The 72,089-nt window shown below is 40.5% G+C and overlaps 1 protein-coding gene and 1 long non-coding RNA gene across 2 annotated transcripts; one reads left to right on the top strand and one right to left on the bottom strand.

The window, feature by feature from the left end:
• Nucleotides 1-42,382: 42,382 nt before the first annotated feature.
• LOC308283547 lies at nt 42,383-54,106 on the bottom strand. Its single transcript, XR_013961931.1, has 3 exons — nt 53,886-54,106; nt 43,519-43,629; nt 42,383-42,749 (listed from the first exon to the last, which is right to left on the bottom strand). It is a non-coding gene; the product is annotated as an uncharacterized lncRNA (long non-coding RNA).
• Nucleotides 54,107-64,244: 10,138 nt separating this feature from the next.
• prl (prolactin) lies at nt 64,245-65,807 on the top strand (the record flags this gene model as incomplete). Its single annotated transcript, XM_080723199.1, has 5 exons — nt 64,245-64,275; nt 64,588-64,700; nt 64,977-65,084; nt 65,184-65,366; nt 65,616-65,807. The coding sequence occupies 5 exons, from the start codon at nt 64,245-64,247 to the stop codon at nt 65,805-65,807; spliced, it is 627 nt and encodes a 208-aa protein (XP_080579325.1).
• Between the last annotated feature and the right edge of the window lie 6,282 nt (nt 65,808-72,089).

Here is a 72,089-nt window from a genome sequence, read left to right as displayed (position 1 = left end):
ACACTCCCTGTCCTCTCTCCCAGGTCATTGAGGATGAGGTCAGCTGTGAGTCTGCCTCTCTTGCTGCTGGTCCTCCTCCAGACACAGCATGGAGGAGGACCTAATTCTCCACCATTAAACGTGTTCATATCTTATGGTCGGGACCTGCGCCAGCACGAGTCAGGCAGCGCAACTGATGCCTACATTAAGGTACAACCTCTCATACTTCCAACTTAGATGTATTTGATCATTTAAGACTTTCTTGCTCAAATTGTCTGTGTGCATCATTGCTGTATCTCTTGTGGTTGAATGATGTTACTTAAAGGGTAACTTTACCCAACCTTGTTTTCATATAATTGATTCTCACTAATGTTCATTAAAAGATGGTACTGTTTCTGTCTACTCGTTCTCTGTCTCAGAGGTGGGCTGTTGACAGTTCAGAAAGCCAGTGACACCATCAAGATTTCAAATGTATTTTAATTGAAGCAATGCATGGCTTCTATTTCAGTGTGCTACATTTCCTGTTAGAGAAAGGCTGCAGTTTAGCTTGGAATCCACATCCATATCATTGATAGGCCGGTTTCTGAAATGTATAATGCCATAGTCCACTTTGAGAAAGAGTACGGAAATGGTGCCATCTCATGAGAAGCATTTGAGGAGAAAGTATATGAAGATAAGGTTGAGACTGGGTGAAGAGCTTCTTTAATAATCTATATCGGTCTAACACATTCAATCATCTGTTAAATATAGGTGAAGGTTGGCGATAGCACCTTGACCAGCAGAGTGATCAGAGGCAACAGAAACCCGATCTGGAAGCAGTGGCTTAGGTTCACTCGTGTTCCATCGAAACACATGTGGCTGTATGTGTATGACAAGGGTGGAGGACAGGATTTAAGTGATGGCTTACTGGGGAAAAAGGGAATACGTTTGGCCAAGGGGGACAGATGGTTCACCATCAGAATGAAACATGGCATGGTCAGGATTTATTACTACTATCGCTAGTGAAACATTGTATTCTTGTATACATGCTGCTTCACCATGCCTGGCTTTCTGTATTGTGGTTAGGGGCTGTTAAGTATGACATCATTTTGTAGGCAGAGGAGAATTTCTGCCCCCAGTTTCCGTGAATCTTTTTACTATTTTTACTATTTACACATTTTTCTTCTCTTTGTTGTTGAAAGGAAAGTGTTAGAATTATACTTTAGTCGTTATTTTTTAGTCGTTGTTTTTTTAAATAGCGAGGGACAGAAAATGCTCTGGGGGCAGATTCTCCTCTGCCTACAAAATGATGTCACGGCTTAAAAGCCCCATATGTCGAACACTATATTCTATTCACTGTACTGGCCTATAAATGTACTTAGGACATAAATGTCTATGATTACAACCAGCTATATTTTCAATCTCCTGGAAGCCTTTCTACTGTTAAATATCAAATTAAATGTACTGTGTATGGGTCAGTGACGTGACGCCCCAAAAAATGTGTTTTTAAAAAAACTTTAAATTGCAGGCATAAAAGTTATTTACTTTTGTTCTACTCACTCTCAACCTTATGGAAATACATTTTGTTTTTAGATATTTTATTGGAATCAGACTTTATTCAGCAGTTTGTTGTACTTGTGCCTAAAATCGTCATATGGTGTGACATGAAAATAATTGTTCATAAAATGAAAATGGAGTACATCTTTCTTAAGTTACTCACTTTATCAAAGTCCTTTATCATAACTAACCAGTGATCCACTATAGTTTTTTGAAAATTAATTATATCTGTATGTTTTTTTCATAATCGACACTCTGTGTGAGGCCCATGTTCATGATCTTACAACATATTTTAAATGTATTCTGTCAAAACTTTCTCTAAAATTACACAAATATTTGTGACTCTTCCTGATAATATTCTCTATGTAATGCATAAACATTTTTTTGGTTTAATCATTAATAAAGGTATGATTTTTCACTATTTGGAATGTCACACCAAATGATTTAGTGTCACACCGTATGATCATATCTTCATGTGTCAAAGCAAACTGTGTTTAACCTACCTATTAGTGAGTACTGAACTTTACTGATTGATTAAACAATTACCCAGGATAACATGGCCTTAATATTTCTGAACAGGATATTATTGTAGGGCTTTAACATGGGATAAGAAAGAATTGTAGTAGTAGATGGATGATGAGGATGTGCACAGGAATGCTACACACACCTAAGTCTTCTGCCGGCCCACGGCAGAAGGATCCTAAAGAGACAATAAGGCGCATAGCCACACTTGGAGCCAAGGCAACATTTTATTAACACCAATTAGTGGAAACAGAACTCAGCATTCAGGTAAATTGCTTTTTTCCGAAGTCTCCTGAACTTGAACACAGCATTTTGTGTTGAACAAATGTAATTAGGAATCATGACATTACACCACATCTCCACAACTCCAAAAATAGCTGATCTACAAGCTCTCGCAGCACAACGTGTTGAGAGCTTGTAGATCAGCTATTTTCGCTAGTTTTGTCTCGGGTCCTACCTTAACACTGTCCACTGTCCAGTCCAGTGAGTGAAAGTACAAAAGTATTAGATCAGATTAGATTATACATTTAGACTGTATTGTACATCAGCCAGTCGTATTTGGTGAGGGTAGCAAACCGGCTGCCTTGTTGTGGTTCTGCTATGCCACAGACAACCTCCTGCTCTTCTTAGAAAATGCAGTCTCGCCCCTTTGGCTCCTCTCTCCTTGCTGGGTCATTGTTTAGTTTCTCCCTGTACTTTCTCGTTCTCTCAGCACTTGTCATTTTCCAGCTGACAAAAGAAAATGGAATGTATAGTTTAAGACAAAGAGAAAATATTGTTTAGATTGAAACAATATGTTAAGGTTTCTGTGAAGGGGTTTCTGCTCTGTCTGATGAATTTGAAGTATCACTGAATGAAGCTAAATTACATTTTATGTAAAAATGTTTAAAACAAATGTTTAAATGTACAAAAGAAACATGGAACTTTGTTATTTATTGTTATATCTGTAGTTAAATACAGTATAAATCATATGGTGTGACAATCAAGTCATATGGCGTGACAAGCAAACATGTCACACCATATGATTAAGTGTCACACCATATTACTGTTTTCTCCATTTAGGTTTACCTTGAGGCTACTATGTACACATTAGCATGCTAACAGCATGCTAGCTATAACAAAGCAGCCTAGATCTACATGGAAATATGACCAAAACTTCAAATAACTTAAGCTTTTTTTAAAGAAAAGGTGTCACACCAAAAGACATCCAGAATGGTGAGTTTGTCAACGTTTCAACAAGATGGCATTTCATGAAAATGTTAAAATCATAACTCACCTCAGACACCTGTCTTGCAGTTGTGCTGGGAGTGCTGAATAGCCTTACAGAAGAAGGACCTCTCTAGCCAATAGGTGTCCAAATAATTGCCTGTTTAATTTTTCCAAACTAGTGTCACACCAAATGATTTTGGGTTGGGGGACAAAATGTTTTTGATCAGAAATGACTGAAAACATTATGCTTTGACTTTGAAAATATATAGGCTCAAAATAGACATTTTTTTTAGCCTAAATTCATTTTCAAATGATTTTTAGCAATTCTTTTTCTTAGTTTTATTCAAGTTCCCACTTTGAGAAACAAGGTCAGGACAGTCACACCATATGAGTTTTGCCATGTTTGGTTGAAGATTCTGAAGAAATGAGGAATGAAATGTTTTAATCTTGAGTAAGTTCACATAAAGCTTAATGTCCTGCACAATATTCAGAAGGTTTTTGACAAATATATTTTTTATTTATACATGTTTGACACCGAGGACAGCGAAAACGTTACGTCACGTCACCCACCCGTATACCATGAAATACCTGTATTTATCAAGTGGTGCTGTCTAGCAGAAGTACTGCAATCCCACTCTTGATGTCACCGCCTTGAGTATGAGAGTGTTGGTGGTGGATTTAGCTGAACAATCCTTATTAAAGTAGTACTCAAGATACATATAATAACATGCTGTACATACTATCATTGTCTGCCTGTGGAAAATTGCCATCTACTATTACTAAGTAAACTGCTTATACAGTAAACATCTAGCTTTTTGTGCTTTTTGTATGCTAACAAGTAACTTGTTCCTATATGTATTGTAGTTTCCAGTTATTATTTATTAGTGGCCAAGGCCACGAAGTGGCAAATGGCCACTTATTGATATTGGACTTCAGCACTATTATTATTCCGCCACTTTTTCTCTAGCGGCTAGACCGTGCAGTCGCTTTTTACGAAACTCGGCAGTATGGCAGAGGACTATGCCAAACGGCTAAAACGCGAAGCTCGCAACAATCGGCCAAAGGGTGGCGCTGTAGGAAGCCTTTGAAGAATGCCAACTTTGAACTGGTGTAGCTCATGCCCTGTTTCAGGTACAGCAATGAAACCTGTATACACTTATGCGTCTCCTCATGCCGAACAACTTTTACGCTCTGACTTTTGACCTCTGACCTTTACTTCTCCCACAATTTTGAATTAGATGAAAAACAGTCAAAATGTATCTCCTCCTGGGATTTTCGCATAACGTGCGCAAAACTTTTTTTACATGAACTTTGGACCAATACGGTCTGAAAAGTTAGCCGGATTTTCTTTAAAGCGAAACATTATTTTTTAATAATTCACTCAATGTTGCAGTTTTATGCAAATTATTCTTCTGCCTCTAAATCATACATGCAAAGTGACACGTTCATGGCATTTGGCAAATATGTCGAGGGTTAGTCCAAATATCACTGAAAGCAATCTTACTCGAATTGGCCAAAGGGGGGCGCTATACGAAGCGTTTGAAAACTCAAACTTTAAAGGGGCATAAGTCATGCCTCGTTTCGTTTGAAGACATGCAACTTGCTTACACGCGTGCCTTGACTCAAGCTGAAGACATCTGTGTCTTTGTTAAGTAAGCTCCGCCCTTAGATTTTCCGCCTTTTGGAGCAGTTCGTAAAACACTTAAACCCGCTTTTATTCCGGAACTTTCGCGTCACGTGCACGGAACTTTTTTTACATGAACTTTGGACCAATATCTAAAGATCTGTCAGATCGGATTTTTAAAAAATTGAAACATGCTTTTTTAATAATTCAATCAACATTGCAAGTTTTATGCAAATTATTCTTCTGCCTCTAAAACATACATGCAAAGTAAAATTTTCATGATGAACTACTGTAGAGGGTAAGTCCAAATATCACTGAAACCAAAAAGAATCATATTTGAACTGGGGACCCCCCACCCTGACGTGAGTAGGGTTTTCCCATGATCTGGGCCTTAGGCTAGATGCAGAATAGAGCTGGGACGTTCGCGAACAAATCAAATCTTTTGAACGGCTCTTTGAAGTGAACGTTGGGATCCGGTTCGCGCAGTAGAGAGCCGTTCATTTGGGGGGGAGACCCCCTCCCCCCAATTCAACATCTCCTTGCTACTCCACTGAGTACTGACTGAGTACAGTGAGTGAGTGAGAGAGAGAGAACAAGTGGAGGAGCGAGTTCATTGTTGCCTGCTTGTTTTTTTTTTTTGGTGTTTTATGAATAACAAAAGTCAAGGTAGCTTAATTTACACACACATTTTATGAAAAGGGTAAATACTAAATTGTGATCTCAACTGTCAGCAGAGGAATGTGGTGCCACCTTGTGGATTCATGTTTAAACAAATTCTTCTTAAAAATATATAAATATACAAGGAGCCAAATGAGCCAGTCTTTTGAACGGCTCTTTTCAGTGAGCCAGATCGATGGTACTGTCTCACTTCAAAGAGCCATAAATCCCACCTCTAATGCAGAATGGTTAGGCACAGGTGTGTGTGTGTGTGTGTGTGTGTGTGTGTGTGTGTGTGTGTGTGTGTGTGTGTGTGTGTGTGTGTGTGCGCGTGTGTGCGTGCATGCGTGCGTGCGTGCATGCGTGCATGTGAACTGAATCTAACTGATGGCTTAGTTTGGTTTTCAGAAAAACTACATTTCCCAGAATGCAGCAGCTAAGATGGCTGCTTTGTTGCAATCAGTTTGATTTGTCAGCACCTGGCCGCAACACAGCTTCTCCGAGTCAGGCAATCCAAATGTTTTTGCTCTTAACCACCGAGCTCTGCTTCACTGTGTAGCTGGCTCTCGAAGGGACTCTTCCATCGAGCAGTAAGCAAAACTCCACTATGTTCTCCTCTGTCGCACATTTGCTCTGTATTTTGCCACATTGCTAATGGTGGTTCTATCTGTTCCCATTGTAGGCAAATTAGGAGCTGCATCTGAGTCTTGGAAGAGAAATGGCATGTGTTAATGGAAGCAACGGCATACTGTGAAACATATGTTTCGAATGTAACCCCTGTTTGTTAAGTTCTGGAAAGAAGCATATTTTGAGTTAAAAGCCCCGGTTTTGGGAAGAACTTTATTTCATGTTTTAGGGGAACGCCCCATTGAATAAAACAACGCTTATTGCGTTTTCACCTTGAGAACTGTTTCCGTGTGCTGGTTTGGGTTCAGACTTCACAATACTTAAAGGGATATTACACTTTCGAAAAACTTTTGGTCATTGTATGGTCTAATCAGGCTTGTATGAACACCCTGAACAGTTTTTAATTTGCTTCATTCAGTATTTAGATATTTGATGTAAATGTTACCATCTCCAACACGCCCAGGCCCTCTCCACATACACACCCATTGTAACTTCAAACTCCATTTTAACCATGATAGATTCATTAAAAACACCCATTATTTTTTCTGGTGACTCATAATACCCTCCTAATACGTGAGCAGACCGTGTTTTTTCAATAACTTTTTTCATTTATTTTCAATAAAATATTATTGTATTTAATGTTTTCCATTTTCCCAAAGAATTATTAAAAATAAAAGAAAAAAGTTATTGAAAAAACACGGTCTGCTCACGTATTAGGAGGGTATTATGAGTCACCAGAAAAAATAATGGGTGTTTTTGATGAATCTATCATGGTTAAAATGGAGTTTGAAGTTACAATGGGTGTGTATGTGGAGAGGGCCTGGGCGTGTTGGAGCTGGTAACATTTACATCAAATATCTAAATACTGAGTGAAGAAAACTAAAAACTGTTCAGGGTGTTCATACAAGCCTGATTAGACCATACAATGACCAAAAGTTTTTTGAAAGTGGATTATCCCTTTAATGTTTAAAAACTTTATTTGAAGACGTTTACTACTTGAATTATTTGAAAACATTGTGATTTAAAAGACATGCCTGAAAATGGCTAGGTTGTTAACCCTCTGTTTTGAAGGTTTACAACCTGATGACCAACTCTTCAACAAAGACAACTAATGAAAAAGTTGGAAAATAAAGATATTGAGTTAAAACCTTGAGGAGTTCTTTGGAACTATTTTATGTCTGTTGCATATAGTCTTTTGCATACATGTTGTGTAGAGGTCAATTTGTGCTTTTACCAATAACTATGCCGATTAGTGTAAAATCGGCAGAGTCTCTGTCACCAGAAGGCCGAAAACGCATTCTTCAATATTACTCCTTCAGATTTTATCCGATAATCACACAAATGGGCACACAGTATCTCTACAGTGATGTAATCATGACGGATTTGTCCAATATCATATTCTATCTAATTGGCTAACATTGAATTCCAAGGTTTGCAGGATTGCTCCTTTTTGAACAAAATGTCTCAAACGCAGCCTGCTATTTGTGTGAGATTCTGCACGCACATTCCCACTAGGCCAAGGAACAGATGCCACCCTTCTCACATTGGCCTGTTATAGCGCCACCAGCGGGTCAATTTTTGCAAAACCCATTTTTGGAACAAAATGCCTCAAATCCCGCATGCAGCGCCCGATTGCCGTGAAAGGCCAAAGAACACGTGGTACCCTTTTGACTTTGGCGTATTATAGTCACCACTAGGCCAAAAAAAAACACCTGACCTGCTGGAGACCTGTTCGGAAGAACACTACTTCTAGTTTTTCTTTGATTTCTTCTTTGCTTTCCCTTGATGCTTTTTTGCTTTCCTACTTTTTCTACCTTGGCCACTTTATCGCTGCTTGCAGCTATATTTTATTATTTATCATTGTGAATTAATGGTCTGTAATTTGTAGTGTTATCAATGTTTGTTTTGGTCTTCATTTGTTCAAAAAAGCATTTTATTTTGTTGGCTTTGATATTATATGTGTAATTTTACACTTTCACCTGAGCCCATCACCAATGTCAAAGATGGTGGTCAAATAAATGTAAGAAATTGATTTATTGTAAACTGTAGCCTATTGAAATGGACTGATATTATGACCATGAGTTCACTGTCTGATTAATTAGTTGTTGATTTGAGAGTAAAAAAAAATGCTTATGGGAACATGTGTTGAGGGTCGCTTGGGACATGTTTGTTTTGACACAAAATAACCAATAGCCTACTCACATACTTCTTAAACAATTAAAATAATTTGATCTCTGCAGATACAGGTGTCTGTTAACAATTTATGACGGCTGTTTTTGTGTGTGCAGCACAAAGAAATATTGGGCCGTATCCATAATAAATTATGACAAATCTTGACAAATTCCCCCTCCCCCTTGAAAGTTTGGGTAGAGTCAGTTGAGACACCTTGATCTGGGCTAAAATAAAGAAATACAATAGGGTATGTGCATGCATAAAGTGAGTGGCAAATCGAGTGGCAAAGTGAGTTTAACGTTGTTTAATGTTGTTTCATGCATCAGATAGGACTTTTCTGTTGGATGTATGGGCTGTCAAGGCCAGAAAGTAGATTTTTGCCACTTAGTAGGCATTCCCGCATAACTTCCGGGTATGATGATGATGGCATGCGCATACCCTCTATTAATACAATTGCAGTCTAAATTACAGCTTTTACAATGTCACTTGTTTAAACAAATTCTTTGAGGAAAAACAGCATTTCTATGATTGAATAAATTACTTGTATTTGTTGATTTGTAACAAGGTAGTAACTATAAACAGTAGTTGTACTGACACAATAATGTTTCATGAAAGTCAATGGAGTTTTTACTGTATTTGCAATGTTGTGGCTTGTCCACAAGGTGGCAATACAGGCCCATAGTCTTCCTCAAATCTGACATTTCACAGTAAAAGTTCTGTTGGGTTGTGTCCTGTAGGTGAAGCATGCCAGCCTGCCAGAGGTTTGATTTTCATTGAAGCAGGCAAGCAGCCCATGCTAAAAATGACACTGCAAGTGCCACGGATGAAGAATCCATAAATTAGAACTTTGACATAGTCTATCTAAATAATTACCTTAAAGTTGCTATATCAACATCACTGACTATTCACTTTTGTTTGTGACAATTACTTCAAGTGATAGGCTATGTACTGTACTGACATATGTCTCCCCATACTGACACTGTACTGTATACACACACACACACACACACACACACACACACACACACACACACACACACACACACACACACACACACACACACACACACACACACACACACACAATATATATATATTTACATCACTTGTGGGGACATTACATAGACTTCCATTCATTTTTATGCAAGTCCTGTGGCCTTACCCTAACCTCTACCCTAACCGTTGTGGGGACCTACTATTTTGTCCCCACACTGTCAGCTGTGTGAAGCACAGGCTCCCTATACGTGGCCGTGTGGGTCTGTCTGTGTGTGTGTCTGTATGTAGCCTGAACTTCCTAAACTTCGGCACGCTACTAGTCCCACAGTTTTGCCACCACACACTCGCGCCATATGTCAAATCGACCGGCTTACTCGGGAATCGTGGGCTAGTAACTTGCTAAGAGAAAGGTTCAATAGTTTAATTGATATTAATTTATTAGTGAATTAATTTTCCCCATTGACTTATAATGGGAATCGCAAAAACTCACATTCAATTATTTGTCTCTCGCAAACCATAGGGGCTAGAGTTTCAAGACTTGGAGAGGAGGTTCATAATGATTTCAAGGATTAAATAAAAAATAATTGTGTCATTTGGCCGCATGGTGGCGCCATAACACCCCACTTTACGTTTTGGCCTGTAACTCTTGAACCGTAGGTCGGAAAATTAAAAATATTTTTTCCCTGGATTCCTTGGGTCATGACGCATCTCCCCATATAGGCCACGCCCATTTGCGCCATGATAGATTTTCCGCCATCTTGAATTTTCTCCAAAACACACTTTTTGCTCCTTTTCCTACATATTTTCTTCAAATGTCACAAAAATCGGTACACATGATCCACACACACACACACACACACACACACACACACACACACACACACACACACACACACACACACACACACACACACACACACAGCTCCACTTCACACGGGTGTGATTTTTGGAGCTGTGTGAAGCACAGGCTCCCTATACGTGGCCGTGTGGGTCTGTCTGTCTGTGTGTGTGTGTGTCTGTATGTAGCCTGAACTTCCTAAACTTCGGCACGCTACTAGTCCCACAGTTTTGCCACCACACACTCGCGCCATATGTCAAATCGACCGGCTTACTCGGGAATCGTGGGCTAGTAACTTGCTAAGAGAAAGGTTCAATAGTTTAATTGATATTAATTTATTAGTGAATTAATTTTCCCCATTGACTTATAATGGGAATCGCAAAAACTCACATTCAATTATTTGTCTCTCGCAAACCATAGGGGCTAGAGTTTCAAGACTTGGAGAGGAGGTTCATAATGATTTCAAGGATTAAATAAAAAATAATTGTGTCATTTGGCCGCATGGTGGCGCCATAACACCCCACTTTACGTTTTGGCCTGTAACTCTTGAACCGTAGGTCGGAAAATTAAAAATATTTTTTCCCTGGATTCCTTGGGTCATGACGCATCTCCCCATATAGGCCACGCCCATTTGCGCCATGATAGATTTTCCGCCATCTTGAATTTTCTCCAAAACACCCTTTTTCCTCCTTTTCCTACATATTTTCTTCAAATGTCACAAAAATCCGTACACATGATCCCCACACACACACACACACACACACACACACACACACACACACACACACACACACACACACACACACACACACACACATCGGTACACATGATCCACACACACACACACACACACACACACACACACACACACACACACACACACACAGCTCCACTTCACACGGGTGTGATTTTTATTTTATTTTTACTTTTTGTGTGACGTATACAGATGGATGGACTCGGAGGGTCTGGTGGACTTTGTGTGGTCTAAATGGTCATATCACCTAGCCAAATGGGGTGTGTTTTGTCTTGTCTTTGTTTGTGATGTGAAAAAAGAACAAAAAAAGAAAATGATTGTCACTGATAGCAATGTTGTACTGATAGCAACGTGACGCATATACAGTATAATACACCTGTTCTTAGAATTCCTCCACCAACTTTCCCGGCGGCCCCTCCCTTACTTTCTCTGTTAATATTTTGTTTCTACTGAAGCTTTTACCGTTATGTAATGCAATGTATTGTATGCATTGTATGCCTCAATTGAGAAGGCCTACAATGGACCACAATGACCACAAGCCCCTCTGGGATTTTTGTGTCATCCGGGAAATCATCAAGAAAGAGTTTTCTTGACAGTACTGCCCTACTTATTAAATATGTTAATAAAGCATTAGTATATTTAATAAATCAATCAAGTAATTAAGCTGACAGGCATCAAAATGTCTAATCTGATCATGAGACACCATATGGTGTCAGTTGCCATTGGCTGTTCATGAAGTACAGCACGTGAATTTAACATGCTTGACTCACACAATCAAAAATGACTCACTGTAGGAAGTAGATGACAGGTCATGGCAGGTGACGGGTATCATATGGGAGCCACATAAAAGGCTGGAAGCAGTGTGGTTCTCCTCACATCCCTGCAGACAATACAAACAGCAAGATCTCTAAGGTGAGAGAAAAAACATATTTATTTTATTGAATCATACTGTACTTTTAAATATATACATATATTTTTTATAAAGTATGTACAAATTACTACTACTAGATCACTACAAATCAGATAGATACAAAAATCACACCCGTGTGAAGTGGAGCTGTGTGTGTGTGTGTGTGTGTGTGTGTGTGTGTGTGTGTGTGTGTGTGTGTGTGTGTGTGTGTGTGTGTGTGTGTGTGTGTGTGTGGATCATGTGTACCGATTTTTGTGACATTTGAAGAAAATATGTAGGAAAAGGAGCAAAAAGTGTGTTTTGGAGAAAATTCAAGATGGCGGAAAATCTATCATGGCGCAAATGGGCGTGGCCTATATGGGGAGATGCGTCATGACCCAAGGAATCCAGGGAAAAAATATTTTTAATTTTCCGACCTACGGTTCAAGAGTTACGGGCCAAAACGTAAAGTGGGGTGTTATGGCGCCACCATGCGGCCAAATGACACAATTATTTTTTATTTAATCCTTGAAACCATTATGAACCTCCTCTCCAAGTCTTGAAACTCTAGCCCCTATGGTTTGCGAGAGACAAATAATTGAATGTGAGTTTTTGCGATTCCCATTATAAGTCAATGGGGAAAATTAATTCACTAATAAATTAATATCAATTAAACTATTGAACCTTTCTCTTAGCAAGTTACTAGCCCACGATTCCCGAGTAAGCCGGTCGATTTGACATATGGCGCGAGTGTGTGGTGGCAAAACTGTGGGACTAGTAGCGTGCCGAAGTTTAGGAAGTTCAGGCTACATACAGACACACACACAGACAGACACACAGACAGACCCACACGGCCACGTATAGGGAGCCTGTGCTTCACACAGCTCCAAAAAGCTTTTTTAAGTGCAATTGCTGTAATGCTAGATGGTAAGACTTAAAGGAGTTGTTCACCCCCACATTTCTTTTTCTATTAATTACTCACACCATGGTGACTTGAGTTGAAAAAATGTTGAAGTTTTTTGTCGCATTATAAGACAATAATTTGATTACAATAAATATACCCCAATTGATTCCGGATGGGGACCCAAATGCATTTTGGTCCCCGTACGGAAATCAATGGGGGGTAAATTTACTATAACCAATTTTTTTGTGTTATGAATGCGACAAATACAAAAAAATATTATTGAACTCTAGTCTCCATGGCTTGAATAGGGGGAAAAAAATCATTTTGGCGGTGAACTACTCCTTTAATTAAGAACTAAACCATCTTGTGTCCATAGAACCTTTTCTGCTATAGAACCCTTTATAAAAGTCACCATAAGGTGTACTGTACTTAATGCTGAAGCACGTAATATCATTCCAGAACTGCTGTGGCTAAAGACACATGTAGAGAAGTTTGTTTTTAGGCTGTATTCAGAGTATGAACAACTGTCTAGAGCTCTTACACTCCCTGTCCTCTCTCCCAGGTCATTGAGGATGAGGTCAGCTGTGAGTCTGCCTCTCTTGCTGCTGGTCCTCCTCCAGACACAGCATGGATGGAGCCATTCTCCACCATTAAACGTGTTCATATCTTATGGTCGGGACCTGCGCCAGCACGAGTCAGGCAGCGCAACTGATGCCTACATTAAGGTACAACCTCTCATACTTCCAACTTAGATGTATTTGATCATTTAAGACTTTCTTGCTCAAATTGTCTGTGTGCATCATTGCTGTATCTCTTGTGGTTGAATGATGTTACTTAAAGGATAACTTTACCCAACCTTGTCTTCATATAATTGATTCTCACTAATGTTCATTAAAAGATGGTACTGTTTCTGTCTACTCGTTCTCTGTCTCAGAGGTGGGCTGTTGACAGTTCAGAAAGCCAGTGACACCATCAAGATTTCAAATGTATTTTAATTGAAGCAATGGCTTCTATTTCAGTGTGCTACCTTTCCTTTTAGAGAAAGGCTGTAGTCTAGCTTGGAATCCACATCAATATCATTGGTAGGCAGGTTTCTGAAATGTATAATGCCATAGTCCACTTTGAGACAGAGTACGGAAATGGTGCCATCTTATGAGAAGCATTTGAGGAGAAAGTATATGAAGATAAGGTTGAGACTGGGTGAAGAGCTTCTTTAATAATCTATCGGTCTAACACATTCAATCAACTGTTCAATCTAGGTGAAGGTTGGCGATAGCACCTTGACCAGCAGAGTGATCAGAGGCAACAGAAACCCAATCTGGAAGCAGTGGCTTAGGTTCACTTGTGTTCTATCGAAACACATGTGGCTGTATGTGTATGACAAGGGTGGAGGACAGGATTTAAGTGATGGCTTACTGGGGAAAAAGGGAATGCGGTTGGCCAAGGGGGACAGATGGTTCACCATCAGGATGAAACATGGCATGGTCAGGATTTATTACTACTATCGCTAGTGAAACATTATATTCTTGTATACATACTGCTTCACCATGCCTGGCTTTCTGTATTGTGGTTTGTATAGGGTTCACAACTATATGTCGAATTGGGGCTGTTAAGTCTGACATCATTTTGTAGGCAGAGGAGAACTTTTGGGGCCAAAAGGCCCCAGCGCCTGTGAATCTTTTTACTATTTTTACTATTTACTAATTTTTCTTCTCTTTGTTGTTGAAAGGAAAGTGGTAGAATTATACTTTAGTCGTTATTTTTGTCTCGGATCTGTTGAAATAGCGGGACAGATATTGATAATAAATCTGACTACAAAGGTCTGACTACAAAATGATGTCACAGCTTAAAAGCCCCATATTCTATTGACTGTACTGGCCTATAAATGTACTTAAGACATAAATGTCTATGATTACAACCAGCTATATTTTCAATCTCCTGGAAGCCTTTCTACTGTTAAATATCAAATTAAATGTACTGTATGAAATACCTGTATTTATCAAGTGGTACTGTCTAGCAGAAGTACTGTAATCCCACTCTTGATGTCACAGCCTTGAGTATGAGAGTGTTGGTGGTGGATTTAGCTGATCAATCCTTATTAAAGTAGTACTCAAGATACATTTAATAACATGCTGTACATACTATCATTGTCTGCCTGTGGAAAATTGCCATCTACTATTACTAAGTAAACTGCTTATACAGTAAACATCTAGCTTTTTGTGCTTTTTGTATGCTAACAAGTAACTTGTTCCTATATGTATTGTAGTTTCCAGTTATTATTTATTTATTATTTATCATTGTGAATTAATGGTCTGTAATTTGTAATGTTATCAATGTTTGTTTTGGTCTTCATTTGTTCAAAAAAGCATTTTATTGTGTTGGCTTTGATATTATATGTGTAATTTTACTTCTTTCACCTGAGTCCATCACCAATGTCAAAGATGGTGGTCAAATAAATGTAAGAAATTGATTTATTGTAAACTGTAGCCTATTGAAATGGACTGATATTATGACCATGAGTTCACTGTCTGTCTGATTAATTAGTTGTTGATTTGAGAGTAAAAAAATGCTTATGGGAACATGTGTAGAGGGTCGCTTGGGACATGTTTGTTTTGACACAAAATAACCAATAGCCTACTCACATACTTCTTAAACAATTAAAATAATTTGATCTCTGCAGATACAGGTGTCTGTTAACAATTTATGACGGCTGTTTTTGTGTGTGCAGCACAAAGAAATATTGGGCCATATCCATAATAAATTATGACAAATCTTGACAAATTCCCCCTCCCCCTTGAAAGTTTGGGTAGAGTCAGTTGAGACACCTTGATCTGGGCTAAAATAAAGAAATACAATAGGGTATGTGCATGCATAAAGTGAGTGGCAAATCGAGTGGCAAAGTGAGTTTAACGTTGTTTAATGTTGTTTCATGCATCAGATAGGACTTTTCTGTTGGATGTATGGGCTGTCAAGGCCAGAAAGTAGATTTTTGCCACTTAGTAGGCATTCCCGCATAACTTCCAGGTATGATGATGATGGCATGCGCATACCCTCTATTAATACAATTGCAGTCTAAATTACAGCTTTTACAATGTCACTTGTTTAAACAAATTCTTTGAGGAAAAACAGCATTTCTATGATTGAATAAATTACTTGTATTTGTTGATTTGTAACAAGGTAGTAACTATAAACAGTAGTTGTACTGACACAATAATGTTTCATGAAAGTCAATGGAGTTTTTACTGTATTTGCAATGTTGTGGCTTGTCCACAAGGTGGCAATACAGGCCCATAGTCTTCCTCAAATCTGACATTTCACAGTAAAAGTTCTGTTGGGTTGTGTCCTGTAGGTGAAGCATGCCAGCCTGCCAGAGGTTTGATTTTCATTGAAGCAGGCAAGCAGCCCATGCTAAAAATGACACTGCAAGTGCCACGGATGAAGAATCCATAAATTAGAACTTTGACATAGTCTATCTAAATAATTACCTTAAAGTTGCTATATCAACATCACTGACTATTCACTTTTGTTTGGGACAATTACTTCAAGTGATAGGCTATGTACTGTACTGACATATGTCTCCCCATACTGACACTGTACTGTATACACACACACACACACACACACACACACACACACACACACACACACACACACACACACACACACACACACACACACACACACAATATATATATATTTACATCACTTGTGGGGACATTACATAGACTTCCATTCATTTTTATGCAAGTCCTGTGGCCTTACCCTAACCTCTACCCTAACCGTTGTGGGGACCTACTATTTTGTCCCCACACTGTCAGCTGTGTGAAGCACAGGCTCCCTATACGTGGCCGTGTGGGTCTGTCTGTGTGTGTGTCTGTATGTAGCCTGAACTTCCTAAACTTCGGCACGCTACTAGTCCCACAGTTTTGCCACCACACACTCGCGCCATATGTCAAATCGACCGGCTTACTCGGGAATCGTGGGCTAGTAACTTGCTAAGAGAAAGGTTCAATAGTTTAATTGATATTAATTTATTAGTGAATTAATTTTCCCCATTGACTTATAATGGGAATCGCAAAAACTCACATTCAATTATTTGTCTCTCGCAAACCATAGGGGCTAGAGTTTCAAGACTTGGAGAGGAGGTTCATAATGATTTCAAGGATTAAATAAAAAATAATTGTGTCATTTGGCCGCATGGTGGCGCCATAACACCCCACTTTACGTTTTGGCCTGTAACTCTTGAACCGTAGGTCGGAAAATTAAAAATATTTTTTCCCTGGATTCCTTGGGTCATGACGCATCTCCCCATATAGGCCACGCCCATTTGCGCCATGATAGATTTTCCGCCATCTTGAATTTTCTCCAAAACACACTTTTTGCTCCTTTTCCTACATATTTTCTTCAAATGTCACAAAAATCGGTACACATGATCCACACACACACACACACACACACACACACACACACACACACACACACACACACACACACACACACAAACACACACACACACACACACACACACAGCTCCACTTCACACGGGTGTGATTTTTTATTTTATTTTTACTTTTTGTGTGACGTATACAGATGGATGGACTCGGAGGGTCTGGTGGACTTCGTGTGGTCTAAATGGTCATATCACCTAGCCAAATGGGGTGTGTTTTGTCTTGTCTTTGTTTGTGATGTGAAAAAAGAACAAAAAAAGAAAATGATTGTCACTGATAGCAATGTTGTACTGATAGCAACGTGACGCATATACAGTATAATACACCTGTTCTTAGAATTCCTCCACCAACTTTCCCGGCGGCCCCTCCCTTACTTTCTCTGTTAATATTTTGTTTCTACTGAAGCTTTTACCGTTATGTAATGCAATGTATTGTATGCATTGTATGCCTCAATTGAGAAGGCCTACAATGGACCACAATGACCACAAGCCCCTCTGGGATTTTTGTGTCATCCGGGAAATCATCAAGAAAGAGTTTTATTGACAGTACTGCCCTACTTATTAAATATGTTAATAAAGCATTAGTATATTTAATAAATCAATCAAGTAATTAAGCTGACAGGCATCAAAATGTCTAATCTGATCATGAGACACCATATGGTGTCAGTTGCCATTGGCTGTTCATGAAGTACAGCACGTGAATTTAACATGCTTGACTCACACACAAAAAAATGACTCACTGTAGGAAGTAGATGACAGGTCATGGCAGGTGACGGGTATCATATGGGAGCCACATAAAAGGCTGGAAGCAGTGTGGTTCTCCTCACATCCCTGCAGACAATACAAACAGCAAGATCTCTAAGGTGAGAGAAAAAACATATTTATTTTATTGAATCATACTGTACTTTTAAATATATACATATATTTTTTATAAAGTATGTACAAATTACTACTACTAGATCACTACAAATCAGATAGATACAAAAAAGCTTTTTTAAGTGCAATTGCTGTAATGCTAGATGGTAAGACTTAAAGGAGTTGTTCACCCCCACATTTCTTTTTCTATTAATTACTCACACCATGGTGACTTGAGTTGAAAAAATGTTGAAGTTTTTTGTCGCATTATAAGACAATAATTTGATTACAATAAATATACCCCAATTGATTCCGGATGGGGACCCAAATGCATTTTGGTCCCCGTACGGAAATCAATGGGGGGTACATTTACTATAACCAATTTTTTTGTGTTATGAATGCGACAAATACAAAAAAATATTATTGAACTCTAGTCTCCATGGCTTGAATAGGGGGAAAAAAATCATTTTGGCGGTGAACTACTCCTTTAATTAAGAACTAAACCATCTTGTGTCCATAGAACCTTTTCTGCTATAGAACCCTTTATAAAAGTCACCATAAGGTGTACTGTACTTAATGCTGAAGCACGTAATATCATTCCAGAACTGCTGTGGCTAAAGACACATGTAGAGAAGTTTGTTTTTAGGCTGTATTCAGAGTATGAACAACTGTCTAGAGCTCTTACACTCCCTGTCCTCTCTCCCAGGTCATTGAGGATGAGGTCAGCTGTGAGTCTGCCTCTCTTGCTGCTGGTCCTCCTCCAGACACAGCATGGATGGAGCCATTCTCCACCATTAAACGTGTTCATATCTTATGGTCGGGACCTGCGCCAGCACGAGTCAGGCAGCGCAACTGATGCCTACATTAAGGTACAACCTCTCATACTTCCAACTTAGATGTATTTGATCATTTAAGACTTTCTTGCTCAAATTGTCTGTGTGCATCATTGCTGTATCTCTTGTGGTTGAATGATGTTACTTAAAGGATAACTTTACCCAACCTTGTCTTCATATAATTGATTCTCACTAATGTTCATTAAAAGATGGTACTGTTTCTGTCTACTCGTTCTCTGTCTCAGAGGTGGGCTGTTGACAGTTCAGAAAGCCAGTGACACCATCAAGATTTCAAATGTATTTTAATTGAAGCAATGGCTTCTATTTCAGTGTGCTACCTTTCCTGTTAGAGAAAGGCTGTAGTCTAGCTTGGAATCCACATCAATATCATTGGTAGGCAGGTTTCTGAAATGTATAATGCCATAGTCCACTTTGAGACAGAGTACGGAAATGGTGCCATCTTATGAGAAGCATTTGAGGAGAAAGTATATGAAGATAAGGTTGAGACTGGGTGAAGAGCTTCTTTAATAATCTATATCGGTCTAACACATTCAATCATCTGTTAAATATAGGTGAAGGTTGGCGATAGCACCTTGACCAGCAGAGTGATCAGAGGCAACAGAAACCCGATCTGGAAGCAGTGGCTTAGGTTCACTCGTGTTCCATCGAAACACATGTGGCTGTATGTGTATGACAAGGGTGGAGGACAGGATTTAAGTGATGGCTTACTGGGGAAAAAGGGAATACGTTTGGCCAAGGGGGACAGATGGTTCACCATCAGAATGAAACATGGCATGGTCAGGATTTATTACTACTATCGCTAGTGAAACATTGTATTCTTGTATACATGCTGCTTCACCATGCCTGGCTTTCTGTATTGTGGTTTGTATAGGGTTCACACCTATGGGGCTGTTAAGTATGACATCATTTTGTAGGCAGAGGAGAATTTCTGCCCCCAGTTTCCGTGAATCTTTTTACTATTTTTACTATTTACACATTTTTCTTCTCTTTGTTGTTGAAAGGAAAGTGTTAGAATTATACTTTAGTCGTTATTTTTTAGTCGTTGTTTTTTTAAATAGCGAGGGACAGAAAATGCTCTGGGGGCAGATTCTCCTCTGCCTACAAAATGATGTCACGGCTTAAAAGCCCCATATGTCGAACACTATATTCTATTCACTGTACTGGCCTATAAATGTACTTAGGACATAAATGTCTATGATTACAACCAGCTATATTTTCAATCTCCTGGAAGCCTTTCTACTGTTAAATATCAAATTAAATGTACTGTGTATGGGTCAGTGACGTGACGCCCCAAAAAATGTGTTTTTAAAAAAACTTTAAATTGCAGGCATAAAAGTTATTTACTTTTGTTCTACTCACTCTCAACCTTATGGAAATACATTTTGTTTTTAGATATTTTATTGGAATCAGACTTTATTCAGCAGTTTGTTGTACTTGTGCCTAAAATCGTCATATGGTGTGACATGAAAATAATTGTTCATAAAATGAAAATGGAGTACATCTTTCTTAAGTTACTCACTTTATCAAAGTCCTTTATCATAACTAACCAGTGATCCACTATAGTTTTTTGAAAATTAATTATATCTGTATGTTTTTTTCATAATCGACACTCTGTGTGAGGCCCATGTTCATGATCTTACAACATATTTTAAATGTATTCTGTCAAAACTTTCTCTAAAATTACACAAATATTTGTGACTCTTCCTGATAATATTCTCTATGTAATGCATAAACATTTTTTTGGTTTAATCATTAATAAAGGTATGATTTTTCACTATTTGGAATGTCACACCAAATGATTTAGTGTCACACCGTATGATCATATCTTCATGTGTCAAAGCAAACTGTGTTTAACCTACCTATTAGTGAGTACTGAACTTTACTGATTGATTAAACAATTACCCAGGATAACATGGCCTTAATATTTCTGAACAGGATATTATTGTAGGGCTTTAACATGGGATAAGAAAGAATTGTAGTAGTAGATGGATGATGAGGATGTGCACAGGAATGCTACACACACCTAAGTCTTCTGCCGGCCCACGGCAGAAGGATCCTAAAGAGACAATAAGGCGCATAGCCACACTTGGAGCCAAGGCAACATTTTATTAACACCAATTAGTGGAAACAGAACTCAGCATTCAGGTAAATTGCTTTTTTCCGAAGTCTCCTGAACTTGAACACAGCATTTTGTGTTGAACAAATGTAATTAGGAATCATGACATTACACCACATCTCCACAACTCCAAAAATAGCTGATCTACAAGCTCTCGCAGCACAACGTGTTGAGAGCTTGTAGATCAGCTATTTTCGCTAGTTTTGTCTCGGGTCCTACCTTAACACTGTCCACTGTCCAGTCCAGTGAGTGAAAGTACAAAAGTATTAGATCAGATTAGATTATACATTTAGACTGTATTGTACATCAGCCAGTCGTATTTGGTGAGGGTAGCAAACCGGCTGCCTTGTTGTGGTTCTGCTATGCCACAGACAACCTCCTGCTCTTCTTAGAAAATGCAGTCTCGCCCCTTTGGCTCCTCTCTCCTTGCTGGGTCATTGTTTAGTTTCTCCCTGTACTTTCTCGTTCTCTCAGCACTTGTCATTTTCCAGCTGACAAAAGAAAATGGAATGTATAGTTTAAGACAAAGAGAAAATATTGTTTAGATTGAAACAATATGTTAAGGTTTCTGTGAAGGGGTTTCTGCTCTGTCTGATGAATTTGAAGTATCACTGAATGAAGCTAAATTACATTTTATGTAAAAATGTTTAAAACAAATGTTTAAATGTACAAAAGAAACATGGAACTTTGTTATTTATTGTTATATCTGTAGTTAAATACAGTATAAATCATATGGTGTGACAATCAAGTCATATGGCGTGACAAGCAAACATGTCACACCATATGATTAAGTGTCACACCATATTACTGTTTTCTCCATTTAGGTTTACCTTGAGGCTACTATGTACACATTAGCATGCTAACAGCATGCTAGCTATAACAAAGCAGCCTAGATCTACATGGAAATATGACCAAAACTTCAAATAACTTAAGCTTTTTTTAAAGAAAAGGTGTCACACCAAAAGACATCCAGAATGGTGAGTTTGTCAACGTTTCAACAAGATGGCATTTCATGAAAATGTTAAAATCATAACTCACCTCAGACACCTGTCTTGCAGTTGTGCTGGGAGTGCTGAATAGCCTTACAGAAGAAGGACCTCTCTAGCCAATAGGTGTCCAAATAATTGCCTGTTTAATTTTTCCAAACTAGTGTCACACCAAATGATTTTGGGTTGGGGGACAAAATGTTTTTGATCAGAAATGACTGAAAACATTATGCTTTGACTTTGAAAATATATAGGCTCAAAATAGACATTTTTTTTAGCCTAAATTCATTTTCAAATGATTTTTAGCAATTCTTTTTCTTAGTTTTATTCAAGTTCCCACTTTGAGAAACAAGGTCAGGACAGTCACACCATATGAGTTTTGCCATGTTTGGTTGAAGATTCTGAAGAAATGAGGAATGAAATGTTTTAATCTTGAGTAAGTTCACATAAAGCTTAATGTCCTGCACAATATTCAGAAGGTTTTTGACAAATATATTTTTTATTTATACATGTTTGACACCGAGGACAGCGAAAACGTTACGTCACGTCACCCACCCGTATACCATGAAATACCTGTATTTATCAAGTGGTGCTGTCTAGCAGAAGTACTGCAATCCCACTCTTGATGTCACCGCCTTGAGTATGAGAGTGTTGGTGGTGGATTTAGCTGAACAATCCTTATTAAAGTAGTACTCAAGATACATATAATAACATGCTGTACATACTATCATTGTCTGCCTGTGGAAAATTGCCATCTACTATTACTAAGTAAACTGCTTATACAGTAAACATCTAGCTTTTTGTGCTTTTTGTATGCTAACAAGTAACTTGTTCCTATATGTATTGTAGTTTCCAGTTATTATTTATTAGTGGCCAAGGCCACGAAGTGGCAAATGGCCACTTATTGATATTGGACTTCAGCACTATTATTATTCCGCCACTTTTTCTCTAGCGGCTAGACCGTGCAGTCGCTTTTTACGAAACTCGGCAGTATGGCAGAGGACTATGCCAAACGGCTAAAACGCGAAGCTCGCAACAATCGGCCAAAGGGTGGCGCTGTAGGAAGCCTTTGAAGAATGCCAACTTTGAACTGGTGTAGCTCATGCCCTGTTTCAGGTACAGCAATGAAACCTGTATACACTTATGCGTCTCCTCATGCCGAACAACTTTTACGCTCTGACTTTTGACCTCTGACCTTTACTTCTCCCACAATTTTGAATTAGATGAAAAACAGTCAAAATGTATCTCCTCCTGGGATTTTCGCATAACGTGCGCAAAACTTTTTTTACATGAACTTTGGACCAATACGGTCTGAAAAGTTAGCCGGATTTTCTTTAAAGCGAAACATTATTTTTTAATAATTCACTCAATGTTGCAGTTTTATGCAAATTATTCTTCTGCCTCTAAATCATACATGCAAAGTGACACGTTCATGGCATTTGGCAAATATGTCGAGGGTTAGTCCAAATATCACTGAAAGCAATCTTACTCGAATTGGCCAAAGGGGGGCGCTATACGAAGCGTTTGAAAACTCAAACTTTAAAGGGGCATAAGTCATGCCTCGTTTCGTTTGAAGACATGCAACTTGCTTACACGCGTGCCTTGACTCAAGCTGAAGACATCTGTGTCTTTGTTAAGTAAGCTCCGCCCTTAGATTTTCCGCCTTTTGGAGCAGTTCGTAAAACACTTAAACCCGCTTTTATTCCGGAACTTTCGCGTCACGTGCACGGAACTTTTTTTACATGAACTTTGGACCAATATCTAAAGATCTGTCAGATCGGATTTTAAAAAAATTGAAACATGCTTTTTTAATAATTCAATCAACATTGCAAGTTTTATGCAAATTATTCTTCTGCCTCTAAAACATACATGCAAAGTAAAATTTTCATGATGAACTACTGTAGAGGGTAAGTCCAAATATCACTGAAACCAAAAAGAATCATATTTGAACTGGGGACCCCCCACCCTGACGTGAGTAGGGTTTTCCCATGATCTGGGCCTTAGGCTAGATGCAGAATAGAGCTGGGACGTTCGCGAACAAATCAAATCTTTTGAACGGCTCTTTGAAGTGAACGTTGGGATCCGGTTCGCGCAGTAGAGAGCCGTTCATTTGGGGGGGAGACCCCCTCCCCCCAATTCAACATCTCCTTGCTACTCCACTGAGTACTGACTGAGTACAGTGAGTGAGTGAGAGAGAGAGAACAAGTGGAGGAGCGAGTTCATTGTTGCCTGCTTGTTTTTTTTTTTTGGTGTTTTATGAATAACAAAAGTCAAGGTAGCTTAATTTACACACACATTTTATGAAAAGGGTAAATACTAAATTGTGATCTCAACTGTCAGCAGAGGAATGTGGTGCCACCTTGTGGATTCATGTTTAAACAAATTCTTCTTAAAAATATATAAATATACAAGGAGCCAAATGAGCCAGTCTTTTGAACGGCTCTTTTCAGTGAGCCAGATCGATGGTACTGTCTCACTTCAAAGAGCCATAAATCCCACCTCTAATGCAGAATGGTTAGGCACAGGTGTGTGTGTGTGTGTGTGTGTGTGTGTGTGTGTGTGTGTGTGTGTGTGTGTGTGTGTGTGTGTGTGTGTGTGCGCGTGTGTGCGTGCATGCGTGCGTGCGTGCATGCGTGCATGTGAACTGAATCTAACTGATGGCTTAGTTTGGTTTTCAGAAAAACTACATTTCCCAGAATGCAGCAGCTAAGATGGCTGCTTTGTTGCAATCAGTTTGATTTGTCAGCACCTGGCCGCAACACAGCTTCTCCGAGTCAGGCAATCCAAATGTTTTTGCTCTTAACCACCGAGCTCTGCTTCACTGTGTAGCTGGCTCTCGAAGGGACTCTTCCATCGAGCAGTAAGCAAAACTCCACTATGTTCTCCTCTGTCGCACATTTGCTCTGTATTTTGCCACATTGCTAATGGTGGTTCTATCTGTTCCCATTGTAGGCAAATTAGGAGCTGCATCTGAGTCTTGGAAGAGAAATGGCATGTGTTAATGGAAGCAACGGCATACTGTGAAACATATGTTTCGAATGTAACCCCTGTTTGTTAAGTTCTGGAAAGAAGCATATTTTGAGTTAAAAGCCCCGGTTTTGGGAAGAACTTTATTTCATGTTTTAGGGGAACGCCCCATTGAATAAAACAACGCTTATTGCGTTTTCACCTTGAGAACTGTTTCCGTGTGCTGGTTTGGGTTCAGACTTCACAATACTTAAAGGGATATTACACTTTCGAAAAACTTTTGGTCATTGTATGGTCTAATCAGGCTTGTATGAACACCCTGAACAGTTTTTAATTTGCTTCATTCAGTATTTAGATATTTGATGTAAATGTTACCATCTCCAACACGCCCAGGCCCTCTCCACATACACACCCATTGTAACTTCAAACTCCATTTTAACCATGATAGATTCATTAAAAACACCCATTATTTTTTCTGGTGACTCATAATACCCTCCTAATACGTGAGCAGACCGTGTTTTTTCAATAACTTTTTTCATTTATTTTCAATAAAATATTATTGTATTTAATGTTTTCCATTTTCCCAAAGAATTATTAAAAATAAAAGAAAAAAGTTATTGAAAAAACACGGTCTGCTCACGTATTAGGAGGGTATTATGAGTCACCAGAAAAAATAATGGGTGTTTTTGATGAATCTATCATGGTTAAAATGGAGTTTGAAGTTACAATGGGTGTGTATGTGGAGAGGGCCTGGGCGTGTTGGAGCTGGTAACATTTACATCAAATATCTAAATACTGAGTGAAGAAAACTAAAAACTGTTCAGGGTGTTCATACAAGCCTGATTAGACCATACAATGACCAAAAGTTTTTTGAAAGTGGATTATCCCTTTAATGTTTAAAAACTTTATTTGAAGACGTTTACTACTTGAATTATTTGAAAACATTGTGATTTAAAAGACATGCCTGAAAATGGCTAGGTTGTTAACCCTCTGTTTTGAAGGTTTACAACCTGATGACCAACTCTTCAACAAAGACAACTAATGAAAAAGTTGGAAAATAAAGATATTGAGTTAAAACCTTGAGGAGTTCTTTGGAACTATTTTATGTCTGTTGCATATAGTCTTTTGCATACATGTTGTGTAGAGGTCAATTTGTGCTTTTACCAATAACTATGCCGATTAGTGTAAAATCGGCAGAGTCTCTGTCACCAGAAGGCCGAAAACGCATTCTTCAATATTACTCCTTCAGATTTTATCCGATAATCACACAAATGGGCACACAGTATCTCTACAGTGATGTAATCATGACGGATTTGTCCAATATCATATTCTATCTAATTGGCTAACATTGAATTCCAAGGTTTGCAGGATTGCTCCTTTTTGAACAAAATGTCTCAAATGCAGCCTGCTATTTGTGTGAGATTCTGCACGCACATTCCCACTAGGCCAAGGAACAGATGCCACCCTTCTCACATTGGCCTGTTATAGCGCCACCAGCGGGTCAATTTTTGCAAAACCCATTTTTGGAACAAAATGCCTCAAATCCCGCATGCAGCGCCCGATTGCCGTGAAAGGCCAAAGAACACGTGGTACCCTTTTGACTTTGGCGTATTATAGTCACCACTAGGCCAAAAAAAAACACCTGACCTGCTGGAGACCTGTTCGGAAGAACACTACTTCTAGTTTTTCTTTGATTTCTTCTTTGCTTTCCCTTGATGCTTTTTTGCTTTCCTACTTTTTCTACCTTGGCCACTTTATCGCTGCTTGCAGCTATATTTTATTATTTATCATTGTGAATTAATGGTCTGTAATTTGTAGTGTTATCAATGTTTGTTTTGGTCTTCATTTGTTCAAAAAAGCATTTTATTTTGTTGGCTTTGATATTATATGTGTAATTTTACACTTTCACCTGAGCCCATCACCAATGTCAAAGATGGTGGTCAAATAAATGTAAGAAATTGATTTATTGTAAACTGTAGCCTATTGAAATGGACTGATATTATGACCATGAGTTCACTGTCTGATTAATTAGTTGTTGATTTGAGAGTAAAAAAAAATGCTTATGGGAACATGTGTTGAGGGTCGCTTGGGACATGTTTGTTTTGACACAAAATAACCAATAGCCTACTCACATACTTCTTAAACAATTAAAATAATTTGATCTCTGCAGATACAGGTGTCTGTTAACAATTTATGACGGCTGTTTTTGTGTGTGCAGCACAAAGAAATATTGGGCCGTATCCATAATAAATTATGACAAATCTTGACAAATTCCCCCTCCCCCTTGAAAGTTTGGGTAGAGTCAGTTGAGACACCTTGATCTGGGCTAAAATAAAGAAATACAATAGGGTATGTGCATGCATAAAGTGAGTGGCAAATCGAGTGGCAAAGTGAGTTTAACGTTGTTTAATGTTGTTTCATGCATCAGATAGGACTTTTCTGTTGGATGTATGGGCTGTCAAGGCCAGAAAGTAGATTTTTGCCACTTAGTAGGCATTCCCGCATAACTTCCGGGTATGATGATGATGGCATGCGCATACCCTCTATTAATACAATTGCAGTCTAAATTACAGCTTTTACAATGTCACTTGTTTAAACAAATTCTTTGAGGAAAAACAGCATTTCTATGATTGAATAAATTACTTGTATTTGTTGATTTGTAACAAGGTAGTAACTATAAACAGTAGTTGTACTGACACAATAATGTTTCATGAAAGTCAATGGAGTTTTTACTGTATTTGCAATGTTGTGGCTTGTCCACAAGGTGGCAATACAGGCCCATAGTCTTCCTCAAATCTGACATTTCACAGTAAAAGTTCTGTTGGGTTGTGTCCTGTAGGTGAAGCATGCCAGCCTGCCAGAGGTTTGATTTTCATTGAAGCAGGCAAGCAGCCCATGCTAAAAATGACACTGCAAGTGCCACGGATGAAGAATCCATAAATTAGAACTTTGACATAGTCTATCTAAATAATTACCTTAAAGTTGCTATATCAACATCACTGACTATTCACTTTTGTTTGTGACAATTACTTCAAGTGATAGGCTATGTACTGTACTGACATATGTCTCCCCATACTGACACTGTACTGTATACACACACACACACACACACACACACACACACACACACACACACACACACACACACACACACACACACACACACACACACACACACACACACACACAATATATATATATTTACATCACTTGTGGGGACATTACATAGACTTCCATTCATTTTTATGCAAGTCCTGTGGCCTTACCCTAACCTCTACCCTAACCGTTGTGGGGACCTACTATTTTGTCCCCACACTGTCAGCTGTGTGAAGCACAGGCTCCCTATACGTGGCCGTGTGGGTCTGTCTGTGTGTGTGTCTGTATGTAGCCTGAACTTCCTAAACTTCGGCACGCTACTAGTCCCACAGTTTTGCCACCACACACTCGCGCCATATGTCAAATCGACCGGCTTACTCGGGAATCGTGGGCTAGTAACTTGCTAAGAGAAAGGTTCAATAGTTTAATTGATATTAATTTATTAGTGAATTAATTTTCCCCATTGACTTATAATGGGAATCGCAAAAACTCACATTCAATTATTTGTCTCTCGCAAACCATAGGGGCTAGAGTTTCAAGACTTGGAGAGGAGGTTCATAATGATTTCAAGGATTAAATAAAAAATAATTGTGTCATTTGGCCGCATGGTGGCGCCATAACACCCCACTTTACGTTTTGGCCTGTAACTCTTGAACCGTAGGTCGGAAAATTAAAAATATTTTTTCCCTGGATTCCTTGGGTCATGACGCATCTCCCCATATAGGCCACGCCCATTTGCGCCATGATAGATTTTCCGCCATCTTGAATTTTCTCCAAAACACACTTTTTGCTCCTTTTCCTACATATTTTCTTCAAATGTCACAAAAATCGGTACACATGATCCACACACACACACACACACACACACACACACACACACACACACACACACACACACACACACACACACACAGCTCCACTTCACACGGGTGTGATTTTTGGAGCTGTGTGAAGCACAGGCTCCCTATACGTGGCCGTGTGGGTCTGTCTGTCTGTGTGTGTGTGTGTCTGTATGTAGCCTGAACTTCCTAAACTTCGGCACGCTACTAGTCCCACAGTTTTGCCACCACACACTCGCGCCATATGTCAAATCGACCGGCTTACTCGGGAATCGTGGGCTAGTAACTTGCTAAGAGAAAGGTTCAATAGTTTAATTGATATTAATTTATTAGTGAATTAATTTTCCCCATTGACTTATAATGGGAATCGCAAAAACTCACATTCAATTATTTGTCTCTCGCAAACCATAGGGGCTAGAGTTTCAAGACTTGGAGAGGAGGTTCATAATGATTTCAAGGATTAAATAAAAAATAATTGTGTCATTTGGCCGCATGGTGGCGCCATAACACCCCACTTTACGTTTTGGCCTGTAACTCTTGAACCGTAGGTCGGAAAATTAAAAATATTTTTTCCCTGGATTCCTTGGGTCATGACGCATCTCCCCATATAGGCCACGCCCATTTGCGCCATGATAGATTTTCCGCCATCTTGAATTTTCTCCAAAACACCCTTTTTCCTCCTTTTCCTACATATTTTCTTCAAATGTCACAAAAATCCGTACACATGATCCCCCCACACACACACACACACACACACACACACACACACACACACACACACACACACACACACACACACACACACATCGGTACACATGATCCACACACACACACACACACACACACACACACACACACACACACACACACACACACACACACACACAGCTCCACTTCACACGGGTGTGATTTTTATTTTATTTTTACTTTTTGTGTGACGTATACAGATGGATGGACTCGGAGGGTCTGGTGGACTTTGTGTGGTCTAAATGGTCATATCACCTAGCCAAATGGGGTGTGTTTTGTCTTGTCTTTGTTTGTGATGTGAAAAAAGAACAAAAAAAGAAAATGATTGTCACTGATAGCAATGTTGTACTGATAGCAACGTGACGCATATACAGTATAATACACCTGTTCTTAGAATTCCTCCACCAACTTTCCCGGCGGCCCCTCCCTTACTTTCTCTGTTAATATTTTGTTTCTACTGAAGCTTTTACCGTTATGTAATGCAATGTATTGTATGCATTGTATGCCTCAATTGAGAAGGCCTACAATGGACCACAATGACCACAAGCCCCTCTGGGATTTTTGTGTCATCCGGGAAATCATCAAGAAAGAGTTTTCTTGACAGTACTGCCCTACTTATTAAATATGTTAATAAAGCATTAGTATATTTAATAAATCAATCAAGTAATTAAGCTGACAGGCATCAAAATGTCTAATCTGATCATGAGACACCATATGGTGTCAGTTGCCATTGGCTGTTCATGAAGTACAGCACGTGAATTTAACATGCTTGACTCACACAATCAAAAATGACTCACTGTAGGAAGTAGATGACAGGTCATGGCAGGTGACGGGTATCATATGGGAGCCACATAAAAGGCTGGAAGCAGTGTGGTTCTCCTCACATCCCTGCAGACAATACAAACAGCAAGATCTCTAAGGTGAGAGAAAAAACATATTTATTTTATTGAATCATACTGTACTTTTAAATATATACATATATTTTTTATAAAGTATGTACAAATTACTACTACTAGATCACTACAAATCAGATAGATACAAAAATCACACCCGTGTGAAGTGGAGCTGTGTGTGTGTGTGTGTGTGTGTGTGTGTGTGTGTGTGTGTGTGTGTGTGTGTGTGTGTGTGTGTGTGTGTGTGTGTGTGGATCATGTGTACCGATTTTTGTGACATTTGAAGAAAATATGTAGGAAAAGGAGCAAAAAGTGTGTTTTGGAGAAAATTCAAGATGGCGGAAAATCTATCATGGCGCAAATGGGCGTGGCCTATATGGGGAGATGCGTCATGACCCAAGGAATCCAGGGAAAAAATATTTTTAATTTTCCGACCTACGGTTCAAGAGTTACGGGCCAAAACGTAAAGTGGGGTGTTATGGCGCCACCATGCGGCCAAATGACACAATTATTTTTTATTTAATCCTTGAAACCATTATGAACCTCCTCTCCAAGTCTTGAAACTCTAGCCCCTATGGTTTGCGAGAGACAAATAATTGAATGTGAGTTTTTGCGATTCCCATTATAAGTCAATGGGGAAAATTAATTCACTAATAAATTAATATCAATTAAACTATTGAACCTTTCTCTTAGCAAGTTACTAGCCCACGATTCCCGAGTAAGCCGGTCGATTTGACATATGGCGCGAGTGTGTGGTGGCAAAACTGTGGGACTAGTAGCGTGCCGAAGTTTAGGAAGTTCAGGCTACATACAGACACACACACAGACAGACACACAGACAGACCCACACGGCCACGTATAGGGAGCCTGTGCTTCACACAGCTCCAAAAAGCTTTTTTAAGTGCAATTGCTGTAATGCTAGATGGTAAGACTTAAAGGAGTTGTTCACCCCCACATTTCTTTTTCTATTAATTACTCACACCATGGTGACTTGAGTTGAAAAAATGTTGAAGTTTTTTGTCGCATTATAAGACAATAATTTGATTACAATAAATATACCCCAATTGATTCCGGATGGGGACCCAAATGCATTTTGGTCCCCGTACGGAAATCAATGGGGGGTAAATTTACTATAACCAATTTTTTTGTGTTATGAATGCGACAAATACAAAAAAATATTATTGAACTCTAGTCTCCATGGCTTGAATAGGGGGAAAAAAATCATTTTGGCGGTGAACTACTCCTTTAATTAAGAACTAAACCATCTTGTGTCCATAGAACCTTTTCTGCTATAGAACCCTTTATAAAAGTCACCATAAGGTGTACTGTACTTAATGCTGAAGCACGTAATATCATTCCAGAACTGCTGTGGCTAAAGACACATGTAGAGAAGTTTGTTTTTAGGCTGTATTCAGAGTATGAACAACTGTCTAGAGCTCTTACACTCCCTGTCCTCTCTCCCAGGTCATTGAGGATGAGGTCAGCTGTGAGTCTGCCTCTCTTGCTGCTGGTCCTCCTCCAGACACAGCATGGATGGAGCCATTCTCCACCATTAAACGTGTTCATATCTTATGGTCGGGACCTGCGCCAGCACGAGTCAGGCAGCGCAACTGATGCCTACATTAAGGTACAACCTCTCATACTTCCAACTTAGATGTATTTGATCATTTAAGACTTTCTTGCTCAAATTGTCTGTGTGCATCATTGCTGTATCTCTTGTGGTTGAATGATGTTACTTAAAGGATAACTTTACCCAACCTTGTCTTCATATAATTGATTCTCACTAATGTTCATTAAAAGATGGTACTGTTTCTGTCTACTCGTTCTCTGTCTCAGAGGTGGGCTGTTGACAGTTCAGAAAGCCAGTGACACCATCAAGATTTCAAATGTATTTTAATTGAAGCAATGGCTTCTATTTCAGTGTGCTACCTTTCCTGTTAGAGAAAGGCTGTAGTCTAGCTTGGAATCCACATCAATATCATTGGTAGGCAGGTTTCTGAAATGTATAATGCCATAGTCCACTTTGAGACAGAGTACGGAAATGGTGCCATCTTATGAGAAGCATTTGAGGAGAAAGTATATGAAGATAAGGTTGAGACTGGGTGAAGAGCTTCTTTAATAATCTATCGGTCTAACACATTCAATCAACTGTTCAATCTAGGTGAAGGTTGGCGATAGCACCTTGACCAGCAGAGTGATCAGAGGCAACAGAAACCCAATCTGGAAGCAGTGGCTTAGGTTCACTTGTGTTCTATCGAAACACATGTGGCTGTATGTGTATGACAAGGGTGGAGGACAGGATTTAAGTGATGGCTTACTGGGGAAAAAGGGAATGCGGTTGGCCAAGGGGGACAGATGGTTCACCATCAGGATGAAACATGGCATGGTCAGGATTTATTACTACTATCGCTAGTGAAACATTATATTCTTGTATACATACTGCTTCACCATGCCTGGCTTTCTGTATTGTGGTTTGTATAGGGTTCACAACTATATGTCGAATTGGGGCTGTTAAGTCTGACATCATTTTGTAGGCAGAGGAGAACTTTTGGGGCCAAAAGGCCCCAGCGCCTGTGAATCTTTTTACTATTTTTACTATTTACTAATTTTTCTTCTCTTTGTTGTTGAAAGGAAAGTGGTAGAATTATACTTTAGTCGTTATTTTTGTCTCGGATCTGTTGAAATAGCGGGACAGATATTGATAATAAATCTGACTACAAAGGTCTGACTACAAAATGATGTCACAGCTTAAAAGCCCCATATTCTATTGACTGTACTGGCCTATAAATGTACTTAAGACATAAATGTCTATGATTACAACCAGCTATATTTTCAATCTCCTGGAAGCCTTTCTACTGTTAAATATCAAATTAAATGTACTGTATGAAATACCTGTATTTATCAAGTGGTACTGTCTAGCAGAAGTACTGTAATCCCACTCTTGATGTCACAGCCTTGAGTATGAGAGTGTTGGTGGTGGATTTAGCTGATCAATCCTTATTAAAGTAGTACTCAAGATACATTTAATAACATGCTGTACATACTATCATTGTCTGCCTGTGGAAAATTGCCATCTACTATTACTAAGTAAACTGCTTATACAGTAAACATCTAGCTTTTTGTGCTTTTTGTATGCTAACAAGTAACTTGTTCCTATATGTATTGTAGTTTCCAGTTATTATTTATTTATTATTTATCATTGTGAATTAATGGTCTGTAATTTGTAATGTTATCAATGTTTGTTTTGGTCTTCATTTGTTCAAAAAAGCATTTTATTGTGTTGGCTTTGATATTATATGTGTAATTTTACTTCTTTCACCTGAGTCCATCACCAATGTCAAAGATGGTGGTCAAATAAATGTAAGAAATTGATTTATTGTAAACTGTAGCCTATTGAAATGGACTGATATTATGACCATGAGTTCACTGTCTGTCTGATTAATTAGTTGTTGATTTGAGAGTAAAAAAATGCTTATGGGAACATGTGTAGAGGGTCGCTTGGGACATGTTTGTTTTGACACAAAATAACCAATAGCCTACTCACATACTTCTTAAACAATTAAAATAATTTGATCTCTGCAGATACAGGTGTCTGTTAACAATTTATGACGGCTGTTTTTGTGTGTGCAGCACAAAGAAATATTGGGCCATATCCATAATAAATTATGACAAATCTTGACAAATTCCCCCTCCCCCTTGAAAGTTTGGGTAGAGTCAGTTGAGACACCTTGATCTGGGCTAAAATAAAGAAATACAATAGGGTATGTGCATGCATAAAGTGAGTGGCAAATCGAGTGGCAAAGTGAGTTTAACGTTGTTTAATGTTGTTTCATGCATCAGATAGGACTTTTCTGTTGGATGTATGGGCTGTCAAGGCCAGAAAGTAGATTTTTGCCACTTAGTAGGCATTCCCGCATAACTTCCAGGTATGATGATGATGGCATGCGCATACCCTCTATTAATACAATTGCAGTCTAAATTACAGCTTTTACAATGTCACTTGTTTAAACAAATTCTTTGAGGAAAAACAGCATTTCTATGATTGAATAAATTACTTGTATTTGTTGATTTGTAACAAGGTAGTAACTATAAACAGTAGTTGTACTGACACAATAATGTTTCATGAAAGTCAATGGAGTTTTTACTGTATTTGCAATGTTGTGGCTTGTCCACAAGGTGGCAATACAGGCCCATAGTCTTCCTCAAATCTGACATTTCACAGTAAAAGTTCTGTTGGGTTGTGTCCTGTAGGTGAAGCATGCCAGCCTGCCAGAGGTTTGATTTTCATTGAAGCAGGCAAGCAGCCCATGCTAAAAATGACACTGCAAGTGCCACGGATGAAGAATCCATAAATTAGAACTTTGACATAGTCTATCTAAATAATTACCTTAAAGTTGCTATATCAACATCACTGACTATTCACTTTTGTTTGGGACAATTACTTCAAGTGATAGGCTATGTACTGTACTGACATATGTCTCCCCATACTGACACTGTACTGTATACACACACACACACACACACACACACACACACACACACACACACACACACACACACACACACACACACACACAATATATATATATTTACATCACTTGTGGGGACATTACATAGACTTCCATTCATTTTTATGCAAGTCCTGTGGCCTTACCCTAACCTCTACCCTAACCGTTGTGGGGACCTACTATTTTGTCCCCACACTGTCAGCTGTGTGAAGCACAGGCTCCCTATACGTGGCCGTGTGGGTCTGTCTGTGTGTGTGTCTGTATGTAGCCTGAACTTCCTAAACTTCGGCACGCTACTAGTCCCACAGTTTTGCCACCACACACTCGCGCCATATGTCAAATCGACCGGCTTACTCGGGAATCGTGGGCTAGTAACTTGCTAAGAGAAAGGTTCAATAGTTTAATTGATATTAATTTATTAGTGAATTAATTTTCCCCATTGACTTATAATGGGAATCGCAAAAACTCACATTCAATTATTTGTCTCTCGCAAACCATAGGGGCTAGAGTTTCAAGACTTGGAGAGGAGGTTCATAATGATTTCAAGGATTAAATAAAAAATAATTGTGTCATTTGGCCGCATGGTGGCGCCATAACACCCCACTTTACGTTTTGGCCTGTAACTCTTGAACCGTAGGTCGGAAAATTAAAAATATTTTTTCCCTGGATTCCTTGGGTCATGACGCATCTCCCCATATAGGCCACGCCCATTTGCGCCATGATAGATTTTCCGCCATCTTGAATTTTCTCCAAAACACACTTTTTGCTCCTTTTCCTACATATTTTCTTCAAATGTCACAAAAATCGGTACACATGATCCACACACACACACACACACACACACACACACACACACACACACACACACACACACACACACACACACACACACACACACACACACACAAACACACACACACACACACACACACACACAGCTCCACTTCACACGGGTGTGATTTTTTATTTTATTTTTACTTTTTGTGTGACGTATACAGATGGATGGACTCGGAGGGTCTGGTGGACTTCGTGTGGTCTAAATGGTCATATCACCTAGCCAAATGGGGTGTGTTTTGTCTTGTCTTTGTTTGTGATGTGAAAAAAGAACAAAAAAAGAAAATGATTGTCACTGATAGCAATGTTGTACTGATAGCAACGTGACGCATATACAGTATAATACACCTGGTCTTAGAATTCCTCCACCAACTTTCCCGGCGGCCCCTCCCTTACTTTCTCTGTTAATATTTTGTTTCTACTGAAGCTTTTACCGTTATGTAATGCAATGTATTGTATGCATTGTATGCCTCAATTGAGAAGGCCTACAATGGACCACAATGACCACAAGCCCCTCTGGGATTTTTGTGTCATCCGGGAAATCATCAAGAAAGAGTTTTATTGACAGTACTGCCCTACTTATTAAATATGTTAATAAAGCATTAGTATATTTAATAAATCAATCAAGTAATTAAGCTGACAGGCATCAAAATGTCTAATCTGATCATGAGACACCATATGGTGTCAGTTGCCATTGGCTGTTCATGAAGTACAGCACGTGAATTTAACATGCTTGACTCACACACAAAAAAATGACTCACTGTAGGAAGTAGATGACAGGTCATGGCAGGTGACGGGTATCATATGGGAGCCACATAAAAGGCTGGAAGCAGTGTGGTTCTCCTCACATCCCTGCAGACAATACAAACAGCAAGATCTCTAAGGTGAGAGAAAAAACATATTTATTTTATTGAATCATACTGTACTTTTAAATATATACATATATTTTTTATAAAGTATGTACAAATTACTACTACTAGATCACTACAAATCAGATAGATACAAAAAAGCTTTTTTAAGTGCAATTGCTGTAATGCTAGATGGTAAGACTTAAAGGAGTTGTTCACCCCCACATTTCTTTTTCTATTAATTACTCACACCATGGTGACTTGAGTTGAAAAAATGTTGAAGTTTTTTGTCGCATTATAAGACAATAATTTGATTACAATAAATATACCCCAATTGATTCCGGATGGGGACCCAAATGCATTTTGGTCCCCGTACGGAAATCAATGGGGGGTACATTTACTATAACCAATTTTTTTGTGTTATGAATGCGACAAATACAAAAAAATATTATTGAACTCTAGTCTCCATGGCTTGAATAGGGGGAAAAAAATCATTTTGGCGGTGAACTACTCCTTTAATTAAGAACTAAACCATCTTGTGTCCATAGAACCTTTTCTGCTATAGAACCCTTTATAAAAGTCACCATAAGGTGTACTGTACTTAATGCTGAAGCACGTAATATCATTCCAGAACTGCTGTGGCTAAAGACACATGTAGAGAAGTTTGTTTTTAGGCTGTATTCAGAGTATGAACAACTGTCTAGAGCTCTTACACTCCCTGTCCTCTCTCCCAGGTCATTGAGGATGAGGTCAGCTGTGAGTCTGCCTCTCTTGCTGCTGGTCCTCCTCCAGACACAGCATGGATGGAGCCATTCTCCACCATTAAACGTGTTCATATCTTATGGTCGGGACCTGCGCCAGCACGAGTCAGGCAGCGCAACTGATGCCTACATTAAGGTACAACCTCTCATACTTCCAACTTAGATGTATTTGATCATTTAAGACTTTCTTGCTCAAATTGTCTGTGTGCATCATTGCTGTATCTCTTGTGGTTGAATGATGTTACTTAAAGGATAACTTTACCCAACCTTGTCTTCATATAATTGATTCTCACTAATGTTCATTAAAAGATGGTACTGTTTCTGTCTACTCGTTCTCTGTCTCAGAGGTGGGCTGTTGACAGTTCAGAAAGCCAGTGACACCATCAAGATTTCAAATGTATTTTAATTGAAGCAATGGCTTCTATTTCAGTGTGCTACCTTTCCTGTTAGAGAAAGGCTGTAGTCTAGCTTGGAATCCACATCAATATCATTGGTAGGCAGGTTTCTGAAATGTATAATGCCATAGTCCACTTTGAGACAGAGTACGGAAATGGTGCCATCTTATGAGAAGCATTTGAGGAGAAAGTATATGAAGATAAGGTTGAGACTGGGTGAAGAGCTTCTTTAATAATCTATCGGTCTAACACATTCAATCAACTGTTCAATCTAGGTGAAGGTTGGCGATAGCACCTTGACCAGCAGAGTGATCAGAGGCAACAGAAACCCAATCTGGAAGCAGTGGCTTAGGTTCACTTGTGTTCTATCGAAACACATGTGGCTGTATGTGTATGACAAGGGTGGAGGACAGGATTTAAGTGATGGCTTACTGGGGAAAAAGGGAATGCGGTTGGCCAAGGGGGACAGATGGTTCACCATCAGGATGAAACATGGCATGGTCAGGATTTATTACTACTATCGCTAGTGAAACATTATATTCTTGTATACATACTGCTTCACCATGCCTGGCTTTCTGTATTGTGGTTTGTATAGGGTTCACAACTATATGTCGAATTGGGGCTGTTAAGTCTGACATCATTTTGTAGGCAGAGGAGAACTTTTGGGGCCAAAAGGCCCCAGCGCCTGTGAATCTTTTTACTATTTTTACTATTTACTAATTTTTCTTCTCTTTGTTGTTGAAAGGAAAGTGGTAGAATTATACTTTAGTCGTTATTTTTGTCTCGGATCTGTTGAAATAGCGAGGGACAGATATTGATAATAAATCTGACTACAAAGGTCTGACTACAAAATGATGTCACAGCTTAAAAGCCCCATATTCTATTGACTGTACTGGCCTATAAATGTACTTAAGACATAAATGTCTATGATTACAACCAGCTATATTTTCAATCTCCTGGAAGCCTTTCTACTGTTAAATATCAAATTAAATGTACTGTATGAAATACCTGTATTTATCAAGTGGTACTGTCTAGCAGAAGTACTGTAATCCCACTCTTGATGTCACAGCCTTGAGTATGAGAGTGTTGGTGGTGGATTTAGCTGATCAATCCTTATTAAAGTAGTACTCAAGATACATTTAATAACATGCTGTACATACTATCATTGTCTGCCTGTGGAAAATTGCCATCTACTATTACTAAGTAAACTGCTTATACAGTAAACATCTAGCTTTTTGTGCTTTTTGTATGCTAACAAGTAACTTGTTCCTATATGTATTGTAGTTTCCAGTTATTATTTATTTATTATTTATCATTGTGAATTAATGGTCTGTAATTTGTAATGTTATCAATGTTTGTTTTGGTCTTCATTTGTTCAAAAAAGCATTTTATTGTGTTGGCTTTGATATTATATGTGTAATTTTACTTCTTTCACCTGAGTCCATCACCAATGTCAAAGATGGTGGTCAAATAAATGTAAGAAATTGATTTATTGTAAACTGTAGCCTATTGAAATGGACTGATATTATGACCATGAGTTCACTGTCTGTCTGTCTGATTAATTAGTTGTTGATTTGAGAGTAAAAAAATGCTTATGGGAACATGTGTAGAGGGTCGCTTGGGACACAAAATAACCAATAGCCTACTCACATACTTCTTAAACAATTAAAATAATTTGATCTCTGCAGATACAGGTGTCTGTTAACAATTTATGACGGCTGTTTTTGTGTGTGCAGCACAAAGAAATATTGGGCCATATCCATAATAAATTATGACAAATCTTGACAAATTCCCCCTCCCCCTTGAAAGTTTGGGTAGAGTCAGTTGAGACACCTTGATCTGGGCTAAAATAAAGAAATACAATAGGGTATGTGCATGCATAAAGTGAGTGGCAAATCGAGTGGCAAAGTGAGTTTAACGTTGTTTAATGTTGTTTCATGCATCAGATAGGACTTTTCTGTTGGATGTATGGGCTGTCAAGGCCAGAAAGTAGATTTTTGCCACTTAGTAGGCATTCCCGCATAACTTCCAGGTATGATGATGATGGCATGCGCATACCCTCTATTAATACAATTGCAGTCTAAATTACAGCTTTTACAATGTCACTTGTTTAAACAAATTCTTTGAGGAAAAACAGCATTTCTATGATTGAATAAATTACTTGTATTTGTTGATTTGTAACAAGGTAGTAACTATAAACAGTAGTTGTACTGACACAATAATGTTTCATGAAAGTCAATGGAGTTTTTACTGTATTTGCAATGTTGTGGCTTGTCCACAAGGTGGCAATACAGGCCCATAGTCTTCCTCAAATCTGACATTTCACAGTAAAAGTTATGTTGGGTTGTGTCCTGTAGGTGAAGCATGCCAGCCTGCCAGAGGTTTGATTTTCATTGAAGCAGGCAAGCAGCCCATGCTAAAAATGACACTGCAAGTGCCACGGATGAAGAATCCATAAATTAGAACTTTGACATAGTCTATCTAAATAATTACCTTAAAGTTGCTATATCAACATCACTGACTATTCACTTTTGTTTGGGACAATTACTTCAAGTGATAGGCTATGTACTGTACTGACATATGTCTCCCCATACTGACACTGTACTGTATACACACACACACACACACACACACACACACACACACACACACACACACACACACACACACACACACACACACACACAATATATATATTTACATCACTTGTGGGGACATTACATAGACTTCCATTCATTTTTATGCAAGTCCTGTGGCCTTACCCTAACCTCTACCCTAACCGTTGTGGGGACCTACTATTTTGTCCCCACACTGTCAGAGGTCCCCTGCAGGTGACTGTGTGAACATGCGTTTAGTCCCCTTAAGTATAGCTAGACAAACTCTCTCACACACACACACACACTCCTGCTCCCCCATCGCCCCTTGTCCTTTAGCCTCATCTGAATACCCTTCTGGGACCAACAAAAATATCTCCTCTATCCTCAGCAGAATGTCCCTCTCAGACATCTAGCAAGACGCCCCTGTGAATTCCAGGGGTCCTGGGAGGTTAGAGTCGGCATGTTTTAAAAAAATACCCATGGCTGACTGAGCGGTGTTGGAAATGTCATGTGTGCTCGTGTTGTGATATTATGTTTAGGTCTATTTTTATAGTCTCAGACGGCCTCTTTCTTTCAATCAATCGCATTGATTGAAGGATGATACTCAGTATGTCCTTAAAGAGGTTAACGTATACTTCATCGTACAACGAAGTATGTGTCTGTGGTGGGAAGGAGGTGTATTCTTTCACATGTTGATAACAGAGGGAACATTCCTGGAACCATGGCTGGTCACACCACAGGACGTATAGGCCTACTGTACACACAGAGACAACTGGCTGTCACGTGTGCATGCATACCTGTACTTTGACCCCTTGAGGCACCACACATGTGTATACACGTATAGGTCTACTATTACTATGCCATCTCTTGTAATGCAACTCTGTTGTTCCATATCCATCTTCTAGTTCAGACCTGTGCCAGACACGGCATTGCAACATTTTCCTGAGTTTCGATACTCTAGTTAAACTAAAGATTAAATTACCCCCAGTCGGTGCATACAGTACCATCACCAACACTGTGCAACTATATAAGACATAAGTACGCAATTTTACCTTTACCAAAAAGTTAATCACTACAGAGCAGCTTAAGCCTACTGATAAGGGCCACCAAGTCTCATGGAAGTATGCCCATCCATTCTTGATTTTTTGACCTTGACATTTTCAATTCAAGTAAATCACATATTCAAGGAAGCTTTAACCTACTGATCATTCCCACCAAGCTTTCCCATCCATTCTTGAATTATTTTGTCCCGAGAGTGTAGGCTTATAGACCTATGAAAATTCAGTCATAGCAGTTTGCAGTTACTTTGCCATGATGCAACTCCAAATATTGACCAGTTATCTTCAATAGTTAATCCATATATTAAAACAATATCCACACTATTGTCCTCACTTAAGTTACTTTTAGCAGACGATAGACATGGCAGCTAGTCATTAAATGCTAGTTAAAGATAAAAGTATAATGTAAGGCACATACTGCATGTACAGATGTGCTGTTTCGAGTCTTCAGTATTTACAGGTCTTTTCTTGAAAATGTCCTGCAACTGCATTTTCTCCACAGGCTTTTTTTCTAATTTTTATGGAGTGTATACTTTTGCAGAAACTCAAATGGCAAGAAACCACTCCATTCCCATAGAAAAGCAGAATACACCTTACAGGTAGATTTAAACTTCAAAGTCAGAGAAGGTCATACAAATATCTATGATCTACAAGCTTCAATGTTCTGCCAAACCACTGGAAATATACAGTCTTGCCAATGGCAGGACGTGTGAAGTTTTGAAATGGCACATCTGTACATGCACTACAGTCCAATTTCATTTGTCAATAGGCCAGTCTCTTAACTCCAGCTTGTTGGAGGTCGCAAACAACAGAAGCCTCAACATCTGAACCAAACTTTGAAAAAAAGTGGAGGCAAATCAATGTTTTCCTTTTTATATCAAGTTTTTTTATACTTTATTTCCATTTAAATGTATTCATCTCAAAGTTGACAATTTATACATTAAAACCCACCGGCTCTGCGGAATTGCCTACAAGTCAATGCTATTATTTCTGCCACACAAGGGGTGAAGGAGGTAGGTATAGAAGACACCACTTATGACGTAAGACAGGGGAGGACTGAGGATAGAGAGAGGGGGGATTGGGGGGAGACAATTTGTGGTTTCTGCAGCCGGATCCCGAACTCTGCCCGAATCGGCACAATCTTCATTATGCCATCATCATCATCGTCGTCGTAGTCGTTCAGTCCAGAGATGTTGTGCAGAAGGGAATGCTGGGAACTTTGAGGACTCAGTGCAGTGGACCTGGAGGGATCAACATAAGGACTTTACAGGATGGACTGTATGGGAATTGGGAAGTGAAAGTGTTAAGTAATATAATGAAAGAAAGATGCAAAGTAGTAACATTACTATGTGCTATGCTAACTATTAGGGTTTAGGCTGCATGTTTCCTCCTTCCTGTTTAAAACAAGCTAAACCAAATTCTTTGTTACAAGGAAACAAGTCCACACAGAGAAGCTTGTTGTGCAGCTTGTGTGGTAAACTTGCATTCTTCACAACCCATAAATTCTTATAGCCGTTGCGTGCTGCTCCGAGCATCCATTAAAAGAAAGGAGAATCAAAGTCTCTCATGCACTGTGCCAATCCAAGGCCCTGGAGTCATTGTTGCCAATATATCCAAATGGTGTCTGACTGTGTGATAAACAATGCAGACCTGATGAAAAGTTTAATTTAAAAACATATTGGGCATTTAGCAGATCTTATCGGTCAGAGTTCAGTGCCATGGATGTTTATTAAACATCAGGGAAGGGGACGACCCTTGTTAATCCAATGGGAGAAATTCAGTTTCATCCAGCTGATGGCTACTCAGATGGATGGCTCATGGGTAACATGGGTCGAAGACGAAGTGTGCCATGAGTCAAGCCCAAAATATGGACACCAGGCTGAAAAGTGGTTAACATCTTTGTATATTTTTGAGGGATGTTTGCCTTTTATGGTTTCAACAAGGGTGAAACGAAAGCCCAAGCAAATGTCCAAGTTGTGGGACAATAAAGTACACCTTGACTGTCCTTACATTAGTGGTTGGAGCTGGGCTCTTCACGACGTGGCTTCAGCAGCACCCTTCACACAGGCAGCGAAGGCCTCCAGCAGGTCCTTACAGCCCTCTGCTCCTTTCTCTGATACACTGCAGGAGGGACAACATAATGGGTTAGACACGGCCTGCCTGAATGTGGCAGACATAAACACTCATGGAACCAAAGGATGTTAACAGAGTGTACAAAAAGGACACGGTCTGGGTCCATTTTAGTAATCTCTCAGTTACAGGTCCATCTTGTTCAATTCAGAATATTTTACAGTTTAAAACTTATTTTATTTCGTGTTTGTTTTCTTTTCTTTCTCCTTTCTCTTTTTCCCTTTCTCTAAATATGCAGAAGATAGAAATCGTTACTCTGATAACAACTTCATTGTATATTAAACTTTTGATAATCTGTTGGCAATAAAACATATTTGACAAAAAAAAACTAAACTAAACAGTTTTAAAAATAATTCACCACAGCTATACCAAATAGGTGAACAATAGTTATTATACAGTAGTTTTAGTGCTTGGTGTGAACACCCCACTGAATAGCCTAATGGAAATGAGAGTTCTTTCAGGGGCCACATTGAATCAAAATAACTTAATTGCAGAAATTGCAGAAAAGTATAGTACCCTATTTATATAGTACCTTTCATACAACAAATGCTGACTGTGCACCAACTAAAAAGGACAATTGGTAAATTAAAAATGATCAATAGAGATGTACAGTAGTAGGATTGGCTTAAAATAAAAATGGACACAAATAAAATAAAAATAGAATAGAACAGGACGTAGTGCTAATTAAAATCAAGGTTAAATACATGGTACCACATTATAAGGGAGTCTACCCCCTTTTAAAGTCTTATATTTTTGATCTGTATCAGCAAAAAATAATCTTTAGTGAAAATGAAAGAGAAAGAACAGAGATGAAAAAGAGGGATGTGTGAGAGATTATTTCAGGCATCCAGCACCAAACACAGCAGCAGACGCTGCCATGGTGCATTAGGGTGATAGGGCAGAAGGGAGGGAGGGAGAGAGACAGACAGAGGTGGGAGGAGAAGAGAGTGGCAGGGAGAGGAAGGGAAATCCATAGAGAACAGAAAGCCAGAGATAGATACAGAAAGCAATGGGACTGAGCCCATCTGTCTGGTAGCAGACATGTGAGAGAGCGCCAATGTGTGATGATGCAAAGAGATGAGGAAACATATAGTAGCTAGAACGGTGCGAGGAGAGGAAACGCAGGGGAGGAGACTGCAGTTGACTGACAACTGCAGAGCCATCCCTTCTTGCCAATCTTCCTCACTCTATTCCACCACATCCCTCGTTCCCTCTTCTCTCCCAACTTATGCAACTACTACTGTACCACCTAAATAAAAATAAACATGCCACCTAAATAAAAATAATCATGGCAGTTTAGGTGGAACTCCAACATGGGCAGTATCTGTATATATGCGTATACAGGGAATGGAATCACTGACAATGTTAATAATCTAGTCTAACCATCACAGAAAATGGAAATTAAGCTCTGCACGACACAGTATGACTGGCCTGCCTTTGCCTCAAGGCTGCAGCTAGATTTTGCATCTATGATGTAATACACAGCTGTTTCAGCCATGCAGATTAAGGGACTGTTTTCACAGAAATCATTCTTCACACTTTGGATATCAATATCAAAACTATGAATGCTTACAGCGCTCCAGAAGTATTAGACAATTGGAGAATTAGACAGAATACTTTTATTGCTAGGATTGATCGTCATAGTGCAAACTCCAAATAGCCTAAACAAAACATAGTTAACAGATCACATAATGAATGCCAGAAACCGAATCCTTGCAATTTCTCTTGTGGTGAATCTAAAGATGGGAGAAGCGGTAGTGTGTGTGGGTCCACAGTTGGAATAAGCCTCTCCTCTTGACATGCTTGTTAATCTTTTTAGCTCAGCCTCGATTTTCATTGGTTGGACGAAAAATGATGAGTGGTGCCATTTTCCAAATGTTAAACCATTTTCTATTTCCAATGCTCAGAGCACTGTCAAAACATGCCAGCCCTTTTAATAGGATAGTGCTGAGCCTGGGAAGAGTAGCGTTTCTACCACGTCTTTAACATAGAAAGGCACTGGCCATTCAGAAAATGCTTTCAGTGGACAGCCCCTAACAGGCTTCACTCCACCCATTCTACTGATGGAGGGAGAGCGTTAGCACGATGGAGCATCATTCATGTGAGTCAATGTTAGCATGGGTCACAGGGAATGTGTGCGGCAAAGGAATTGTGTATTGATGTGTGTGAGTTATTGATTTTTTTGTTAGTCAATGAGGGCATGCATTATCAGTGAAGAGTGTGTATATTTATATCCAAGCACAAAGCAAATGTGATACAGTCACAGCAGTGCAGCACACACATTAAACGCTTATTCTGCAGTTGCAGCATCAGATAATCCTACCACCAGCCTACTCCCCTCATTCCCCCAGTCTTCTCAGTTGAACAACCCACAGATTGACTAGATGAAACGAGAAAGTACCATCTGAAACCAAACAGTAAGTTAAAATATATACTGACTTGTGAGTCTAGGTGAAATATTTAATTAAAATCTCATCTCTTTCTGTCCTGAGTTTATTATAATCTCAGGACGGAAGGAGTGATGAGGGGATTGTTTCCTCTGCCCTACATGACTAGTGTGCCGTCAACTGAACCAATTAGTCTGATTAACCAAGTCGAGAACAAAGCCAACCCTGTCCTCAATCACATACTGTACACAGTACACACACAATGCAAAGCAATGAATGGGGACAAGTTTTAAGTTTCAGTGCACTTGAAGGGTGCAGTGCAAAATTACAAGAAATAATCAAGGGAAAGTGTTCTTGTATAATCCTATGGTTCTATTGTCCTCACTAATGCTCATGATACAAAGGCACCCAGGTCTATCTCTCATAGGAGGGCTGCGCCACTTCAGAAGCTCACCTACCAGTGACATCATCGTTAGGCAGTTCTTTTTACATTTTTTCCAAACAAGAATTCAAAGTTTTATCTTGTTATTAACGCGTGAACAATGGCTTCCAATATAGCATTTTAACTTTGCATCAATAGTTACTTAACTTACCATACTTGAAATTATAAAAAAAAAAAAAAGGGTACACAGAAGAAAGTGCCAGGACAAAACCATCTAGGGAAGAAAAAAAAAGCCATGAGAGAAAGAATGCCATTTCTTCCCCATGCAGGTTAGGACAAGTAGAGGTAGATAGAGAGAAAGAGGGAGAATATGGGGAATATGAGGAGATAAGATGCTTCTTTGGAGTAGGGATGCACAATTAATCGCTCATATCAGACAATATTTGCTTTAAAGTGCAATATTAGTAATGCCTTCTGCAATCCTGAGATTTCATTTTAGAATATTTATGCCAATGAGAAGCTGATAAAGCCTTGTGATGAATGAAGGCTGCAGAATGTGTCTTCGAGATTACTGTATAGCAGGTTATGGTGAACCCTACTGGAAACTTGTATTGCAATATTGTTATCGATTGATTTGACCATGCAATGAATTTGTTATCCGCCAAAATTTCAATATCGTGCAATGTGCATCCCTGCTTTGGAGTGCAGGCTTTTCAGTACATTGGGAGGGGGATTAGTAAAACATTAGACAGTCACATGTACAGAGAAGGAAGAGCGAGGGGCCAGAGGTTACTGATGCAGGACAGATCCAATGACATCACCGCCACCACAATGGTCACGTAACCCTGAGGCAACGTAAGGGGAGGGGGGAGGTTGAGGTCACGTTACACGGTGCATCTCCGTACTGCCAAGGCAACTAGGAGGGAGACCCTACAATGTGCATTACATTCACCCATTAAAGGACGAGAAAACCACACCAAGGCATCAACCTGCTCATAGGGAGCAGTCACAGGTTCAGTGTCTTGCTCAAGTGCCTTTTGGCACGCACCCAGGAGGAGCCGGGGATCGAGCTTGGAACCTTCCGTTTCCAAGACGCTCACTCAACCTCCTGCGCCACTTTCCTTTGCCAGTAGGCAATGGTCTCTCCAGTCACCAAGCAAACCCTGCTGCCACACGATGCAGTATGCTAGGCTAGCACAATGTTTTGATCTGGCCACCAATGTGGTTGGCAGGAGAGAGGTCTTCACTCTGAATAATTAAACCTCCATTTCCTGATTATGTCCTGAGACACTGAGTAGGGGCCTGTGCTCTGCAACCTGCATACATAATAGATGACTCAAGCAGGTGCTGCAGCAGAGGCAAAATATACTGGTCAAGAACACAGCTTATCCACATTCACACTTGCATCTCTTCTACCTCCAACAAGAAATTAATAAAAAACAATTGAGAAGCTACAGTCAGCAGTTAATTTACACTTCATTAGCTCACAAGTGAAAATCTATTATACCACTTTGTGGTCACATGTTCAGATACTGGATTCTGATTGGCTTAAAACAGTGGTAAATCAGTCAACAACCTTGAGTTGGCTCATGGACCCCGCCCACTATAACATTTAATGATTGTAACTAAATAACCTTGCAAGTTAAATAACCTTGCAAGTGACAACTGTGTTTTCTTTCATTTATATGGTAGAAGTGGTAGAAAAGCAATTTACCATTCAAGGGTGCCACAACCCTGAAACAGTGGTAAATCAGCCAACAACCCACTCCCTCTCATGGTAAATGGCTTACTTTTTTGCAAGCAACATGGTCGTACAACCAAGTATGAATAACTTGTTTAAGTGTATAGACAGAGGGGGGATAACCAGTCGATAACCAGGCTTTCTGCAGTACAGTACCTATGGAAAGCCTGGTTTCCATTCCATTTAACCAGTACCAGTGTAAAGACCTCATACTCCAAAAACTGTATCCGAGTCTGGATCCAAGTCTAGTAAAAGAGAATAAGAATATTTCTGACTATGCTGGGGTTAGATTAATATCACCATTGCTGTTTACTGACTCCAGATGATTAAGGGGTCACCCTGAGGAAACACAGAAGAGGCCTGCTAATGCATAATAGCGAGGGGTAAGCATCACAGCAATGAGAAACCAAGCCTTCACACCAGTAACTTTGACTAAGGATGAATGGTGGTAATCAAAAGTTAAACATGTACATACTGCTCACCCAGGAGGAGTGGGACATAAAAAACAAGTGTCCACTGTCACTCAAACTGAAATGCATTTCTGATGTTTTATAGACTAAGGACATTTCAATCATTGGGGATGTTTATAGTCATAAATCAACTAAGTTCTCAGGAGCTGTTGACAGAGCTTTAAATCAGATGAATGTTAGTACTGTAGGAGGAAGTTCTATACTAGAAGGCACAGCTGAGTGAAGGGGTGCTGGGGTGGCTCACGTTGCCAACTATTGCACACTCACCAGATTCTAAATGAACACCAGAAGGATTCCATGAAAGCCACAGCAAGCACATGCATTACCATTTACCACACACACACACACACAAGTGTCCCTCTCTGTGTGTGCATGTGCACCAATGCGCTCTTACTCTTATGAAAGACAGGTCTCAAAGTACGACCCTATAACAAGTTAACTATGGATTAGAGTCCTGCAACACAAAGCCAATGTTTAACAACTGCTATTAGCTCAACTAGTCACAGTGGCCATGAGTGGATGTGTAATCAACAAGTCTATCTATACTAGGCAGCTTGATGGTCTCGCGTTTTCCCCATAGATTTCATTTGTGTTGAACGGAATTTCCCAGTTAATTTAACTGCTCACCTTACAAGACAAAGCCCTCCATAGATGGACAACATACCTTAGAGATGATCACAAATGACAATGATTCCTACTTCTGATTCCCAATTCTGAAAAACCCTCAACTACATGGCTTGAAAGAGAAAAAGTAAAATAAAGGAAATTGGGTAACTTGAGCAAAGTCAGAATACTGGAAACTTTGAGGCAATTGATGCAAGTAGGAATGGTAATAGTACAATGAACTAGAAATGGGTGACATAACTGACTATCATTCTGTTACTGTATGGAAAAGCAGTGTTAAAACGTTGAAGTCAATAATAGGGTGCACCTGATTGAGTATCAAGTGAATTGAATACTAAGGTCATCATTCTGGTGACATCATCAAGTGCAAAATGCTGAACACCTCAAACCTGAACAGTGCATGCATGTCTGCTGTTTCATAACTCAACTTCAAGGTGAAAGGTTTGTGTATACTGTACACATGCAAGGTATAATTTAAAAAAAAGTGCTAAACTAAAATCATAAGTAAATTCAAAGATGTATTGTTTTGTGTAATACTAAGACTTTCAACCTGGCATCACAATTTGGGGCATGACAGGTGAAACTTCTAAAACCAATAAAACATTTTAAGTTTCCAAAATAGCGGCTCTACAAGGCTCACAATTCATCAAGACAGGTTTGAGAGCGTGTCAATTATTTGAAATAAGACAAAGTAGAAATATGGTTTAAGTGGTTAAGCTGACTGCAAGTTGACCTTGGGCAAGGTCAGACCTTCACTTGACAACTTTTGTACAAATGCTATGACAATCTTGGACCTAGTATAAAAGTAACATAAAGGGAAAAAAAGAAAATCATTAATCCGACTGTGGAAAATGTGTTGGCCAAAAGACAGCATCACCACAACCTTTATGAGGTTCTAAATTCAACATGGCCGCCTCCATACAGCTCCTTGACTGAAGGTCCTCGACAGTGTGTGAACGTGAAGCGGTCGCTGATCTGGCTGACTACAGTATGTGAAGAGAAACAGGTGTCAAGTTTAGCAGGAACACAATCTATGAACGGGAACATGTCATGGGATCCACATATCTAGACGGGTGCACACGCACACACACTACGTGTTGACTTTTAAGCGCCATGTTTCTATAAATACACAGTAGGTCTGGTGTTCATTACACCAGCCATGTTCCTTTTACTCTAGTTCGGGGTTTCACAGACTCCCATGGATGGAGCATGGATAGGCTGGATCAGATTAAACAGAAAGACCCTAAATGACATGGTCTTTATCTGTATGCTGCTGTGTTAATAGCTCGGTTTCTGTGTTGAACTGCGGTCCTCTGGGACAATAAAGTCTAAATCTAATCTAATGAGCAAATAAAAACTTGGTTGCACACAGGTTTCGACAAACACACGTACACAGTCACACCACTTATCTTGTAGGACGATGCGGTCATGTGAGGGGAATAACAAGGGCCTGCAATTACTTGTGAAGCTCAGTGGGCAGGCATGGCACTGCCAGTCAACATGATTCATTCATGAACCCAGGGTGAAAGGCATAGGGCTTGGCAATAGGACAAATCATGTGATATTTTGCCAAATACCTCAATAGATAGTTTAAGACTCCTCAATACAATGACCTGACAAAGATGTAACCTGTTTGCTTTGCAACCTGTTGTAAAGTAAAAGGCTCCAATCATCCGAGTTGGTCCAGCATCTTCTTTATTCAACTCTTCAATACAAGGTTTATCAAGTTGCAGAGTGTAACAAGCCATTAATGAAAACCATCCGTCCTCATGAAGGACTGTGTGAATTTAGACATCTCTTGATTACAGCCTTCCAACTGCTATTGAGTATTGTTAACGTAGTTGGCAAGCTAGTATACTGTGTCTAGAGTGCAGAGCCAGCAGGCTGCCTGGCTTAGAGCCTACAGTTTTTAAATAACCCTGTCTTGCATGGCCAGATAGTAAAAGAGCAAGTCAGGCTTTTGACAAATATTTGGCTTACAGGGAAGACTAGCCAATGAGCTATTCTGGTTTAAATTGAAATGGCAAACCATTTTCACAACATATTGATTTTCACTACTAGGGCCAAACAGTGTTAAAGGAGGCATTATGCTCACCTTCGTCTCAGATTAAGCCCAAATACACCAATGTGTGTGGTACAATAGATTTTGAATAATTAGGTGACGCTTTGTCTTGTGACATTAATTTCAAACATCATCTTAAAAAGTCATTATCACCCAGACTCAAAGGGCAGGCAACGCTACCACACCAAGGTAATGCTGTAGCCTGATACAGTACCCTTTAGTGTTACCTTGGTCACAGCCTAGGTGTAATGGTATTCGCCTTCTTATAATATTACAGTCAAGGTTTTTGATTACCCTAGCTGCATTTAACAACTCACATAATCACCTAAAGGCATGACCCACCACTTTGACAGTTACAAATGTTTCATCATATCCCTAAGATCATGTTCCCAACATGTGGCCTTGACTATACATCAAAGGCCTCTATACTGTACTGCCACACAGAGCAAAGTTCCAAGCACAAGACTTTAACAAGCAGCAATAAAATAAAAAACAGACACCACAACTACCTGCCCTCTGATAGAACAGTGAAAGACTAGAGTGCATGTGTAACACAGAAGTACTGTAATCTTTTATCTTCTTATTGGAAGAGATACAATGAGCAGTGAAAAGGGAATTATCCAAAAAGTCAAACTTAGTTTGAATTAAGAGTGCATTCAGAATGGAATGGAATGCAAAGCACATAGGCCAAACCAAACATAACCAAGTCAAAAAGTAACCCCCTGGAGATAACCTTTGTAGTTGGCTAATTGCAAAACCTTTACAACTTCTTAAGCAATGATCGTATCCTAGCCTAGTAGCAACGATTCTACAATCCCACCCTGCCCTGCTTATCTTCCATCTCCACACCCTTACTAGTAACTATGGAGCATTATCAGCATCCAGCCATCTGGCTGGGAGAAAGCAGGGTAAAATGAGCTTAATGAACTTTTGTCAAGTCTTCACTTGCACAAAAATGTACATGATTCAATCATAAAAAGTAACATGTAGCCTTCTCCTAGATAGTCATACAACAGTAATGTTGATTACATGTTTTACATTTAAATGTCATTTCTTGTAGCACCCTTTACTGTTAAAAGCGAAGTAAAAATCCATAATTGTTGCTAGCCTTCCTGGGCATTGGGTAAAGGTTTTGCTGAAAAAAGATAGTAAAAAGTGATAGATTTTAATTAAAAGTGATAGATTAATTAGATAATTTAAACCTAGGCAACAAATCAGAAATAAACAGCATCTGTTAGAATGGAGTAATTGACTACTACAGAAGCATCGACAGACATGCATGAACCAACCACAATGTTGATCTACAGTGAGAATAGCTGATCATTGAACTCTTGTTTTGACATTGCAATGCCATTGAGCGACACACAGAGAGCAGAGTCATCCATGTTGTTCTGAGCCTACTGTATTACGTAGAGAAAAAACCCACTCAACAAGAATCGCACGCAGCTAATCCACAGGGGGAGGGGTTGTGTTTACATGCGACGAGGATAGGGAAGGTGCACTCTTCACCCAGACACAAGGTTGGAGCAATAAAGGATTGGTGAGTTAGCAATAGGAAAGGACACAGGAAACGAGGGACTAAGGGGATGGCCGTCCAGGCCGGGGCAACACAGACTGGAGTCATAACAAGTACTGTAAGTGCAGGGGATTCTGGGGAGGGATGGTGACGTAGCCAAATTCCCAGTGACCAACCAGGCGCATGGATGTGCAGTTGTGCATACACGCATGCACCATCATGTCCCCAAATCCACCCCCAATGGAGTGTCCGTTCATTTTCATTAACCTTGACCTGTGCATCCTGCAAGGATGTCCAATTCAGTTACGTTTCAAGACTTCAAATTAAATTAATCATCGCACCAATTCATTGCACATCATCGCTCAACGTGAACCACAATGTCCCAAGTGGTGGCGACACCATTTCAACATGGCGCAGTTTTCCTTTCTCGATTCAGCCCACGTCCCTCGGCAGTCACGACTCCAAAATACGATTTCGCTAAAATACTGTATTTGTGAAAATAAACATCATTTTTGTGACACCTATCATAGTAGCTGCTCTAATGCTTCACAGCTCAAATATATAAATTAAACCTATAAAACGAATTCTCCGATTTATATTTACACATCATCTCAACACTGTCAAAACACGATTCCTTTCAGAGCTACAGAACATGCAAAGTGTCACTGTAATAAGACCAAGTCCACGACGCCTGCAGAGCTTGGTGCCACGATGGAGGAGCCATCAGGACTATGGCGGTATGGTGAACGCTGAACACCAGTGTTGTAGTGGAGGATTTATGGAGCTTATGTGCAAGACTTAATAACCGCTACCCATTTTCCAGGGGCATAAAAGACAATTACCTTCATTAACCAATTAAACCCTATATACTTACGGCATCCCCCAGGGCACTATACTAGGTCCTCCCCCCCCACCCGCTCGATCGCATATTTTCGGCGAATGTTCACCCCAAAATAGGGACACTAGGGGTCAAGTGGTTAATAGATAACTTTTCCCACTGGCGAACGCCAAATGATACACTTTCCCCTCACTCTCCCACTAGGGAAGGATCACACCTCCACCTACCATTTGTCCAGGTCGGCCTTGATGCTGGCGCAGGCAGCGGGGACGGGGGCCTCGACAGGTGCGGCGGTCTCAGAGTCTGACATGTCTGCTTGTTGTGTGGCTGGGCTGATGTGCGTGTGAGTGTTGGGGGTGGGGGGTGGTCCTGTCCTCCTTACGCCTATGGATCCGTTCGCCAACAGAGACGGAGAGAGAGAGACAGAATGGGAGACCAGAAGGAAGAGTTCAGTGTTAGGGGGAGGGCACGCATGAGAGGGGCGGGGACAAGAGAATGTGAGAGGGCACACAGCACATGTGTACATAAGGAGGGGGAGGGGCAGTGACCCAGACAAAGTTAAGAGGGGAAGATGATTGATCGGGAGGGACATTTGAAAGGGGGACAGGGCAGGTTAGAGGTGGGGGGGCAGTGTAACAATGCCAAATTATGGAGTACAAGAGTGGAGACAGTGGTCAGTCATCCTGCATGTCTGCACTCTTGAAATGACAAGCGTAGTGTATATTCTTGTACTGGAAATGTGTTGTTGTCACAGTGACGGCATACTTGCAATAATGTCCACTTCACTACAGCAGGACATTACATGCAACTTTATGTAATACATAAACTAGCCCTAAAATAAAAATAAAATAGATGCACATTTGTGTACTGTAATTATAACAGCAATATAGATAGTTATCCATTAAAGCCTACTAGCAAGAATGTGCTGAAAACACTTCACAGAAGAGAGAAGGAAGACCAACAGCATCTGCATCTCCTAATATAAAAGAGGTGATAGCCAGGTGATGAAAGCTTTTTGAGTTTCAGTGCATAGCCTACTTGGAGTGGAAGGGCCCCTGACATGATGCAAGGAATCCTGCCATCTCCTGTTAGCTTTTAGGAACTACTCATTACTATAAAGCTTAGTTGGCATAAAAGAGTTATGGAAACTGCTTTGGCTGCAAAAGTCCAAATATTTAGTGCCCAGAGAGAAAAGACACTGTATGATCTTGCATAGTAAAGGTTAACAAGGTTTTACCGTATGCACTTGCAGAGCAGACTACGTCAAAAGTTTTTCAAGGACATTGTAGGTTGGGGCGATTTAGGCCATGCACCATGGCATGAACCCAAGGCACCCCACTCTTTTCTTTAATAAGCCCAATCACAAATAAATTAACATGATACAGAATAGCAATATTTATTATCTTAGTCATTACAGCCTTTGATCACAATGAAAGTTTGTTGCACAACATTCAGTGAACTGTTTGCAGGCTGATTTGATTTTAATTTCGATACATGCTTATGCTTGACACGTCCTGTAAATGCCTAGCCTATTAGGTAAACAAAGCTCAATTCTTCTCCGGTTTTCCCCATACCTTTTTCTAGCCACAAATCAAAATAAAAGCACTCTACAAGAGTTATGATTTATGGCTAGCCTTTTTCCAGGCACTTGGCCAATGCTGCAATGCAGTAACAGCATGTGAATCACTGGCAGTTGACCAAATGTATTACACTTATTATGCCCAACATCCAAAAATAAGAACTGAAAATATAAAACAGAAGTGCATTCAAAACAGGGATGTTCTGTTTTCAGTCATTGCTACATTTCAACACACATTAAATGGGTTGGTCAAATCACGCAATCTGATTGGTTGATAGGCGTGGCGAGTTGACCATTATGTATTTGTGCAGCTAGACAGTGAATCACTCCGCGGCTGAAAGCAGCAACAGAATGTAAGGTGGACTTCAATCTCCGTGGAGACTCAAATGGAGGAGTGGATAGAGAGCAATGTTTTTCTGGGGAAAAGTCCATCTTAAAAAGGAAGACGCGCAGATAAATTGATTATCTGGAGGGTCCGTAATCTAATGACATTTTGAAACGGCAAATAACATTTTATTAAAGCATTACACACTCCGGGCCATGGAACTGTCATAATATCACGGCTTGAGCAGCAGATCAGTGCTTGTCGGATCTTTGCCTGTCATCTTTGAGTTATTGCTTAATTAAAAAGCCTCTCAATGCGTTAATGCTAAGAATGTCGCTAGGCTACTTTACAAATGTTTTCCTCATCTTAATCCAGCCATACAAAAACGCGCACAATCGCACATCATAACTAGAAGCAGTGCTCTTCCGAGCACAGGTCTCCACCAGACTGTGCGTCCTGGTGGTGCAATCCTGCAAACTTTGGAAGCTAATATTAGCCAATCAGGATGGCATATGAAATATCATACGGATCGGACTTGATCACATGACTATAGAGATACTGTGTACCGATTTGCGTGATTTTTGGATAAAATCTCAAGGAGTAATATCCAAAAATGTGTTTTACATAAGTCGGCCCAAAGGTGGCGCTATAAAAGGCTTATGTGAAAAATGCAGGGCAAAGGTTTATCCTTAGCTTCTAGGGAGTGCGCTTACAAAGTTTGAAACTGATCGGTGGAGTTATAGGTAAAACCACAAATCGGCCTGTTATAACGCCACCATGAGGCTGATTTAAAAAAAAATAAGTGGCATTTCTTCCTCGGCCTAGTGGGAACGTGTGTGCGCGATTTCATGATAATTGCACTTTGCGTTTGTGATTTGAGGCATTTTGTTCAAAATGGCTCGATCCCACAAACTTTGGAAGCCAATCTTAGCCAATCAGGATGGAATATGCAAAATCGGACAGATCCGTGTCGATCACATGACTGTCGAGATACTGCCTACCGATTTGTAGGATTTTTGGGCAAAATCTGTAAGAGTAGTGCACAGAAATGTGTTTTGCGAACATCGGCCACTAGGTGGCGCTAGAAAAGGCCCATTTGAAAAAATTAGGGCAGAGGTTCTAGATTGGCTTCCAGGGAATGTGTGTGCTCACTTTGGCAGCGACCGGGCCAACAGCGACTGAGATTAGGCGCTCACAAACTGCGAGGACGCAAGCACGGACGCACGGACGGACGGACGGACACACGGACGGACGGAGGGGAAAACATACTCTCCCTCAGCCTTCGGCTGGTGGAGACAAAAAGCCTACTCCACTGGTCTACCCTTCCAATGATCCAATCTCTTATTTTCATGTGCCAAAACTGCCAAGCAGAGATCGCCATAGAGGAATTCTGGGAAATGCAGTCTTTTGCAAAGAAGCGCACGGCGCGCGTGTAGGCTGCACGTAAAATACTGTGTACATTCTATCTATGGCCATACAAGGTCACCCCAACCAGATTTGAAGCGTGCAGTGCATTTTGGGTAGTCATGAAAAACTCCTAAAGGACTTTGCTTTTTATAAACAACTTGACCTTCTTGTAGAAATTGATAAAAAAGGGGCCCCAATTTAAACAAGCCCAAAAGCTTTCTTGTGGTCTTTATCTTTTTAGTTGACCTTGTAAACTGTAGGTAGGCTGTCCTGTACCTTTTCCTATGCAAACTTCTAATAGTCTTCAATCAATCAATCAGACCTGCATTCAGAATGGTTTGATCATGCATGACTGCCCATGTGCCCCCACAAATGAAATCACACACTCCTCTTTTCTCTTTCTCTCCCTCCTCCCTCATCTTTTCCTCGAGGCCTTCCTAAAAATAGAGACGCTTCATATGTATTTAAAATATAAAACCCCAGAGACTCTAAATTACATTAGCATCAAATGTCAACCAATTAACTCCAAGAGTGGAAAGAATACAGGACACCTCATCTTGCAGATAATCCTATGCGGTCTCATCATGCATAAAGTAAAAGTCTCTCGAGACTCTCAGCGTCAGAGCACACAGAAAACTCAAGTTCATGCAGGGCCTAAGATATGAGCAACTTTTAAACACCTACGAAAGTAAACAGGGACATTAAAAAATGGTTCATGATCTTGTTTCAAACACAAACTTTTACCAAACAATAATTCCATCGCATCAATTAGCTGTTGAAACCATTATAATCGATCAATCAAAGTCGCTCCACCACCCCCTGGCCTGCACCTTCCCATGTGTTCACGAAAAAGGGAACACTATGTACCTTACAAGCTGTACACAGCACCACAACAAGTGTGTGACATGTTGAAAACCATATAGATTGTGAATGCATAGATAAAGCTGCATTAATTAGAACCTACCGGCAGATGGGACGTCTGGTCCTGAGGTTAGACAAGATATCAAGTGCTTGTGACGAGAAGAAAATCTGCGGAAAACGCCAATGAGATTATATTACCCACAGCCGTGTGGAAGAGCCTATGGAGGAAGGGGGCGTGTATCCCTGCTTCATGCGTGCTCACTGTGTGTGGTTTGCATGTGCGCGAGCACGTGTAGCGTGTGTGTGTGTGTGTGTGTGTGTGTGTGTGTGTGTGTGTGTGTGTGTGTGTGTGTGTGTGTGTGTGTGTGTGTGTGTGTGTGTGTGTGTGTGTGTGTGTGTGTGCAGTCTGCACATAGCCTGAGGAGAGTGAGAGATATGAGGGGGGAGGGGGGACTTCTTCCTTGCACATTCATACTCAGCCTACCAAGTTTATTGCTTCACCCACAAAGAATGGAGGTTAAAATAGATTGGAAGGCTGGAAGGAGAAGAGAAAAGGAAACAAACTAAAACCAGAAGAGCAAGAAACAATCTGGAACAACACCAAAAAGCAGGGCAACACATTCTCTCTTTTATTTATGTATTTATTTATTTGTATCCTATTGCACAATGCACATGTATGATGATTTGATGTGAGTTCTGTTGAGGATAGCTTTCGTTCAAGAACAGAACAACAATAACAAGAGAGAGAGAGAGAGACCCGGCCTACATTGAGATTCCAGTCACACTGGCAGGGAGGGAGGGGGTCCTCCTTCCTACATGTGTGGCACTTCTATGCCTGCACGTGTCTATGCTTGTGCTCAGTGGTGCCTGTGTGAGCATCAATCATCAATGTATGTGTGTATGCCTGTGCCTCCAGTCTCTCTCTCTCTCTCTCTCTCTCTCTCTCTCTCTCTCTCTCTCTCTGTGTGTGTGTGTGTGTGTGTGTGTGTGTGTGTGTGTGTGTGTGTGTGTGTGTGTGTGTGTGTGTGTGTGTGTGTGTGTGTGAGTGAGAGTGTGTGTGTGTGTGTGTGTGTGTGTGTGTGTGTGTGTGTGTGCTACTGCTAACTATGTTGTTTGTGTATGCTACTGCAAGGTCGAAGTCCCACCCATAAAGCACATAGGCCTACATGCTATGTTCCTCCCTTCCCCTCTATTCATTCAGTTCTTCATTTGTTACACCATTCTTTCTTTCTTTCTCTCTCTTTTGTCTTTTGTTTGATGTTTCACCAGCCTATTGCACAATATGATAGATTATAGATACCATAGAGAGAGACCAACCCACTCCCCTTGGGTTAATGCTGTTCAATAGTGTGCCACACACACACACACACACACACACACACACACACACACACACACACACACACACACACACACACACAGACAGACACTCTCTCTCTCCCCTACATTTCTGCATTTTCTAGTTTAAGTCAGCACAGCAAGTTGAAATTTGCCAAAGGGAATGGAACATTTCAGAGACAGCAAATTGTCTTTGTGTGTGTGTGTGTGTTTGTGTATGTGCGTGTGTGTGTGTGTGTGTGTGTGTGTGTGTGTGTGTGTGTGTGTGTGTGTGTGAGTGAGTGAGTGAGTGAGTGAGTGAGTGAGAAAGAGAGAGAGAGAGAGAGAGAGAGAATGAATGTCTCTTTGAATGAATGGTATGAGTGTGTTGAACATAAGGAAAGAGAGTATATGTTGTTCATACATGTGTGTGCATTGACTGCCATCCAGGTTAAAAGTTAACATGGAGGAATGCTCAAAGTCATACTGTGTGTGTAGGTCACACACACAGAGGCATGCCTGTGTGCGCCTGCGCACACCTTCATTGTCTCCACCAGCCGAAGGCTGAGGGGAGAGTATGTTTTCCCCTCCGTCCGTCCGTCCGTGCGTCCGTCCGTCCGTGTGTCCGTGTGTCCGTCCGTGTGTGTGTCCTCGCAGTTTGTGTGCAGCTAATCTCAGTCGCCGTTGGCCCGGTCGCTGCCAAAGTGAGCACACACATTCCCTGGATGCCAATCTAGAACCTCTGCCCTAAATTTTTCAAATGGGCTTTTTCTAGCGCCACCTAGTGGCCGATGTTCGCAAGACACATTTCTGTGCACTACTCTTACAGATTTTGTCCAAAAATCCTACAAATCGGTAGGCAGTATCTCGACAGTCATGTGATCGACACCGATCTGTCCGATTTTTCATATTCCATCCTGATTGGCTAAGACTGGCTTCCAAAGTTTGTAGGATTGAGCCGTTTTGAACAAACTACCTCAAATCCCAAACGCAAAGTGCAATTATCATGAAATCGCGCACACACGTTCCCACTAGGTCGAGGAAGAAATGCCACTTCAAATTTTTGAAATCAGCCTCATGGTGGCGCTATAACAGGCCGATTTGTGGTTTTACCTATAACTCCACCGATCAGTTTCAAACTTTGTAAGCGCACTCCCTAGAGGCCAAGGAAAAACCCTTTCTCTGCATTTTTCACATCAGCCTTTTATAGCGCCACCAGGAGGCCGACTTATGTAAAACACAATTTTTCCGATTATTCCTTGAGATTTTATCCAAAAATCATGCAAATCGGTACACAGTATCTCTATAGTCATGTGATCAAGTCCGATCTGTCTGATATTTCATATTCCATCCTAATTGGCTAATATTGGCTTCCAAAGTTTGCAGGATTGCTCAGTTTTTGAACAAAATGCTTCAAATCATCGACGCAGCTTGCGATTACAGTGAAATTTGCCACACATATTCCCACTATGTCAAGGAACAAATGCTACCCTTTTCACGTTGGCCCGTTATAGCGCCACCAGCAGGTAGCAAAACACATTTTTGGAACACAATGCCTCAAATCATGCATGCAGCGTCCGATTGCCATGAAAGGTCTAAGGTGAAGAACATATGCCAGCCTTTTTACATTGGCCTATTATACAGTAGCACCACCAGGACGCCTGGCCTGGTGGAGACCTGTGCTCGGAAGACCCAAGCATGCTTACTCAGTTATTGTCTCCACCAGCCGAAGGCTGAGGGGAGAGTATGTTTTCCCCTCCGTCCGTCCGTGCGTCCGTCCGTCCGTGTGTCCGTGTGTCCGTGTGTCCGTGTGTCCGTGTGTCCTCGCAGTTTGTGTGCAGCTAATCTCAGTCACCGTTGGCCCGATCGCTGCCAAACTGAGCACACACACTCCCTGGATGCCAATCTAGAACCTCTGCCCCACATTTTTCAAATCAGCCTCATGGTGGCGCTATAACAGGCCGATTTGTGTGGCCTGGTTGTTACCAGCTAATCTCCGGCGCCGTTGGCCCGATCGCTGCCAAACTGAGCACACACACTCCCTGGATGCTAATTCAGAACCTCTGCCCCACATTTTTTAAATCAGCCTCATGGTGGCGCTATAACAGGCCGATTTGTGTGGCCTGGTGGAGACCTGTGCTCGGAAGAGCACTGCTTCTAGTTTACATGTCTGTTTACACGTGCACATTTTCTGTGTGTGTGTGTGTGTGTGTGTGTGTGTGTGTGTGTGTGTGTGTGTGTGTGTGTGTGTGTGTGTTTGACAGTTAAATGGAGTTCCCCTCCCACAAGGGAGGAAGTGGAGGGCAGCCAAAAGCAAAGGATCATGGGTAATCTATAGGGTGACTGCAGTGCAGAGCCTCAGCAATGGACACAATATAAAGGTGACTGCACTTGTTTTCTATCCAGTTTGTTTGTCCAGGAATACATTAAATAAAACATCCATAAATCTGCAAATGTCCTTTTTGAGATGGATGGCGGTGGACTGAAATTAATATGATCAAACACAATGACAACACAACACAGCTTCCACCAGTACATGAATCAAAAGTTAAAACTAAATGTCATTGTTAAGACTCCTAATCTGCATGCCACCTTAGTTATTACCCTTTCTGACTGTTCAAAATGTTTCAAGGATACAGTTGGTTTTAATTATAACTGCGCTCCTCAGTGTGCATATCCCCGCCAGGCTGGGTTGCCTAGCCAAGGATGTGTAAAGGTGTTCTGGCTAACCTGGCGTTGGTGGCGGTAAGTGTTGGAACGCGCCTGTTGCCGAAAATCTGTTGTTGAATGGGCTATGGGTATACTGTCACGTTCGGACTAAAGTTGTAGGGAGCGGGACGCATCGAAAGCAGACTGACCGTTGGGCAGGTGGAGAGGAGGTAGAGCTCTCTGGTTGGCTGCTAGGAGGCCCTAGGAGGGGTAGCGGGAACCCTTCCTAAAATGCAATACTGAGGTTTGCCTGAATACAGCGCATATATATGGTATAAATATTGCTAGAGCTGCACACTCAAAATGCATGTATAGAGCGTGGGATCGTGTGTGTGGCTCATCTCATTCAATAATATCTTTAACTTATCAATATCATTAGCACTTTCACGCATGGACGGATTAACCCCCGCGAGGGCCCCTGGCCAATAATTTTTTATTGGCTCCATTGCTGCCTGGCAGCATGTCACGGGTCCGAGTCCTGATCCCAACGACCTTTGCTGTGTGTCACTATCTCTGTCTCTCCACATTTCCTATCTATGCTGTAGTGTACACTATCAATAAAGGCTGAAAAAAACCAAAAAATGATATACATCAAGACATAGGCTATTTCAGCACCAAAGTAGCAGTCTGTCAGTGCAGTGTGGAGAGAGGTGCATTCAGCAAATCTTCACACCTTTCAACCGACTCATCTCCCGACTTCATTCAACTGCCAGTCTGTAGTAATCTGTAGCCTATTGGTGGGGGGACACCTTAAAGGAGTAGTTCACCCCAAAAATGAATTTGAATGTCATGTTCTATTGATTACTCATGCATGGAGACTTGAGTTCAATGATATTTTTTTAGTTTTTTGTTGTATTCCTAAGATAAATATGTGATTACAATAAATGTACCCCCATTGACTCCGACAATGTGACAAATATTTTTTTTTAAACTCAAGTTTCCATGGTATGAGTAATCAATAGAAAAAAGTCATTTTGGAGGTGAACTACTCCTTTAAGATGTGGGTTGCAGCCGTGTTGGGTCATGAGGAAGCTGCGGGGGAAATAGCAAGTGATGTAAGGCATATGGGGCAACATTTCGCATTTGTGACAGTGCTTTTAGAGATCTGCTCTATAGAGGCCCCTCAAGATTGATTAGATGTTGCGTTTATAATATATTGTATGCAGTACGTTTTTTGTAAGAAATCGTTTTTTTTAATCGAATTACAGATACAGACAAACAGTATGTATCAAAACCCTCAATTTGTGACTCTAATTGGGGGTCAATCGGACCATGATGTTGTTTTGAAAAAATTGGGGTGGGGTGTCTTCCATGGCCTATACTGAAGTTTTAACCAGGCACTAAAATCCTCTACCCTTAAGTTCGGTTTGGATTCACTTCACCTTAGTTCGGTTTACGGGTAATTTTGACTCGGGGGATATTTGGTTTAAAAAACAATACTAATATATTTTTTTACTTAACAAATCATCATCAGACATTGACTTTGTCTCTAAGTTCACTGTTTATTTTACCATATATATCATAGGCCTATGGATTGTTTGGAATTGAGACAAAGTCAATTTCTGATGATGATTTCTTAAGTAAAATGTTATATTAATAATGAATATGGGGGGGGTTCGTCACAGAAGAATCTTTAAGGCCAGTGAGTATCAGGTGGAAAAATGTTAACTTCTACTTTAAAAAAATATATATATATAATGAAAATTTAAAATGGGTCAAAATGACCCGAACCGAACTTAAGAGTTAAAGGATCCTAGTAAAAAGTGGAATGGAAAGAATAGGGATGCTGAGGTTCGAGTGGATAACCACCATCCGTATACCCTGTTTGTGGGTGGAGTTCAATGTGGCTCAACATTAGGCCATCATGGTGATGGCACACGACACGTCACATGCTGGTGGAGTGCCTGTCTTTATTCATCTGTTTCATTAAGGAGTTTTCCACATCTAAAGGCTTTATCTTCTCAGACACACACACACACACACACGCACACACACATGCACGCACGCACGCACGCACGCACGCACACACACACACACACACACACAACATAATGCACACAAATACACGTGCAAACACCCGCTATACAACCAAATGCATGTAGCGCATGATGCACACACCTCTGTGTGTATAAATAGACTCATACCTGTATTTAAACACACGCACGCACGCACGCACGCACGCACGCACACACACAGATACACACACTTGAATTGACCTGCACTTTTTGTAGAGCCATGTTTCTCATTAGTGACTGCATGGACCAAACTAAGTCCAAATAATCTCAGACCTCTGCATAACCAAATTGGTCAGACACTATAAAGTGGAGGTCAGGTAGAGAATGAGACAGATAGAAAAGAGGGAAAGAACAAGACTCAAACAAAAGAGAGATGGCTCATAGAAAAAAACTCTACCTGACGGGTGAGGAGATCCATCTCCCTCTCTCTTTAAAGTATCTATCTAATATGTATCTATGTATCTATGTATCTATATCTATCTATCTATCTATCTATCTATCTAGTATATGTCTGTCTGTCTGTCTGTCTGTCTGTCTGTCTGTCTGTCTGTCTGTCTGTCTGTCTGTCTATCTTCAATTCAATGGGGATTTATTGGGATTTATATGACATCTTAAACACTTTGTGTCTAAGATCGGTCAAATGATCAGCTGTGTGTATGTATCTCCATGTCCATCTCTCTCTCTCTCTCTCTCTCTCTCTCTCTCTCTCTGTACAGTAGTGTGTATGTTGTGGTGCTGCCATGCTGTCCCTCTTGGTGACCTGATGGACAGAGCGGCTCAGCGCTCAGACAAACTGCACTCTCTCAGCACCACACTGACCCACGAGCTGGTCAGTATATGTGTGTGCGCGTGTAACTCGTACTTGTGTAATGACAATAGATATAGTGTTGCCTATATCTATATACTAGGCACACCTACTGTAAATCTATAACATTCTATACTTATGTTATTATCTGTAGCTGTGTCATGTACATCATAGATGATTTTTTTACCTCTAGATGGCAGCAAACTCACAAAAGTGGCACAAAAGTGGCCCAGAGGTTTTCTGATGGGTGCTCTGGTTTGGTGTCAGTTTATAATATTTGACTCCTTTGCTCTCTCTCAGGACACTCATTTTCCTCCTTTAGGCCGCCTGATGATGCCCCGGCCCTCCATGTGTCACACCTCATCTCTCCAGACACCCAATGACAAGGAGCAAGCTCTCAGAGTGTCGGTCAGTCAACGCTCACTTCAAAGTTGTCATCTACCACCTTCAGTTCTCACCTAACCTCTCCTACCATCCTCATTCCTCACCTCCTTCCCCCCCATCCAGGAGTCAGACCTGCTCTCCTTGGCTAGGTCATTGCTCCAGGCCTGGGTCGACCCCCTGCTGTTCCTGTCTTCTGCGGCTCCCAGCCTGCCTCACCCATCCCACAACACCATCTACAGCAAGTTACAGGAACTTCAGGACCACTCCAGGAACCTGGGCGATGGCCTGGACATACTGTCTGGAAAGGTGGGTATGAGTGCTGTAAAGTAACTTCCTAAGTACTCAAGTACTGTAAAAAAAAAAATGGTTGTACTTTACTTGAGAATTTCCAACGTCCAATACTGTTACTTCTACGCCACTACATCTCAGAGGTAAATATTGTACTTTTACTCCACTACATGTTTAGGAAGGGTTGCTCTGCCTCTCTCAACTCCCCCCTTTCCTTCTATCTCCTTCCTCCTCTCTCTCCTCTCCCTCACTTTTCTCCCTCTCCAGATGGGCCCTTCCTCGCAGTATATTTCCTCCCTGCCGTACCGAGGAGGAAGTGACCTTGGCCAGGACAAGACCTCCCGTCTGATCAACTTCCACTTCCTGCTATCCTGCTTTCGACGCGACTCCCACAAAATTGACAGCTTCCTCAAGGTGCTGCGCTGTCGCCTGGCCAAGACTAGACCTGAAATGTGTTGAGGAGGAGGAGAACGCACACACGCACGCACGCACACACACACACACGCACTCACACCCACACGGTTGTCATTTTGGCTCTGAGGTGGAGATTCCAATGAGATTCTACTGAAATCTCATACTGTGTGACCATTGATCCACCCATGCAGGCAGTTGATACATACCGTAAGCTGTCAGCACATCAACCACCATCAACACTGCTAGTATGAGTTTGATGCGCACATGTGTTCCATATCTTGCTCACATTCATGTTTCACCTTGGATGTTTAAGTCACATATTGCCTACCAGTATAATAGAATAGCATGCCTTTAATTAACTACTATAAACAAAACCAATGCATATAGTCTGATGTATACTTAGTTGTGCGCTATAGTGACGTGCAATGAAAATAGCAGATATACAAGCTCAAAACGCGTCATATCATGACATGTTGTGAGCTTGTATAAAAATGTATATGAGCTTATTAATTATGTTAAATATTCTTTGCAGTGAATGAGTAAACCACTTAACCCTATTTGATTTTTTTTAATAGCAGTAAATTGTTGAAAATTGTTAAACATAGCACATAGACATGGGTGACTCCACTCCAGTCAGAAGCCGGGAGTGTTTTGAATGGAGTGGTATTGCATGGTACCATGTTGTCACTTCTCCAGCTCTCTCCAGCTAGTGAGGATTCATTCCAGATTCCCTGGTTTTTGTGCTATGGTGAAAATGCATCCTGAGGTGCTTCCACCTCAGAGCCAAGATACTGGGGGTTGGTTTGAAGGTGGTGAGGAGGGTGACATTTGTCTTGGAGGGTTATGTTATGTTTATTTATTTGACATGGACATCACAATAACATTGGACGAACCAGATGCATTGATTAAAAGTGAATAGGCCTATATCAGTTGTTGATGGCTCATTTGAGCCCCACTTCCTTGAATACAAGAACTTGTGACCAGAACTGAAGAATAAATCCCATTTCGCCAGAGATGCCACAGCCTGCATGCAGTAGCTTCCTTTGAGTTCTGTGCAGTTTGTGTGTGATGTGACTGTTTTCATCTGACTCAAGCAGAAATCTGACAAAAAGCTTGTAACTTTTGCACTTTAGCTTAATTTAGGCTACACATTTTAGAGAGCACATTGAATGTAATACAAAAATATAAATATATGAATAAACAATATGTCTTGCACAATTAATTTCTCTGAGTCTGTCAATAGGCCTATATCAGTATTTAGTAGGTATGACTGTATGATGACAGTTGAAGGTTTTACAGGTTCAGTATGAGCTTGATACTGTTGACCTATGGTAGGACTACTGTAGTAATAGTAGGCTACTGTAATGCAGTAAGTACATTGATAATATAGCCTATTAATAATAAATGATAATAGCCTAAATCATAAACAAAAATCCTGAAATAAAAATGCATGCTGATTTTAATGCTGCAAAAATGTAGCCTATGTAGTTAATTCCTCACTAGATTTAACACTTGGTCAAATGTTTAAAAATTAAATAGCCTACCATGTTGCCATGACGACACTTCCTTAAACAGAAACCTGACCACAACAGTGGATATTCTTATTTCAATAGGCATAACTCTGGCTATCAAGACCAATAACACATTCAGTGTTTTATTATGTAGTTACTTTGAGTAATGCTATGCTATGCTATGAAACGTTTGAATCGTAGTACAGTACAAATCCGTACAGATTAAAGTAGATCCACATGGGTGAGATGCTGGCAGCAGAGGGTCGGAGGAGCGAGTTTGGCAGGACGAGCTACGACATCGGCCTCGTTTACAAACACCCTCCGTCTTTTAACGTCGAGCTGGGCAAGGTTTGTTACATTTTGTGAAGATTAGCCTACAGTTGTCCATTGGCCTGACGACTGTAGCAGCACTGACAAAACATTGCACGTATGGGAGCGGCCACGTTTCGGCCTACTTTATTCTCGTTGAATGCATTTTCACATTTAATTGACTGGCTGACATTTTTCCTGATCCTGGCAGAAATGCATTCAAGAACAATTAACATACTGCATAGGCCGCCAAGGTCTTTGGAGACCTGCAGTTCCCCAAGCATTTGTATAGCTTGGATGACACCCAGTGGCCAAAGGCAGAAACAACAAACGAGCACTTGTACATTAACTGAAGGGCATGTTTCCATAAATTTATTCGAATTAGGGAAGCGAATTATCAGTGTGTCAGGAGGGCAGATTTGCCTTGACTATTTTGAAAGTCAATCCTATTTTTAGTTGTTTAAACCTGTCTTCAACGCTGAGCCAATTTATAGGAACGTGTGGGAGAAACATGGGTCATGGGCCCCAGGTTGAGAAGTAGCCGAATCAGTTTGTTTTGGTAGGTTTGGAGCTTAGTCTTTAGTGGCTTTTTGATATTGGAGTACCATGAGGTGCAAGGGTAGTCAAAGTGGGACTGAATGAGGGCCCCAGCAAGAGTCCTGAGGGCACTTTAGTTGACAAAAGTGGAGATTCTGCCCAGGAATCTTGTTCTGTGATTTACTTTTTTGATCACCACTGTTGCCATGCTATCCCCAGACAGGTATTTGTCAAGCCCAAAAGGTAATCTCTTCCTTGCTAGAGATTACTGTGTCATCAATTTTGACCTTGAAATCGTTTACATTTATCTCGCTTAGAGAATGTCTGGTCCCAAAAAGAATGGATTCTGTTTTACCAAGGTGTAGAGACAGCTTGTTATCAGTAAGCCAAGTTTGAATTTTGGTGACTTCTGAGCCGAGAGCTTCCTCAACCTGCAATTTGTCCTCTCCCAGTACAGGAGTGCTGACTGCTGAGTCATCAGCGAACAGGAACAGTTTGCAGTTACAGGCAGCATTCACGTCGTTAATGTAAAGGAGGAACAGTAACGGCCCTAGAATATTAATGAATGTATATTTATAAGAGGGAAACCCAGGAAGTCCTTTTGGGCCAGAGTGTTTGGGACATATGGAGCATTAACAAACAATGCTGGTGGAGCACTTTTTTACAGTGACACTTCCTGCTATAAAACCTATAAAACCTAATGGCTGCAAGCTAGGGAGCAGAAATACACACGTACACATAGCTTCCTTTGAGGATTTTATTGACAGTGAACAAGTGATGCCTTTGGCCTGGAAGGAAGAGAGTAGAGATATGTGCAATTCCCAATAGCATACCTCTGCTACATCTTTCTCTGAGAGGAATTCATTGTTGGGTATGAGTCAGGAGCTTATCAAAATCATCGATGGACTTCCTCCTTCCTTCCTTCCTTCCTTATCGATCCCACGATTGATCCTTTTCTATTATTGGTAGTTGTTGCTGTCAAATGTTAACATATTATTACTGTATGGCCTATCAAATTAAACAGAAGTTCTTGCAGACAAGGCAATGTATGTACCGTCACAAGCCTAATTTATCCAACCCGTTTCCACGAGAATTTACTGTAGCATTATGTGTGGGACACAGCAGGAGAACAGCTGACATACAAGCTCATGTCGTGTCGCAGTTGCAACCGTTGTGAGTTTGTAGATCACACTCGGCTGCGATGCCGGAACTGCCACACACCTTCTGCGCAAAGCAGGATGGGACGTTAGAAACTTGTGGATTCTTCACCGCACAATTGTGTCACACACCAGAAATAGCCTAGATCTACAAGCTCACCACACGTCACACCTCGTGAGCTTGTAGATCTGCCATTTTCATGGGGGAAGAGGTGACAAAGTGATACCACTGGCGAGTTGGTTCAGACACCACAGTACCACATTGACATCAGGGCACATAGCGAAAAGATGAGTGTTAAACCCTTGTTGTGAAAAAACAAAGTTGTCCTTTTGGTTTAGTTCAGGGGTCTTCAACGTTTTCAGGCCAAGGACCCCTTAGTTGAGAGAGAGACGAAGCAGGGACCCCCACAACCTGTTCATAGATTCCATATAGCTTCATCGTTTGACAGCACAATCATCATTGTAGATTGGATTTATGCCAATTTGTGTTTTCAGATATTTAACCACTTGAACCGTCAATACTTAATAAACTTGACCTTTCACTCTACTTAGTCTGCTCTTTTCCCCCTCTACACCAAACCTCTGCTCACAACACCTCGCAGCATGAGGCGCTGTGAGCTTGTAGATCTGCTATTTTTGGGTAATGTTCTCAGAATATGGATTCTAGGGTTCAAGTGGTTAATATAAAAAAGGATAAAAAGGTTTCTATCACACAAAGATTTGGAGGACCCCTGAAGTAACTCCGAGGACCTCCTAGGGGTCCCGGACCCCCTGTTGAAGACCCCTGGTTTAGTTGTTTAGTTTAGTCACGGTAACTAAACTAAACAACCATTCACTACCTCCACTCATCTCAGTATGCACCAGTGCTTGGAAAGTCAGAACCACAAACATATACGACACACACACACAAGCAAAATACACAATTCCAGCGATGAGACCAGGGGGGAGTTCTACAGTCATATGGTGAACTGAACGGTACACTTTAGGCCTGGGGATAATGGAAGCCGTGTTCGAGTTCTGAGTGCTGCTTGGTTGAGAAGGCAAGCTGGTGGGCGGCACTGGGGTTTCAGTAGGACGTTGGTATATGGACATTGCAGCTCCAGGGTCCTATTCTTTGCCAGGGCCAGGTCCCAAAAGCTCACAAAAACGATAGTGCTAGTCTATGGGAGAAGACAGGGAACTGATCAGAAGGATAAAACACAAAAAGGCTTGAGAGCTTATTTCTAAACTACACATTGGTTTGGACTCAGGAGGGGCAGCAGAGACATCCTACAGAAAAATGAAATCAATAAATAGGCTGACTTAGCTGTCAGCCTGTTTATTTTATTCTGAATCCAGCTGGCATCTCCCTGTACTATTTCAACTGCAATGACGTTATTTAGCAGTGTTTCTCAAACTTTTACATTTCAAGGTCTCTTCTTAACTCTTGACAGTATACAAATGGTTCACTTTGAGAACCACTGATTTAGCATTAATGAATGAAACAGAAAACCATTGACAGCTACAGTAAATACATGAAGTGTAAACCGTACTCTCTGTGCGTTCCACCAGGACATCCCTTTCCCGCCTCTCCTCCAGAGACGGTCCCAGGCGTCCGCTGCGGGGCCCTCATCTTCTCATGCCACCACCACCACCGGCACCCAGCACAGTGGGAGGCCCCTGGCTGAGTGGCAGACCCAGGCCCACTACCCCAAGGCCCCCCCACACTGGAACACACACTATGTCAACGAACTGACCAAACGGGTAAGGGTTGACTGATAGTATTTCAAAACAATAAATACATGGGGAAACCATGTAGCCAACAATTTCAGAAATGGTCAGAACAAGCTTGTTTGCATTATGGCAGAAGTTGTCTCAAATCACACCAGATTACTTGATTTAAACAGTTTGACCACTGCCTTCTCCGCTTGAAGGTGTGCTAACTAGTTTCCTTCCTACAGAGAATAGGTACCGGTACTTTGAAAGAAACTTTGTATGGGTTAGGGTTTGTATTATTTATATTGTATTTAATTGTTTTCATTTTCCAAAAGAATTATTAAAAATAAAATAAAAAACACGGCCAGCTCACATATTAGGAGGTCTGTACTGTATGAGTCACGAGAACCAAGGACGGGTGTTTTCGATGAATCTATCATGGTTAAAATGTAGTTTGAAGTTACAATGGGTTTGTATAGGAAGGGGGCTTTTTAATTGGTTGAGTACTTGAAACCTGGCGTCCCTATTTTGGCCATGACATTTTAGAATAATGTTTGAAACTTATAAGATAGGGTTTTAGTTTAAATATTTATGAAACCCACAGAGATGTTGGTCACACTCTATATGTCTCTTGATCTATACGAAAATTTTCAGGTTTCCACCTGACAGTGACAATATAAACGTGTCTGATACTGTAAAAATGGAACTAAATGGACCCTTATAGTTCCATTTGAACGCTCTAAGAGTTAAATGAACACTGCGGATTCTACAGTGCACAGTTACACTTGTCGCTTATGTCATATTTCAAGTTTGTGCTGTGCATGCTGTGACAAATTCCTGTCCGCACACTGTTGAATTTCCACTCTTCCTGGTTGACGTTTGACCGTCTGATGTTTCCATGTGTTTTCCACTCCATGTACAGCTGGCAAACTGTCCTTCTGTCCGTATCCTGTCTGCACCTATCAGCGAGGCCAGGGACAACTACAGAGGCCTGTGTGGTCCAAAAGCCCATCTTCTAATGGAAAATTACGACAAACTATTGGTAGGAGGGACAGACTCATATACAGACAGACAGATAGATAGATAATAGCTAATATGGTTCTGTGTCTAATTATTTG

The sequence above is a fragment of the Nannobrachium achirus genome (assembly GCF_963921795.1).
Source record: "Nannobrachium achirus genome assembly, chromosome: 4".
In the NCBI taxonomy this organism is placed as follows: Eukaryota; Metazoa; Chordata; class Actinopteri; order Myctophiformes; family Myctophidae; genus Nannobrachium; species Nannobrachium achirus.
Note: the sequence above shows the minus strand (reverse complement) of the source record. Positions and strands in the feature narration are given on the sequence as shown.